Source organism: Olea europaea, chromosome 16, assembly GCF_002742605.1.
Source record: "Olea europaea var. sylvestris chromosome 16, O_europaea_v1, whole genome shotgun sequence".
In the NCBI taxonomy this organism is placed as follows: Eukaryota; Viridiplantae; Streptophyta; class Magnoliopsida; order Lamiales; family Oleaceae; genus Olea; species Olea europaea.
Genome location: NC_036252.1, coordinates 16,336,699 through 16,408,787, shown reverse-complemented (window position 1 = coordinate 16,408,787; position 72,089 = coordinate 16,336,699). Strand labels below are relative to the sequence as shown.

The 72,089-nt window shown below is 33.0% G+C and overlaps 3 protein-coding genes and 1 long non-coding RNA gene across 4 annotated transcripts in view; all 4 read right to left on the bottom strand.

Moving 5' to 3' along the window:
* LOC111412288 (pentatricopeptide repeat-containing protein At3g59040) overlaps window positions 1-6,690 on the bottom strand; it is a 12,138-nt gene extending 5,448 nt beyond the window's left edge. Inside the window, exons 1-6 of the mRNA XM_023043146.1 lie at window positions 6,488-6,690; window positions 5,880-6,192; window positions 4,913-5,203; window positions 3,279-3,527; window positions 2,794-2,918; window positions 2,003-2,101 (exon numbers count right to left, since the gene is read on the bottom strand). Coding sequence (XP_022898914.1) covers window positions 2,003-2,101; window positions 2,794-2,918; window positions 3,279-3,527; window positions 4,913-5,203; window positions 5,880-6,192; window positions 6,488-6,534 — 1,124 coding nt within the window. The 5' untranslated portion in view covers window positions 6,535-6,690. The remainder of the gene's footprint in view (window positions 1-2,002; window positions 2,102-2,793; window positions 2,919-3,278; window positions 3,528-4,912; window positions 5,204-5,879; window positions 6,193-6,487) is intronic.
* Window positions 6,691-20,178: 13,488 nt separating this feature from the next.
* On the bottom strand, window positions 20,179-21,204 carry LOC111412857. Its single transcript, XR_002706127.1, has 2 exons — window positions 20,505-21,204; window positions 20,179-20,398 (listed from the first exon to the last, which is right to left on the bottom strand). It is a non-coding gene; the product is annotated as an uncharacterized LOC111412857 (long non-coding RNA).
* Window positions 21,205-32,896: 11,692 nt separating this feature from the next.
* Window positions 32,897-34,592, bottom strand: LOC111412287 (xyloglucan galactosyltransferase XLT2-like). The gene has a single exon (XM_023043145.1). It carries the CDS (start codon window positions 34,479-34,481, stop codon window positions 33,039-33,041), a length of 1,443 nt encoding a protein of 480 aa, XP_022898913.1. The 5' UTR covers window positions 34,482-34,592; the 3' UTR covers window positions 32,897-33,038.
* Window positions 34,593-40,926: 6,334 nt separating this feature from the next.
* On the bottom strand, window positions 40,927-53,131 carry LOC111412286 (switch-associated protein 70). Its single transcript, XM_023043144.1, has 10 exons — window positions 52,930-53,131; window positions 52,725-52,829; window positions 51,071-51,132; window positions 50,890-50,973; window positions 50,728-50,759; window positions 50,398-50,479; window positions 48,864-49,092; window positions 42,533-42,760; window positions 42,143-42,435; window positions 40,927-41,550 (listed from the first exon to the last, which is right to left on the bottom strand). Exons 1-10 carry the CDS (start codon window positions 52,951-52,953, stop codon window positions 41,244-41,246), a joined length of 1,446 nt encoding a protein of 481 aa, XP_022898912.1. The 5' UTR covers window positions 52,954-53,131; the 3' UTR covers window positions 40,927-41,243.
* Window positions 53,132-72,089: the final 18,958 nt, after the last annotated feature.

Genomic DNA, 72,089 nt, shown 5'->3' with positions numbered 1-72,089 from the left:
TAATTTGGAAGGAACGAAGGACAGCGTATGAAAAATGATAAAGTTCCATAATTAGAGAATGAAATTCGTCAATTCCTAATAAGCCTGAACTATATCAATCTTTGTATATCTAAACTTATCATGTTCAATTCTTATTTAATATCTCACTATTAAGACGAATAAGTTTTAACCAAACTATAATATCAGAATGTGATTCTACATTTACCAATCGCTCTGACAATATGAAGGTCAAGCAAGAAAAGATAAATAAAAATGAAGAAAGATGTATTTGTTCTATTAACCTCTTTTAGTAACCAACTTTGAAAATATTTTATTCATGGGTTTCATGATAAATATGAATGTAATTTAACATTTAACACTATTAGTTCTTGTTTAAACTTATATATTAATTTATTTTCAATATATTACTATAATGTTGATAGATAAACTGTACATTAAAACCGAACCAAACCTCAAATTAAGGTTTAGTTTGGTTTGGTTCGAAAAATAAAATGGTTTGATTTTGTTTGGAAAAAATTCAAACCACATAAAATGGTTCGAGTTGAAAATATAGCACAAATCACCCAAATCGAACCTCGTTCAACCCTAGTAATAGAGGGGTAGATTGTAGTTTGTCCGCTTTATTATAGGTGGCGCCAGTGATAGAGACTCTAGAGGAGTCAGTGAGGTTGAAGTCGAGTAGATTGGGTTGCAATGGGTAGGGCTAGTACTGGGCTTGTCATGGGCTGAGTGAATTGGAATTGAGTGATGAATGGTTAAGCTGTTTGGGTAGTAGTGGGCTGGGTGGTTTGGGATCTGTTACGTGTTCAATGGTTTGGGATATAAGGGCAGAGTGTGGTATTGGGCTGTTTTAGGTGTGTTGTATATGATGGTCTATTGGAGTCTGAAGGTTAGGTCTTGTTATGAGGTGGGCTAATGTTGAAATATTATGGGGTTTGAACTTTGAAGAACAACATCATAGAGAACAACAAGGGATAGGGTAGATGAATTAGCAGCAGCCATTTGTAAGTTTTTTTTTTTCAAAATTGATGAAAAAAACTAAAACTACAATTTCGGGCATGAACGATACCCATGAACAGTATGTATGAGCTGCTGATGCTAATCAATGCTGTAGTTTGGGTGGTTGAGGGCTGTTTCAAAAAAAAAAAAAAAAAAATTGTGTATGAAAGTGGTTATAGGATTTGGATGAGAGGTGGATCGAATGGGAGGTGGCATATATGGACTAGATGAAACCCGTGGGTTTGGATTTTAATTTGAGAAGGTAAATGATGTTAGTTCAAAGGAAAATGACTCGTTCTGATACCAAATTGGTGCAGGATGTTACAAAACAATTGTAAGAGAAGGGGAAAGGAGAGAAATAAAAATCAGGATTAGAGTCAATATAGTGGATCTTGTTGTCTCAAAGAGGGATTGTCATGCATCTAGGTTTGATTATCAAAGAGTAAAGATAAATCGAAGAGATTGTAATGCATAAGATAGAGCGTATTGAATGAAATAGAGAAATGCCACGAGTTCTATGTAAAAAGTGATTTTTCTAGTGGCACATGGAGAATACAAATGCACTATAACAAAATTTACACCCTGCAGATATTTGAAACTTGCTGCATTCATATGCTTAGATTTCTCTATCCATATCTTGTAGAGTTGCACACTCTATCATGATTCACTTTGTCTTGTGAATAGTTATTATACTTCAAATAAGAGAACTATTTGTATTTTAATATGTAATAAAAAACATGGACTTCAAAATGTAATAGATTTTCATGCAAGTTCAATGGTTTATTGCATAGGTCCACGGGTTTGGCACTAGCCATCCTACATATATTATATAGACCAGGAATAGTTGAGCAACTAATTCATTTTCTGCAGGAAGAAAATTAATGCAACTCAAATATAAGCAAAACTGTGTTGCAGACATTTTTTCAATAATCTTTGAGATTAGACACGGATATGGGGAAAATAAGACCAATATGATTAATGTTTTAGCTAATAAAAAATTCACCTGTCTCTTCGCATGCTCTTGAAGACAATTTGAGCTTGCTCTACCATTCCCGAGATTGCAAAGGCATCAAGTAAAATATTATATGCCTTCTGTGTTGGCCTGGAAGGAAACATGCAGTTTTTTAAGTCACAATGAAAATGGTTTGAAAACTCAAATAGGTGAACTAGAAAAGTACATAATATTCATCTTGTTGAATGATTTGCTGTCCAATTTATAAATTATATCTGAGGAAAACGTACTTGTCCATTGAATTACCACTTCAAAAAAATTTGGCAACGAATTAATGTTTCCAGTTGAAGACACATCTGGTTAGGGCTAGAAAGAATATTTTGTAGCGAATTGTGCGCATAAGACACTCAGAAGACAATAGTTTCAAAGAACATAAAAACAAGACTTATTTCCTACTAATATACTTTTCTCAAAGACAGAAATACTGTTAGCAAAAATCAGAGTTGAAGTTAAAGCAAAAATCCTGGTAGCAAACTTCTCTTCACTGGGTATATTTGTTAAATTTACCATAAAAAAACTAAAGTTACGAAAGACGTAGATGGGAGATGAAGTAAAATAAAGACATGCCAAACATTAGCGGTGCATCTAACAGTGGCCAATTTGTTCAATGTGCATAGACAAAAAGCTGCAAGTAAAATGATCTAAGTGCAATGTAGTACAGTGTAAGCCTTTCAATGAGTTGAGTTCCTGAAGTAAGAGAGTGAAACATTATTTTTAATCTTATTTCAATCTCAAATTTTAGAACCATAATATAATACTGCAAGAACATTAAGGAATCGGACCTGACACCGGCATCAAGCATCTCCTCAAATACAGCTAATGCCTCTTCTTCTCTTCTAGCTTTACCATAAGCACTGATGAGTAGTGCATAACTCACTACATCAGGCCGAATACCAGCTCTTTGCATCTAAAATTATAAATGTACATCAAAATTCTAATGAATTCATGATAAGAGTTAAGCAGCAAAAAGTGAAGAACCGAAGCCTAAATAATTCAAGTGCAATCTACACCAAACAAAAATTGCCAGATAATGTTTAGTTCAATTCTATAGAAACATTACCTGACTATCAACACTGATGCGATAACAGAGAAGATAATAAATTCGGGAGAAGAATACTTATGAGAAGGGTAAAATGCATCGAAGATGACGCAAGAAACTTTATACAGATAATTAGCAAATCGAGATACAGCAGCAAACTAATAAAAGATATAAAAAAATAACTATCAACAGTAAAATAAAAATAAACAATATAGAAATTTTAAGTACCTGGTCATAGATTTTTGCAACCTCCTTGTAATTGGTTTCAAAGGACATCAAGCTATTATATGTGACTGTAGTTTGCTGAATTCCTCTCTCAGGCATCAAGGCAAATAGTTTACGAGCTTTGTCATAGCTTCCTGCTTTTTTGTACATATAAATCATCATGTGGAACATTTTCTGGTCTGGTTTTAGAGGTGAGGCTTCCTTATCAAGAAGCGTTTCAAAAACTTCTTCAGCTTCTTTATATCTGTTTCCCTACAGTAGTCTCATTTTGCAAATGAAGTTCACTCAATATTTCAGTAATAAATGGGAAACATAAAGAACACATTGCATGGAAGAGGAGATCCTTGATTGCAATAAATTCTCTCTGATTCCTTTTTTATGGTAAACAAAACAGCAAAGGATATTCTTACTGCTTTGTAATGATTTAAAGAAAATCATGAAACTAACAATAATATATTTTGTCACCCAGTTCCAAATGCTAAAACAGACACTAACTATGCTGAGTCATTAGAAAATTGGGTCGCACTTGGAACCCCACTTCTAGTTTCCCATACAGACTATACATGCAGGGACATAGACCTTAAATTTTCTTGACGTAGTGATCTGAATATATTTCAGAATGAATTTAATTTATTTAACAGTTTTGCAGGTTCATGTTCTTACCATTTCATTAAGACATGAAAGAAAAAAAAACACAACCTTAAGGGATCAACAAATATTCTAACCTCCAACTATGGTTGATATTTAAATCAATCAATTATTTAAAATCCGTTGATCATGCCTCGACAGCATATTTGCAAAGGACCTTATATCAAAAGATGATTGAGCTCATAGAAACTAGTATGGGTCCATAAAAATCAAAATATCTAGGAAGGACACAGTGTTTCAGGAAACAGTGACATGCAGAGAATATGAGAATTGCAAACTCAGTCTATAAAAAAAAAAATAAGAATAATTTTCGTATGGCTTTCAGTTTACTTGGTAGCTAAGAAGCCACATCGTCATTATCATTTTAGAGTGCTGAAGCATGATAAGCTTCTTTCATCCTGACATACAGAGGCAAGCCATACAACAGTTCATTGAAATCACAATTAGTTTATAGCATAGCTCCTTGTAGCAATTCCAATATTTTCACCCAAAACAAGAACTGCAATGTCGTAAATAACATGTGTATCAAGAATTATCTGGAGCCTTAAACTTTACCAGTTTTAGAGTTTGATCAAAGCACAACTAAACAGCATAACCCTATAACGAGCTTTTCTAGAGCTTCAACTTAGAAGCAAAGTTAGAGTCTTCATACTGCCATGTTCAGAGTGAATTAATAGGCAATATTTTTCAGAGAACATTTTATCCAGTACATGGAATTCAACTAATTTGCAGACTCACTCCAACCATTAGACACTGATATACTTTTGGTAACAGCAAAAATATTAAAAGAACAAAAATATTAAAAGACGGCTCAAAAAGTATTATTATGGCCATCATTATGTAGGAAGAGTAAGAGCAATAAAGGATATTAATTTTTTATATTTATCAATTCTTCAGCTTTACTTTTGACCAACAGCCTTGTGTGGAATAAGAGGAATGTGCATAAGAGATTCAAATTAAAACAACTGTAAGTTCCAGGATTCAATTACCTGGACAAATATTTTAAGAATTATTTGATATGTCACAGCAGAAGGTTCAGGGCCCGAAAATTGCATCCTACGAAATATAGCTTCTGCTTTATTGTATTGGCCTCCTTTTCCATATGCTTCCACAAGAGCGGTATAGGATATCACATTTGGTGGATACCCCTTTTTGCTCATGTAGCTTAAAACCCTCTCGGCTTTGTTGAAGTCTCCTTGCTTTCCGTAAGCCGTTATAAGCATCAGAAAATCCATCTCCTTAAAATCCCACCAATGCTGTGTCCGAAGCCATTCGAGAATCTGGAGTATAAATGAATTGCTAAACTTCAATGCATAAATAAGGTATTGATATGAACACCAAAAAAAATAAAAATAAATAAAAATAAAAATCAATAGGCTCATAGCAATTATATATTCAATCCAAGTCCTCTCGCAAATAGCATGCAGAGCTTTATTCAACTCTAGATAAAGAAACAAATGGTAATATTTGTACTAAATATTATAGCTTCAACATTCGAGATTAGACAATTAAGGTGTTTTTGAATTCTAGGTATTGTTTTTGATCCATTAGAATTAATCCACAACATAGTATTACGTCTCCCCCACAAATGTTTTTACAGCTTCACATAACTGCATCAACACTGCTTTTACATCAACATCTTGGTACAAGATTATTGATATTATGTATGCTGGCTGCAAAAATAAAATAATATTTCTAACAATGACTGCAGAAAAGGGTAGCATACTATCCATCCAAATTGAAATTTTCTCCCATAACATTTATGCGTAAGGTGTTGCATTCAGTCTAGAAATTTTTTTGACCTACTCATCACAATCAAGTTGTATCACTAACTAACTCCTGACTCTTCTAGTTTTGGAGGCAATAAACAGAAAGCATAAGAAGTACCAAATCGAGATTCTTCGTTTCGAGAGAAAAATTAGGGAAACTAGCACTAAAGCACTAAACTTTGCATACCTCGCTAACAAGATTCCACTTCTTGAGCTGCTTAAATCTGACCAGGGTTCCAACAACCAAGTCTTTGGGTAGAGACTGTTTCTTGGCCCTCCGACTCTTGAACACCGAAACAGCAGAATCTGCCTCCTCTATTTCATTCATTACTTTTCTCCAGTTCTTCTGATCAATTTCATCCTCAGCATCCTTGAAAACCTCTACTTTCTTCCTCTTTTGCAAGAATTTTCTTGGGGCCAACATACCAAGACACACTACTTCTGGCCTTCGAAGCATTCTAACATTGGCATACATCCCATTCTCACAACTAAAAGATTCACTGGAAATTAATGAATACATAATTAACACATGGAATCATATCCCTGAATATTATCAAATATAATGTTTACTATCAGCAGAAGAATTCTAATCCAAAACTCGAATTTATAAATAAAAATTATTTCCAGTTTCCCATTCCCATTATTATTTAGATAACTAGGATGAAAAAAACAACAGTTTTATTAAGTGCCCAGGTACAAAATTAGATAAAATCTAACAATTGCAAGGACAGTTAATAAACTCACGTTACCAATTTGGCAATATACAGCTGAAAAAATTAGAAAAATAAAAAATACCTCCAATAAGAAGTGGATGGAGCTGAAGTAAAGGGTTTCAAAAACATTATTGAAGTCAATAACACTCTACGGTTGTGCTGCAGCTTCTGCGGCGAGAGGTTTCTGGGAAGCAAAATGTTTGATATTTCAGAATTTTTGGGCCAACCGGGTTAAGGTTTTCCAATCTGTTAGACGGGAATTTGGCAATTACACCCTTATAAAAGAAGAAAGATAACGAAAAGAAAATGAATAGAAAAACAAGAGTAATAAAGAGGAAAAGAAAATGAAAAATTATGTCTTCATGCATATCTAGGGCTGCGATTGGGTTTTAATTCAAATTTGGTTCGAATCTAATAAAATTAATGGAAGATAGATTTAGGGTTTTAATTTAACATCTCGATCAAGATCCGAATTTGATATTTCGTTAATTAAATAGAGCAAATATGGATATAGATTGTCTCGATTCGATTTGTTATAATTATGCAATATATTTTATATATTATTGTATAATTTATTACACTTTCTTTTCTTTTTTTCTTTTTTCTTATTTTTTTTTTCATTTCTAACTTATATTATATATTGTAACGTCTCTTCCAATAAAATTTCAAATATAACCACGCGACAGCCACACGGCAACTCAACTCAGCCCGCACTCCACATCGTGCTACCCATGTAACGACGGGGGGTCTCTGTACCCAAACTAATGTACCAAGATTCAACTTAAATCTTACCTAAGGAAAAGGTTATGAGTTCGAATTCTAAAAGACGCGACAGAAAGCCGTGAGGGGTAAGTGGGCGCAAGGCCCACCCAAAACGAACAGTACGTAAGCTAACGGTTTGAGTACAGAGATTCAGGTCGTTACAAAAAATGCGTCAATTGGTACTAGGATTCAACTTAAAGTCTTACTTAATGGGAAGGTTATGAGTTCGAATCCTGAGGGATGCGACAAAAATCTGTGAGGGGTAAGTGGGCACAAAGCCCACCCAAAGCGGACAGTACTATGCTATCGGCTTGGGTACAGAGACCCGAATCATTACAAAAAACGCGCTTGTAACGACTCGGGTCTCTGTACCCAAGCCGTTGGCATTCGTACTGTCCGTTTTGGGTGGGTCTTGCGCCTACTTACTCCTCACGACTTTTTGTCATGTCTCCGAGGATTCGAACTCATAACATTTCCCTTAAGTAAAACTTAAGTTGAATCCTCGTACCAAGTTGCCCAATTGGTACCAGGATTCAACTTAAATCTTACTTAAGGGAAATGTCATGAATTATAATCCTAGGGGACGCAACAGAAAGCCGTGAGGGGTAAGTGTGCGCAAAGCCCACCCAAAGCGGACAGTACGTATGCTAACGGTTTGGATACAAAGACCCGAGTCATTACAGCTCAAGTGGCGAGATTGAACCCGAACCCCTATGAAAGGTCGAACCCATGTGTGTGAGTCGACCTCATTTAGAGAATCGAACCCCCATGAATAAGAAGAGCTTGCTAGGGCCTGACAGAATATCTATTCATACAATCTTAGTGACTATTGTGATAATTTGTTACAACCGTCGCCCAGCCTAGCCCAAAAAGGTCGAGTCCATGCCTTATGTGTCAAGTTTTGGATAATAAAATGGTATTAACATTTGTTATGATTTAAACTAGTGTATTATTATGATAATATGAAAATTAAATCAAATGATAACAAACAATTTACATGGTAAAAATATACCACGGATAGAAGATGAGACATTTATTAATATTAATAATGGACAATTACAAATTATTGTGTAGAATGTAAGAATTGATCAAATATGTGTTGTACACCACATATATACAATACTAAGACCCCTAACATATTAGAAATATAATATGATGAAGAGTTTAATATAAGGTGAAATCTAAATATAATAGGTAAAACCAATGTTTTGAAAATCAACCCATTCATCGATCCCAAAAAGCTAAAGGGTTTTGTGTCAAACGGTCAAACCTAGATCGAAATAAGGTTGACCCAAAATATAAATAATAAATAATATATTTATATATTACATTAAAATTTTCTATTATTTAAAATAGTGTTTTATAATTACTTATTTAACATTTTATTATTTTTATTGTTTAAGTAGCAATTTATATAGTGGTCAAATTAAACGGGCCAAAAGAGTTTTCTACAGCCCATATATCATAAACCCTACCATGAATAAACAGGGGAAAATTTCATAAGTAAGAGATTAATTATGGCACATTTCAAAAACAAGAAAATAAGTTTCAAATTTCAAAAATTAGAAATTTATTAAAAGTTATTTATAATTTAATTAATTATTTATTTATTTTAGTAGTTAAATATATTAAGTCACAGATTTATATAATTTGATCACAAATTAACGATTTAATTCGTCACTTATTTTTTTGGTCACAAATCAGAAATTTCATATCATAAATTATTTTACGGTCACAATTCCAAAATTTTATAGGTCACAGCTTGTTCATCGGTCATAAATCAAAAACTTTAGAAGTCACGATTTATTTATTGATCACAAATTACAAATATTATAAGTTACAACTTATTATACAGTCACAAATTATCAAATTATCGATCACAAAGTAACAATTTTTTAGGCCACACATTATTTTTCGATCACAATTTATCTTTTTTATTGATCACAGATTAACTAATTTAATGATCACAGTTAACCAAATAATTTGTGTCCACCACCAATATTTACGATTCAGAGTCACAAATTTCAAGTCACGTATCCAATTGTGAGTCACGGTCACAATTTTCAGGTCACGTATCCAATTGTGAGTCACAAATCGCTGCCAAAACTACCACCACCACCTGACAGCAATACTGTCGCCACGCAAAACCACCACAGCAAGCACAACACTATCGGCCATCCCTCACTATTGCAACGCAAACCACCACGACATTAACAAAACCCAATCACCAAAACAATGAAAGACAAACCACCGTCACCCCATGTCATCCCACACACAAACCACCATCGTCACCTTTGACCACCACAGACCGCCACCAACACTTGGGACAACCACTACCGCCCTAACCACCACTATGATCACGCTACGACCCACTACCAACATCACAACACCCTCGCCTCCTCCCCCGAGCTACTCCAGCCCAATGCTAGATCAAAAACTAAAACTCAGTTAACATCACCAACAACTCAAATATCACAGCCATCACCATCACCAACATCCCGACCACCACAGCGTTGCGCGTGCAGAGGCGTCACAATACCGCATCTCGATGGGTGCCGCTTCGAGCGACGCTATCAAAGGCCACCACAGTCTCACCACCATCACGATTAGCCCGCTCTTCAGCAATTGCTTCGCCGCGTCGCTTGTTACCTTCAAAATGTGCTTTAAGTCTTCAGTTTTACCGACATAAACCCTTGGCAAGTATTGGAGAAGATTCTCGTAGAAATTAGTAGGTCTCGCGAGTACAAATTCCGAAGCAAAATCCATATCGATGAAATATCTTTTGGAGTCCGAACGAACAACGTCAATGAACTCGTAGTTTTCAGCAGTCACTCCGCCAGATTTCTCCCATTTCGTTTTGCAAATTGACGCATTGTAACCTTTATCCCTCAAAAATGCCTCCGCCATGATGAACATAAATGAAAATAGAAGCCTCGTTGCCCAAACTAGTAGCAATCGCCGGAGCTGGAGTAAGCTGTCGCAGAGAGAGAGAGAGAGAGAGAGAGAGAGAGAGAGAGAGAGAGAAGACGGGTGGGAGGAGAGAGAAGGAGATGGAGAGAGAGAGAGGAAATTGATTAGGGTTGGAATGGAATTTGTATAATTAGTATTTAATATTCAAATATGAAAATTTGGGCTTTTTAATTAATTTTTAAATATATTAATTAATTAAAAAATATCTGATTTGTGAAATACTAAACAAGGCATCTTATTTATGAAATGAGAATTTTTAATCTATTAGAATATGTAATTTCCACAATAAACAGCCAATTCCAATTCCACTATAGATTCAATTCATTCATTTATAGCTACCTGCTTTTCTTTCTCATAAATTCATTAGCGACTCTCTACTTGTGTGTTAGATGTTCAAATGTTATTTGCTTTTTCTTCTTTCTCGCTCACATATAGATTTGTATATATAAATATCAAATACTTATATTTGCTTAAGATTATTTTAAACCAATTGTTGAATTTTATGTCCATGAACAAGGACTTCACCGGAACTCCAATGACCATTAGGCACCAAAAGAAACGTAGTAAAAGTTCTCTTCTTCATCCTAATTTAATTTACATTTTTAATAGAAATATGGCTGAACTCATAAATGTCTAGACCGGTTCGTCAATTTCCAGTTAAACCAGACGAGTTTCGGGTTATGGACAGGTTTTTCTCATATGATCGGACTGGATTTCAATTCATTTCTTAATTTCTTCGATCAAACCGGCTGATCTGATCCAATTTTGATAACATTGGGTAAAACTAATAACGAAATATTTTGAATGAAATAGGAGTAAAAAAACTGTTAAAAATGCTAATAGAAACTGATTGCAATTTGGACTCCTTCAAGATCTATTCAAGTCTACTATCAACTCCCAAATTGAATTACAACTTACATTTATAAATAAACTTCCACTAGAATTTCCAACTGGACTTTAAATTGAAGTCTCAAGTAATCTTCCAAATAGAATTTGGGTTAGACTCTATTTTGTAACAAACTTCAGCTTAACACAAATTCCACTGCAATAAACAAAATTTCAAAAATTTCTCCACTTGGAGACAAATTTCTTCGTTAAGAATAAAATTTAACTCCTCAACAAAAAATTATACACCAAAACAAATCCTCTAATAGGAAAAATTCTCCACTTCTTACACAAAATACAACTAGAGTAAACTTGATAACTGAAAAAAAAAAAATTCAAATCCAAGCACGCTCAGGATAATCTAAGGCACCAAAGTTGCTCAAATTATCCCCACGAGCAACAAAAATCATAATAATTTAATATTTACCAAATAGAGCAGAAACATATCCTATAACATAATCAACACAAAATGCTTATGGGGAAAGTTCTTTACAAAACTTATCATACTCGACTGCACTTAAAACATAAACAACAAAATCAGCTTCAACGTACCATCATGGAGGCCTAGTATATCTTTTGAGTCTATCTCCAGCATAAAATACAATGGCACGCTGGTAATGATGGCAAAGCGGCATCATCCATAACTTCTGAACTCAATTGAGATGTATTCTTTAATATGGACCATAAATAAACTCCAACGGTATTGAACCAAACTCAAAATCCATCTGTGTCCTTAACTTTTTGCTAATTAATATTCAGTGATTTTGTGGAACCAAACAAGACATATAACAAGGACATTTTTTGTTTCTTCAACACAACATGCGCACATTTACTAACTTTCAAGACTTTCACCTGCATAAGTATACTTTATCCTTTTAAATCAAGAGTACTCAATAACATAAGATTTCTCTTCAAATCGGGAACATGTCTCATAGCATTAAATGTTCTGACAATCCCATCAAACATCATAACTTTGATCATTCAAATACCAGCTATTCTACAAGGTGAATTATTTCTCATTACCACAACATTTTTGAAACTGTTTCATATGGTGAAAACAAATCTCGACATTAATGAAAAGTGCAAGTTGTATCAAGAATTCAATCATCTTTAGGTTCGGAGTCGCAGTTAGAAGAAATAACAAAAAGTTCTCCGTCATTGTACCTCTCTTCTGCAATACTAATTTCACCTAAAGTCTGCTTATTTTTCCTTCTAATTTGTAGCAACTGAATTTTACTCCTTCTTCAATTTATAACAATCTTTTCTGATGTGCAAGTCTCTTGCAATAAGTAAAGACTTCTATTATTGTAATTAGACTGTAATATTCCCCTCAAATAATCACCATCAACAGTAAGGTCGTCTCATGAATCTCAAATCTAGCAATTCTCCTTTGAAAATAGAGTATCTTAAACTTTTTCAATGATGAGTGTATCATGAATGTATAAGACGGTGTCTCTAAATGACATATATGAAGCGGGCAACGAATATAATAATATTAACCTTTAATCTTCTTCATTGTTTTTGACCTCTAATTTTCCTAAATTAGCGATAATTTCCTTAAAACTAGTTAGATGATCTTCCAGTGATGTATCTGTTGTCATACAATGATAATAAAGATGCTACTTCAAGTGCAGTTCGCCAATTAGATTTTTTGTCATGCATAGTTACTATATTTTTAACCATAACCCAGTTACAGGTTTATTCTTCAAAACATCCTAAAGAATATTATTTGAAAGATGAAGATATGTCTATGATATGACCTTTCGATCTTTACATTATCTTTCTTCCATAAACCAAGTTGCAGACATCACGTTAAATCCCAACAATGCATAACCCAAATCCATCTGAATGAGCACTGCTTGATCTTTACCTATCAAAGCAAAAATCTGCTTTGTGATTCAACAAAGGAATATCATACTTCATAATTCACCAAAATCAAACTTTGAATTAAGTTGATCGAATCTCACTCTGATACCACTTGTTATAATTTAAACGAGTATAATAACATGACAATATATAAATTAGATCAAATAAGAACACGCACAAAGGAGAATTTTATCAATACCAATAATTGATGATTATGATTGTATAGAATGTAAGAATTGATCTAATATGTATTGTACACCACATATATAATACTAAGATCTCTAATTGTAACGCCCCAAAATCTAATTCATTTTTATTTTATAAAATAAATATGTGGTGTTACCCAAAAATCAATCCTCTTTATTTAATCCAAGCATAGATTCTTTTTTTAATTTGATCGATAACTGGATATGGATAAATCAACAATTTATGTAAAAAGAATTTCAAATTAAAATAAAATCTTGAAATACTACGACGTCAACCGATAAATTTAAGTTTAACATAGAACGTCAATTGCTTGAACACAAAAGAAAAACTATTAAATAATTTGCATAAAATTTAACATAAGGATTTTTTTTTTCAAATATAAATTTGAAATTCTCATTCTAAAAACTTTTACTTGACGATCCTATAAGTATCACTCGATCAATCTTCCACACGTCCATACGACCCGTTCTAATATGAAATTTGTAGTAAGAGTGAATATTTTGAAAAAACACTCAATAAAAATACGTACACATTACTATTAACATGACATAAATATAAAATAACATGTCATATCGACATTTTTTAGATTTAGTGCAAGTTGGTCGCAACATCCAATAGCTCAAAGAATTTGATGAGAATTCCCACATCCCGTAGGATATACATATTCGACCTCATGGTCCATTTGAAAGATTTAACATATTCGACCTAATGGTCTATCCCGAAAGATTTAATATAGAAATTGACCCGAAGACCTTAACATATTTCATGCCAAAATCTATAAAATATCACGAAAATAAGAATTTACCACTTGTACAAAGTATTCTTACCTTAGTTGATATCAGGAATTCTAAAAATTATTCCTCAAGACAATAATTAAAAATGGGCAGAATGTTTGTCAGATGATGAAAACTAACTTGTGAAATTTAGAATATGTTTGGTGAAATAAACAATGCTTCTTTTCAACAAGTGCGCATTAATGTGCGGACCGCTTTTTCCATGATAAAGAGAAAAAGATATTTCACATATACATTACATACGCCGCAATATCTACTTGCATGAATATCAATCAACTAAATGTCCATCAAATTCGAAATGTAGAAGAGTTAATTTAAAAATTCAATTGGTCAATTATTGTATTCTTTATTGACAATTAGATGTAGATATAAAAAAGAACAAATAATGTCCCCAGGGCGCATCTCCAAGTGGTAAAAGGGGAGGGTGGAGAAATCCAGCTTTGCTTGAGGCTGCTGCGTCAAGAGTTCGAATCATGAAATATGGATTTGGTTTTTGAGTAAGTGCAAATATACAAGCAGCTTTCCACCCTATACCCTTGGAAGCATAACCTGCGATTAACCTCCCTCATGATACTTTAGGGCAGGGGTGGTGGGAGACCCTTAAGGTTAGGGTTTAACCTTTTAAAAAAGAACAAATAATTGTTTATTGCTTAAATGACTGATATACGGTTTATATCCATTACAATGTCATTTCAAATTCCAAGTAGTGCCTGACATGAGTTTCATTTCGTTAATTCATAATAATTGATTTGTGTTTCTCTCTGTGAATGGACGTTAAATTTGATTTCCAATGAATAGGGCATTTCAATTGATTTTATACATATATAGTAATATATATTTTATTAATAAAAATATAGGATTTTTTTCCCTATCAAAATAAATTAGATAAAATTAGTCCAAAATCATTTCTTCTTGAGCCAATATATGTTATTTAATTCGAGCTACAAAATTAGTTTAATATCTATATATTTTTATCAACTAAAAAATTACTTTAATATCTATATATTTTTATCAACTAAAAAATTACTTAAATATTTGACCCAAATAACTTAAGATAAATTCTAAAAGTATAATATGCAAAATAAATCAATAATGCATATAAGTGGATCGTATTTTTCACTTCAACTTTTGAACTTTAGTGTAATAACACAACTAGACATACACTATTTTATTTTCTAAATTACCAACATTAAATTTAGCCCACATGGAATTAAAATCTAAATTTCTGGATGTTACACTAATATACTGAAATATAATAGAATGGAGAGTTTCATATAAGGTGAAGATTAGTAAAACTAAAAACAAAATATTTGCGATGAAATATGAGTAAAAAATTGCCAAAAATGTGAATAGAAACCAATTGCTTCTTGGACTTCTTCAAGGCCTCTTCTAGTTTGCTACCAACTCCGAATTTGAATTCCAACTTAAATTCCCAAATATACTTCAAATAGAATTTATAACTGGATTTCAAACAGAATTCTCAAGTAATCTTCCAAATAGAATTTGGGCCACATCCTAATTATAACAATATTAAATGCATATAATTGATTAATACTTATGATAAGAGGCCTCAATTGCTTGGATGAGGTCACGTATCTTTTCGTCCAATGGTTCTTACTCATCTTTTTCTGATATAAAAACTCATATATTGTGACATTTCAAATGTAATGCAAGTCTAGACTTTCAAAGCTATAACTTTGCTCTCTTAATATTTCTCATACTCTCTTGAAGTTGAACCCTTTTCATGTAAGAGGTTCGTGTCTAAAGCACCTCCTACATTCAATTGCATCTATTGCCGACTAACTTAATTGTTAGATTACGTGCGACCGCCTCTATCACCACTAGAGAAGGCTAGGTGTGGCTAAAAATTTGTCTTAATGTGCAAGAACAGGCTTATGTAGACGTGGGAGTCCTTGGGATCTATTGGTTGTGCTAGAGGTACAAGAATTGATGTCAACATACATTATGACTTTTAATGAAGAATGTCAAACTTATTAAATTTCAATACAAAATCTGTATATATTGTAATAAATTTTGTATTGAGATCGAGAATCCCAATTTTCTAATAAAAAAGAATAGGTGTAAAATATTTCGAATCAGATTATTAGATTGGATATCCGATAACATAGAAAAATCGGATAGAGATTTAATAATCAAATATTTGTTGGATTACTAGATTGAATCCATTAATTATTTTTATTGAATCGGATAAAAAAATGGACAAATCCTATACCTATCTGACCTATTTACAGCCTTATGTATATTTGGCTCTTTTTGCCATTTGACTTTTAGTAAAATGGATTTTTTTAAATATTGTTTAGAAAGTAGAGAAAAATTATAAATTTATGTTCAAATATATTTTATTAAATGATAATATATTTAAAATTGAGTTCATACCTGTGTTCAAAGTCAGGGGTGGAGCCGGAGCATGTCTTAGTGGGTTCAAAATTTAGCCACAAATTTTTTTTGCCAAATAAGACAAAATTATAATATTAAATCTCCTACCTACAATTGTTACTTATTAGTTTCACACTTAATATGTCATATAAGGCCTTGTTTGATTTTAATTTTTTTTTTCAAAATACATTTTTCTTTCCCTTTTTTTTTAACCACACATTCTCCATTAAAATATTATTACATGCAAATAAAAAACTTCTTCATTTCTCTCTCTCTTCTTTATCGGAATAATTCCTTTCTAATAATAATAGAATCAATGGTGCAGAGTCAAAAAGGAATTTTGACCAAACACTATTGAGAAACCAATCCAATAAATGATTCCTTTTTGAATCGTGGAAGATTAAAAAGGAGCAAAATACGTAGTAGCATCTCAAGGGAATGGGAACACCTAGGAATAATAAGGCCTATTCTTATTTTGTTTTTGTTAACCTTCGTGAGTAAAAACATAAAAGGGGAAATCACTAAAAGAGAGAAATCACTATCTATTACAAACCCCTATTTCCCCCCCCCCCTCTGTTTGATCTAATATGTAAAATCCCCCTCTTAGAACCATATATGAGACTTTCATCTCATACAGCTCAAACAAAAACACCCAAATACTAGTTGCAACCGAAAGTTTGAAACTTCTTAATCTCTAATTCAATCTTATATGAATGTACAAAAGAATATAAAAAAAATAAATCCCGAAAGCTCTTCTTTGCGGCGATAATACCAAAATATGCCAAATAGTGACTAATAAAGGGGGCTGGGGGAAGAAAAGAAAAATGAAAGTGAATTAAGCTCATGTTTGATCGTCGTTATTTGGGAAGTTTTGAATAGTGAATTTTTGGAGAATATGTGTGGTTAAAAAAATGGGAAAAAATTTGAATTTAAGTGCAAAATATTTTATTATGTAAATATGTATTTGAAAATGAGTATGTAGAAAATAATTTTAAAAAAATCCATCAACACATGGATTAGTGAACGCAAGAAACTCTTTCTGATTGCATCGACGGTGATGTAGTAAAAAAATCACAAGCATGGTGTTACTGCCCCTGCCTGATCGAGTCCGAGTCACCAGCAAATTATGATGAATCATCAAATTTTTATTTTATAACTGTTGAGGGCCTTTTCCTTTATCCAAAATTTTAAATCCAACCTACCCTACTTAGGGGCATGGATGAATATATTTTTAACGGTGGGCTAATGTGCCTTTTAGAACTAAAATGTTAATTTGACCTGATTTTTTAATTTTCTTTATCAGAAAGACTTAAATGTTATATATAAATGTTAAGTAGTTTATGTTCGTACTACGTCCAAATTATATTTATAAGCGTTAATTGGTCAAGTTTCAATTTTATTCACATATTTTATGGACCTGTTGTGTGATAATGATAGGCATCTGATGTCAATTAAACAAGTAGTTAAAATTTTGAATTGTTGTTCTTACAAGAACTACTACGTATTGGACAAATAATTTAACCATGCATAACCTCCATTTGAGTAAAAATAATTAAAAGTGATTTTAATTAATATCATAAATAAGACAACTCTACTAAAATAATTAAAAAGTACACAAATAGACACTTTAAGGTTTCAACTGGTTTATAGAAAGTGTTAGGATTTACGAGTTCATCATAGTTATTTATGTTAGGTTTTACGAGTTCATCATAGTTATTATTCCCTTAATCTCAATCACCGAATTTTGACAACAATCAATTATGTGTACCTGTTCAACTTCTTCTAGATTAATTAATTCACATTTCTCGAGTTTATGCCAATCATAATCAAGTCAATTCACTATTTCTATATGGGAATTGAGACAAACCTTTAATTAAGAGGATTTTAAATTCAATCACCCAAGACTTCAATTAAGATCCAAAAAATAGTCAAAGTCTATCTCTACCTTCTAATCAAATTTTGATTTTTTCTATGCAATCTAAACAAATAACTCACATCAAGACTTCTTACCGTTCACAAATCAATGAAAGATCGTATGGCCAATTATTTCAATGCATGAAGAATAAATGTAAAATAATAATAATAATAATAAAAAACACAAACATTTATTGGAGATCATAACATAATAATAATTAAAATTAAAGTTCAAAATCAGGTTATAATCATTCATCTCTACTATTTGTTTAGTTATACATCAAAGGTGAAGAAAAGCATTTGAATGGTATGGATTACATCACCGAATTTAAAAGAGAAACGAATAAAATATGTTATTCTTGCACCAAGAATCTGTCTCCTTCTAGCAACGTTTTTAAAATACTGGGTTTTCCTTTCTTTTCTCTCATGCACCTTCTCCCCTTTTCTCTCTTTGATTCTCTATTGTGTAAACACCTCTTGTTTTGATATAGAATAGTCTTTACACAATATCCGTCTCGTCTTGAAAATTGTGCTTGAAAATCTCAAAATAAACTCGAAACAAAACATAAAAATTTGAAAAAAAAAAATTACGGGCAAATTGCGTCCCAAACATTGGCTTAGAAGGGAACAACTCCCCAACGTTAGTTTGCTTGTCAACCCCCTACAAGTTTTGTATTTTTGCAATTCGATCCCTATTGCAAGTTTCAACTCTTGTTTGTTTCCCATTTTTAGCACATAATAATGCATTTTTTGACCGTTGGAAGCCTGAAATTTTTACACAACACAAGAGATCAATAGAAAAAAAAAAAAGGCTTGGTGGGGCCCAATCCAATTTCTTCTAAAATGGAGAAACTGATGGCAAACAAACAGGGGATCGACTATGGTTTTAGCCATTTTTATTTATCTAAATCTTCACTATTGATCCTAGACTTTCAAAAGATTTCACATTGGTCCCAAACTTCTATAATCAACCAGAGTTAGTCCTTCTCGAGTTTTGAACCAACTTTGATTGGGCTCAAAATTGCTCCAAATACTTCGTTACATCGTGAAACAACTATTGTCCATCATGATTAAGTAAAAACAAGGCCACATCACATGTCCATGTGTCCTTGCATATTCGCACATTAGTAGTCAAGGTATGTTCGAAGCGAATCAATGGCTCAATCACGCATTAGTATAACACTTGAAAACACACTATTTAAGGCATTGGCCTTCACAGGACCAAAAAGGTTCAAACTAGGCTTCAAATGTCGACAAAGATGTTAGTGACAGTTATGTAATCAACATAGAATTTAGTACAACAAACCCATGCATTCACACAATAAATCACTTGAAAAATATCATAAAAGCGCAAATTTCAACAAAAATCTAACAAACTAGAATTAATCAAGATAAGATAATATTAACTCATAAAAACGACCAAAATGTCCTTAAAAATTATCTATAAATACGACCATTTGCATCACTAAAAAAGGTTGAAAATCAAAGATCCAATCTTCAACTCCATTAAAATCCTCCTCAAATTAAGGCAAAGTTAAAACACAGTCCTCTAAAGAATATAAATATTCTCTATTTGATGGACAATTCCAGCCAAAACAAACACTGAAAACTTTTATCTTTCTTACTTCTAAATATACTTAGGCTCCTAGACACCCAAAAAAGGGTATGGCAAACCCTGCTAAATTCTGGTAAAAAGCTTGATGGTTAGCTTTTAAAAATTATTTCTGTTCTTGAGAATAACAATTTGGCATCCTCTGTGGGAATACTAACAAAAACCATGAGAATAATACACGTGAGAAAGATTAAAATCTAGGAAGCATGAGTAGAAGTGTGACGCCCCGAATTCTCTAGCAACCCGGAACGTTACCAAACGTGAATTGATTAATAAAGTGCTTGAGGCAAATACATTTTAATATAACGAGGAATTCAGTAAAAATTGAACAACCTTAACAAAAGGTAAAGTAAATTAAATAACATATGCGGAACAATTTGGAATCATATCTTTTATCAAACATTAATAAAAGTAGTTCTAACAAATAATAAAAATAGGACTAATTGAAAATTATGAGGTGACTCACAATAAAATAATCAACTGTTATTAAATATTCTAATGTTTCTAAAAATTAAAGTACTTCATGATGTAGATCCATTGGTCCAATATGCATCCATCCACCGCCGTCCAGTATACTAATTATTACCTGAAAATTGTAAATAAAGAGGGATGAGTATAACGAATTATACTCAATGAGATGCTTGCTACTCCACATTTAAATCAAACGTGAAATTATGCATAAATTCTCTTACCAACATAACATGAGAATTATCACACCATGACAAATGATAATTCAAGCAAGCTCTGCAAATAACGTGAGGCTAAATTGTGCCTTAAACTGTATCATGATTTCTCTCAAAGGAGCTTTGAACTTAAGTAATTAAATCCATACATAACAACGTATTTGAAAAGATGTGGACAAACCACTAATAGCACTGAGCATCTCACCTTTTGAAGATGAACGTGGAAAATAAAATTGCTGAAAACGTGATTCTTTATTGCGATTCCAAGGCCTTAAAAAGGCTTAATAATATGGAGAAATATTTTAAAGAGGAGGAGAGAATAAAGACGCACAGAAGAAGAATGAGGAATTAATGACTGAATGCTTGAGGCTTAGTGCTATATTTATACTAAACCACGGTGTAGGGTAATCACGTGGGGAGTGGAATTTCACTGAAATTAGAACTCTAAATTTCGTCCAAGTACATCCCAGAAATTTGGTTTGGAAATCCTAACCTCCTGTTTGATATAATCTGACTTGGGGATTAACTTTTGATATTGGTGCCCAAACCAACTACTATAATAATGAGGAGACATTACTGGAGCATATCCTTTGCACACGTGATCATTAGGATAAGTTTAGTCTAAAATAACTAATAGTTTATGCATACTAATTAAATATTAACCATAAACTTAATTAATTAAATAGTAGACTACATAAATAATATATGGAGTTTGTTAAGAATTGGAAGTCTATCATAATGGCCGAAATTGGACAAAAGAAAAGATATTTAATTCCTCTAAAAATTTGATAAGTTCAAAATCAACTACAATTATAATAAGGAAAAAGACAAATAGGCATTATCCTGCATGATGTTTACCCACGTGGACTGGGAACCTCCTAATTGCATGCATAATACATTTTTATTATTCTAATAAAACAATAGATAACTAATTATCTCTTGTCTTTGATTAAATCAAAATAATTTAAAGAGTGTTTCAAATGAAATAATTTAACTAGTTTAATTAATTAAAGTCCTAACTATTCCAATATGATAATTATTAAAAGACTCTATCATAATCGAAATCCTACGTGATTAAGAATAATAGTTTTTATCCTAATCAAAGTAGATTATGATTACAAGTAACCAATAATTATTATAATAAATAAAAGCTAAAAATTGACATTTACCTACTTAATTAGCAAGGATATTCCCTTAATTATAATTTCAAAACTTAGGCACACGTGAAAATAGAATCTCCCTATTAAAGAAGTAAAAAGCTTGTAATAGTTTCCATAAAACCATGGTTATGATTTTCATTAATTATCTTTTGATTACATTTTATAATTATCAATACTCAACATATTCAAGTTTCCTAATGGCCGAAAATCTGTATGCCTATTAATTAGAATTTCATTTATATCTTGTTTCTTCTATTGATTCTATCTTAATTCAACTTATCCAAAATATCTTTTTCTTAATCCTAATATATATAATTAATTATTATCTATCAAAAGAGTCCAATATTGATATAGTAATTTAGCTCGAATTAATAAATAATATTATTAACTAAGTAGTTTTCTTAATTGGCTATAACTCAAGTTTAACGAATCCAAATTGAATTTTTCTTGAGTCCATAATTCTGACTCAGGCTCTGCTAATGGGTGGAGTCAGTTGGTCGGATTGTACTTCCTGTGAAAAGAAGTGTCATTAGGGCAGGACATGCCGCTGTATGTCTTCCAAACCTATTACAACCTCGGGTCTTAGGCAAAGACGAGTCTAAGGAGTGGTATTACTCAACTTCGTAGGGGGCTCATGCACCTTTTGTGGTAGAGTCGCCTTATTCCATCAAGGAGTGGAAAGAGTTGTGGTTCTGAGTAGGAGGAAGTGGCAGGTGGTAGAGGGGGACATAGCCTCAGCATGTACGATACCGACCCAATACTATGAAGCACGTGACTGCCTCACCTCATGTTGCTTATTGCTGATTTTCCAAAATTGTTACTAAGTGTTATAACTTTCTTTGCAGATTTGGGGTCGCGTTTCGAGCATCACGAGGCGGAATACGACGTGATATAGGACATCTACAAGCATCCTCTAAAACTTCATCATTTTGATCATTTGATTGAGAAAGATCCAAAGGTAAGAGACGTTCACACTGGGTGTTATTTCAATTTTTGGTCATTGAGTTCTAACTTTTCTTTGTGGGTACTTACAGATAAATTCAAGAAGGAGTACCATACTCCAGATATGGCCAGCATTCTGAAGGTGACTTCCGCTATTAGGGCAAAGCCCAGCTCCAATGCTGCCAAGAAGGTGAGGGGCAGGATGAAGTGCCTCAACAAGGACAGCGGGGAAGGGAGCTAAGGAAGAGGTGCCTCCCAGGCTATATAGAAGCAAGGAGGATCGGGGCAAAGGGAAAGCCCTGGATGAGCCTCAGAAGCATATGAAGGTGGTGCACATTAGTGACTCTTTAGGAAAATTAGGGACCACCGTGTCCCATTCAAGCAAAGACGCTCTTCCTCCAAAGTTGTCAGACTCTGCCATAAAAGCAATAAAGATTGAGATGGTTTGGTGGGCTGAGGAAAAGGGAACTGCAAGGAAGGTAGCAAAGAAAGAATAAGTGGAGGTCGCAGAAGCTGCAAATAGGCCTCAACCTGCAAGGACTTCGGGTAAATCCGTGAGCTTTCTCGCAGGGTGCGAAGAGGAGATGGCCCCTGCTCTGTTGGAGGCGTTGCCACCCAAAGTTTGAGGTGCCACAGCAAATCATCACAAGTTTTGGACGGACAAATAGCAAACTTATTCATCCACTTGCGTTGCCATGGATCTCACAAAGGCCATGGTAAGCCAAAGTGTTCGCACTTTAGGTTTCGCATTGGAATGTCAAGAGGCCCTTGCAGACATTCAATCAAAGAACAGGGCCTCCGTTGGTAAGTTAGCCTCCACTAAGGAGGAGCTGAAGAAAATAAGGGCTAAGGGAGAGGAGATGAAGGCCCAAGAGTTGAAGATTCAATGAAGTTGGAGTTTGCCATGGCCCAAATTGAGGCTCTAAAGAAAGAGGTTTTTACGATTCTCAGTGCGAGGTGACAGCTCTTACTAAGAAGGTGGAGACTTCTAATAACCACTAGAAGCTGACATCTGAGGCCTTGAAGTAGGCTAACTTGCAGCTCCAAGGGGCTAAGGACGCCAACCAATTTTTGGAGTCTCAAATGAAATACTATATACAGGAGGCCCAAAGGTTGGAAACTGAGCTCCCATTGGTGAAGGAAGAGGTGGTGGTTAGTTAATTATTCTTCACTTTGCAAGTGCCTCATCTCTCAAGATGATTATATCACTTATTTCTTACTTGGTGAGGCGACTGTTATTCCTCATTTTGCAAGATGTCGTCCCTTGTGAGATGATTGTTATTCACGCCATTTATTCCTTACGACATTATTCCATTACAAACACAAATAATAGAATCAAACTTGGGGAACTACTGTAACACTAGTATTCCACTAGCATTATATTATTTCTGAATAGTTCTTGGCATGTTATTTCAGAGGCAACCCGTAAGCCTTTGCTTAGATGAGAACGTATATTCATGACGCACATAGGAATATACAGCTCAGACCTAGAGAGTAGTCCTACCAATCAATTATGTGACATGCACATAGAGAGGGATCTCATATTAAGTGACTATACATCAGTGATGTCAATTGAATTGAGTCAGATCAAATCAAGCTACCTTTTCTTGGGATTGGACTTGATCTATAAACTATCTTAACCCATTTGTACCATCTCTCTCTCTAATGTGATCTAGAAATGTTTTATTTTGGTCCAATTTCTTATTTTTGGTAATTTAGATATTTTAGGACTCTATTTTTCGATTTTACTAGAATTTTAGGTTTTCTAGAATTTATTTATTTTAAATATTATTCTAGGTTATTTAGTATAAATAGGTTATTTCTCATTATTATAAAAAAGACTTTTTTTATGATGAATTAATGGAGAATTCTTTCAAGAAGCTTTTGCTTCAAATTATCTTGTTCTTCTTGAACATTGAACTTATCAAGAATTAATTGTTCTTGTGGCGTTCAAAACAACCGGTGTCATTTTAATTAATTATTTGCAATAACAACGTCGGCATATCCATGTGACTGTGTTGGTTGTTTGGTTCGTGATTATTGAGTCAGATCCATAATTTCGGGTGAAATTCATCATATTGCGTAATCAAGAGGTTCTTCACAGTGCTATTTTTGTTGGGTTGCTTGGTTCCAATATTGTGGGTTGAGTCCAAAACCTTGTTCTTAGCTTCCTTGAAATCTGGTGCCAATATCTTGTGGGTTTAATAGTGATCGTGCTAATCGAGTTCGCATCATTTGGTATCAGAGCACAGACTCTAAAATAAAAGTTATATACTTTTTCTTTGTTTTTGTTAAGTCTTGTTTTTGTTTTCCGCGTTATTTTGGTGTTCTTCGTGTCTTCATTAATTTTGAGTCTTAGATCTAAAATCTTGGGTAGTTTAATTGTGTTTATGCTTTGAAAAAAAGATAAAAAAATTTCTTATTGTTCATCTGTACGGGTCCAAAATAAACCGTGTCAAAAAAAATTCCCAAAATTTACCGACTAATTCTTTGAATCAAGAATTCTTTTTTTGTTGGGTCAAATTCTAATTCTAGAATAACTTTCTTGAATTTATAAAAATTTCATTCAAAATCTTTCAGTTCAATCCTTTTGAGTCTTTGAGTCACAATTCCTATACATTCCAATTGGGAACCAAACAATATGTCTGAAAGGATGATTCGGCGGTTTGAGAGGATGTTTGTGAAAATGGAGGATATGGGAAATAGAATAGATAGGCTTGAAAGGCAATGTTGAAATCTTGGTGATGGAGTTGTGTATCCACTGGAAGGTAAAACATCAATTAGGAAGCATGCCGGTGGTAAATTGGATTATAAGCGTGAATTCTCAAAAATTCGCAACTTAATTGATTCTCACATTGATCATGGAAATGAACGAAAGGGAAAGAAGAAAAATTGTGAGGTGGTTAGTTGTAAGAAAAAAGGAGAAAAGCCACAAGAGAGTGAAAAGGTGATTGAGGATGAAATTTCGAAAGGGGAAGTAAAGCTGGAAAATGAAAATGAAAAAGAGTCTTCGGAGAAGGGGGAGCTGGAAGTGAGCTTAAATGAAGAGGAGCATGAAGTTGAGGGGGCATTGGAGAAAACTAACATTTCCCTCCCTAGCTTTGCTGATTCTGTTTTGCAAGTTACCGAAGAGTCAATCCGAGAAAATGATCACATTGGAATACCACCCGTCCCAGAAATTGAGCATCAGTTGGTACTACATCGGTTGGATTTCCCTTATCTACCGAAAATTGACTTTGTGATTCTCGAGGAGACGATGAAATTTCGAAGGTACTGGAGGAACTACATATGCAGAGAGTTGATTGAGGAAGATGAACTGAAGGAAATATGGGTACATTGGAAGTGACATTGCAGCAAGTGCTTGGGCCAAGTAAAGTAAGGAAGATGCATAATTATTCATCATGTGGAGTTTTCATTGGAGCATTTCCAACTTGCAAAATTAAGCAGTCGAGGCGAGCACATTTTGATCTATATGATGGTGATTGGGTTTACATTCAAAAGAGGAGAGTTTGAGGTCAAAAGAGGTCTAAATTGCATCCGAGAGGTGATGGGCCATTTCATGTGCTTGAGTTGATTGAAAGGCTATAACTTGAATCAGGATTCGAGGACGAATCCTCTTGAAGATGGAGGGTCTAATGTGATCTAGAGAAGTTTTATTTTGGTCCAATTTCTTATTTTTGATAATTTAGATATTTTAGGACTCCATTTTTCGGTTTTACTAGATTTATAGGTTTTCTAGAATTTATTTCATTTTAATATTATTCTAGGTTATTTAGTATAAATATGTTATTTTCTCATTATTGTAAAGAAGACTTTCTATGATAAATTAATGGAGAATTATCTCAAGAAGTTTTTGCTTCAAATTATCTTGTTATTCTTAAACATCGAACTTATCAAGAATTAATTGTTCTTGTGGCGTTCAAAACAACGGATGTGATTTCAATTAATTATTTGTAATCAAAAGGTCGGTATGTCCATGTAACTGTGTTAGTTGTTTGGTTCGTGATTATTAAGTCAGATTCATAATTCCGGATGAAATTCATCATGTTGCATAATCAAGAGGTCCATCACAGCATCGTTCTTGTTGGGTTGCTTGGTTCCAATATTGTGGATAGAGTTCAAAACCTTGTTCTTGACTTTTTTGGAATCTAGTGTCAATATCTTGTGGGTTCGATAGTGACCGTGCTAACCGGGTTCTCATCACTCTCTCTCTCTCTCTCTCTCTCTCTATATGTGTGTGTGTGTGTGTGTCACGTATCATCAGAGTTCAAAAGATTGTTGAACTTTTTGGGGGACGGTAGGCTTTGCATCCTAACAGTGCAATTCAGTGTACATGTGAGCACATAGGTGGACGAGAAGGTAGCAAATATTTGTTGGCCACTTGATGGAATAGATTTTGAGGTACAATAAGATTTTTTTGGTTAACTATGGACAGATAAGACATCATTATTTCATGGGTTCAAATTTGCAGTGAAGGCAAAATCCAATAACTTCATTCTAAGGTTGGACTACGCAGGAATGCATTTAGTTAAATCTAAAGGGAGATTGTCAAAAGATTGAACTTACCAGCCATGTGCTACATGCAAAGATTTGACTAATTTTTGAAGTTTTAAGTGATTATGAGCCAAAAAAATATCTGACTACATATGTGGACGAGAAGCATGATGGGTCTAAACGTGTAAATTAAACCTTTTCCACTTTCACCATTTATTCTCAATCATTTTTTCTGGTTAAACTTTATTTCCTATTCTATTAACTAGAGGTTAGTCTTTACGTCGTCTTTCCCAAATTTTGCATTTCCTGTTTTTCCATTATTATTATTAATAATAAATATCAAGCCCATATTTGGTAGCAATTTTTCATCACCAAAAATCAATTTTTTTTTACTGTTATTTCACTATGCCACTTGCAGGTGGGACCCATTTTTCTCTCTAACGATTAAAAACTCAATTCTCATAATCACTACCAAACGGATCCTTAATTTAAGAAAGAAAATTTATAATTTACAACATTAGATCATATATAACAATCAACCGAGCAAGCAAATGGTCCATATTTGTATTCCTTTTACCTTCAATGTGTTTGGCCCATTTTGTGGTTCTTTGCCATTAATTTGGTCCCAACAAGGGATTTTTGATAGGTTCCTATTAGTCTTAATGAGCCTTTTTTTTTTTTTTTTTTTTTTCCTGTTTCTTTTGTCCTTATTCCCTTGCTTTTTTTGTCTTGTCTTTTGTTTTTTGATTCTTCCTTTTTGTTTTTTTCCACTTGGTTGGGGTAGGTTATCTCCTTCCTAGCTAACCAGAATCGTGATTTTTTGCTTTCCTTGGTGATAGTCCTTTGTGTTTAATGCCTCAGTAGTCAGGGTCCTATCATATTTATATATTTCAATTGTTATATTTATAAATTACGTGACATATGTGTTATTCTCATAATATTTATATTTATAAATAAAGTCTGTCCACTTAGCGTCTTAATATTGAGTTTTAGAGAGACTAAAGAAATCAAAAGAATGTGATCCTCATAATATTTTCTTAATTTTCCATGATTATTTTGATTGTATTGCTATTTTAAAATTAATATAGCAATCTTTCTTTTAACAATTGTTTTTAACCTTGTAGGCAATTTTCTTCATTGTTTCTATTTCAATTTCATTCGATTTATAGTTTCTAACATATATAAATGTTGTGTCTCTAATAGAGGTTGCAAATACAAATAAACAAAAGTTCGACCACCAATTCAATTGTAAATATGCTTTAGCTTAAACAAGAATAGCAAGCACCATTATGTTAAAGTATCAACGTGCGGAATCCATACGTGAATCGACCTCAACAATGAGGTCGCATCTCTTAGGGATACCAAAATTTCATCAATGATAATTTAAATTTCGCACTTGTAGTGACGGACGAGGACGTAATCTCCCATTGAATTGAACCTTTATAGATTTTGTTTGTTCTTTAGTCCTTGTCTCCTTAATGCAATTGCATAGCTATTGGTGGTATAGTATTAGGGTTTCTAATACTCAACCGTAGGAGAGATCAAATATGACTAACCAACAATAGAATTCTAAGCGAAGTTTGTCTAAGCAACAAAATTGTAAAGTCTATTTTGTAATTGGTAATTTTTGAAGACAAAAATTTTAATTTATTAGAGTAGTATTATGTTTTAATTATATTGTAATCAAAGCCAAAATAGGTTTACAATAGTCCAAGTTATGGTAAGTACTGTTTGGGGTTGACAAAGTCCAAAAAGAAGTCAAAGAAATACAAGACGCATATCAAGATTCAAATTTATAGAAGTTGATATCGAGGACTCGTTTCCGCTAGCCTACCACCAAGCCGATGCTCAAGTGGCAAAAGTAGAACATCTGTTGTTCGCCAACGCGAGACTGGCGCTTGAGGGATATGCGCACCAATCGCCTAGCGCTCGATCGGCGATTGACATCTAGAAATCTCTGTTTAAGTAAAACACTGATTTTCCATTCTTTTTTCATCCCAAACACTTTTTCGTATATATATTGAACCCCCATGGACGTTCCATAGTGTGTTGAATCAAATTTATTCTACGGAGATCAATTCTTTGATGATCTAAAGCATCCATTGATTTCAAGATTCAACCATAACATATTACTTTATCAAGAAGATCTTCTAAAACATATTTTGTAGATTAAGCCATATTGTTCCATATTAATCATAAGATCAAAAGATAAACGATAAATGATACCAGAGATTGGAAGATGGTGCAGAAACAAGCAGTTTAGGAGGGCTAAGGTAATATACTAGGGGTCTAGAGCTGGTATGAGGAAGGCCAAGGTGATATTCAAGGAGTTGGGATCTGGTGTAAGGAGGACGCAGAGCAATAGGATCAAGGGTAACTAGAGGAAAAGAAGGTCAGATGAGACTAAGGATTAGTCGGGCCTAGACCTTACTCTAAGTTGTTTTGTTTATAGCGGATTATTGACTGACAAAGTACCTGAAATTTTTAAGCCTTTGCGAAAGATTTTCTACATGATCAATTTGTTATTCTTTATTGCTTTCGTATTACGAATTGTGGTAATCTAACGTAAGAAAAATTGACGCGATTGATTAACCATCTAAAAACAATTAAAAAGTGACTTATTACTTTTAATTTTGCTGTGCCCGTTCTAGGGTCTAAACATTATCTGAATCGATTAATAATTTCGATTAGGTTTACTTTCAAAAATAGATTTTCTAATAAATCAAAGTTGAAAATAGAGAATTTTTGTTCATGCGCGGGTAGGAATTTGCTACTAGATACATATTCTCAAGCAAAAAATATGCTGCAATTAAATCAATAAATAAAATTAAAGTTAGTATACAACTTATCCAAAGAAATTATATAAAAAATAATCGGAACCTACTCGATTTCACATGTATTTAAGACATTTTTGCTGTCTCTATTGCTTAAGGTTACAAGCAATTGTTTACTAAAGTAACATGAATTTTTATTACTACGAAAGCAGCACCTTAATTACATCGAAGCTAGACGACAAAGATTCCACTTTTATCATCGAATATTTACATACACAAGCGTTCATCTAGAAAGCTTATGCAAAACGAAAAAGTTAATTTGCGAAAAAAATTGAAGTAGTACCAAGATTGTGATTACGTAAAAATACTTTATAGAATGCTATACATATAATTCATTTTCAGCCTTCATTTCTTAAAAAATCATTTTGTCTTAAATTATTTTGAATTGGGATCCACAATTTTTATCAATTTTTTAACTATACATTTCGTCAACTTTTATAAAAATTTAATATTTATCCAAACCGAATAGGAGCATAGCTTTTTGTGTTGTAATTAATATATGTCAACCACCACAACAACAATAATTAAACTAATAAATAAGTAAATAATGAAGAAGGTATTATACCTCTATTATAGAAACCATAAAAATTAACTCTATATTATTACTTCCTTGTAAGGAAAAGAACATGTCATTTAAGGGGGTGTTTGTGCCTCGTTATTTGTAAATAATGTATTATAAAATATTGATTGATGTTGAAATGTGTGATTAAAAAAGAAAAAAAAGTTTTTGATTTACGCATAATATTATTTTAATAAAAAATATGTGGTTCAAAATAAGTACTGTAAAAAAAAAAAAATATTGTAGAATAATAGACAAACAAAGCCTTAATAAAATACATAATAAAGCTTATTTCTCCCTTCTTTTTTTCTCCCTCCCTAATCCAATATCGATAATGAAAGTAAAATTTATTTGAACTTAGAAATAACGTATACGTTGAAAAATCATTTTATGTGGTAATACGGTTTATAAATGGTGACTTATAGCACCTCAATTAATTTACTGCAAATACTCGTAATTATTCAAATAATGATTTTCTATACATGTCTTGTGTAACTTAAAGCAAGAAATCAGGTTTTTGTATTAGGATTTAAACAAAATTAAAGTGACAATTATTTATCTTTTATTATGTTTAACTTTAGGTTGAGTTTTGTATTCAACGAACTCGACCATTTGCTTAAGTTGGTTGAGTGACAAAATTTCGACAAGGCGTACATATTACATGAGAGTCGCAATCATGTATTTTCGATTTTTTGACTTGTCACCTGACAGTTAAAATCTTTTCGTTGACTCTTTAGTTGATCGGAATAGATGATAATCCTTCAAGAATTTGCTAGCTAATATTGTAATGGCTCAAAATATAAAAGTTTTAGAAGTTTAGTTTATTAAATTAGGGTTAAGTCAATCGACCTGCGCGGGTGATTGCGGGGATAACTGCACCCTCACATGGGGTGCGTGGGTCCTAGGTGAATAAAAAAATGCCGACCCTCACGTATGTATCATGGCAACTCCGAGTTCCTCCCCGCAGGCAGTCACTCATTAAATTATAAGAAGATTTAAAAGATTCTCCATTCATTTTGGTCACTCGCCTTTTAAGAAATTCCTCATTTTAAATGAACTCGAACTATTCATGTAGGGTAGTGGCATACACAAGACAACATCCTAGAAGTGATTGAAAAGAATTAATTTCCTATTTGCATAATCTAAAAGAAGATTAATGAATAATGGAGTTGGAGAAATCGAGTCAACTACACAGCTCTTCTACCTAATTAACTTTCCGCTAATTAAGGATATGATTAACGACTAATAACATCATTAATGAAAATATTTCATTTGGTTCTCTTATTTGCCTTGGTAACAAATTGGTCTCAAACATTTATATAATAATAATAATAATAATAATAATAATAATAATAATAATAATAATAATAATAATAATAATAAAAGTTATTGAAATGTGCAGTTGAAAAATTTGTGCATCATAAATATGTGGTTAGAATTAACTGTTGACTTTGATTTAGATTAAAATCAAAATATGAATCCCCACCAAACGGGGGGTTAAGTCTGAATGACATTGATCAACAAGTCCAACTAACTTCAATCCTTGTTATGTGTCTTCAAAATATCTTAGAAAGGAAATTAATTATGTATCTAATTTTATGAAACTAGATTCTAGTTCCCTCAACCTAAATTGTGTTGATAGATTCGAAAGTGAAACAATTTTCATGAGAGCTATATGATTTAGTTAAAAAAGTCGATAAATTTTAGTCTAACTACGTATTTTATAGGATACACAATTTTCATCAACTCTTCATCCATCCATTTCATCAACTCTTATCAACTACTAAAAACAGTAGCTTTAGAGACGAAATTTTCCGTTGCTAACAGGTTTTACGAACAGAAGGTGTGTCTAACGCAACTGTTTTTTTTACTAAAAATCTAATTATTAGCGAAATCAAACATGGCCTTGATGGAAATTCATTTGTTCAGTGGAGACTTATTTTGCTAGTATATTGAAGGTTGAGGATCAATTTTCTATTCAACAATTAATTTAGGTACCACTGCTACATTTTTTTCCTACTGTAATTGCCATTCACATTGTGACTTTAATGGAGGACCACCTTTTTCTTTCCATGTACGGTTTACATTAAAAAGGGGAGAACACGCTTGAAATCTTAGTCATTGTGAAATTGAATAAGACTGAATAAAATTAGTTTTAGAAAATGACAATAAAATAAAATGAAAAATTTAATTTTGTTCATTATACTCTATTTCATTTATTTATATTTTCCTTAATACATATTTGTGACTATGCAATACTCAATTTTTTTATATTTTTTTTCAATATTTAGTATACGTATAGATTTTGTTTTTTCCTCAAAATTTTTGAATTGTATCTCTATAAGAAGAAATTAAAGTGAAAACTACACAATCTATAAATAAAGCAAACATGTAAATAATTGTTTTAAATTCTTTGAAATTCATACTAAAGATTATTGCTTTTTGCCAATTGTATACATCAAAATCAACAACACTTTCCAACAACTATACATACCAAAAAAGTAATTAAATTGCGAAAATAATCAATGTCGTCTTCTTCTTCCTCCTCCTAATGTTAGATGTTTACACGATTCATCCGTCCCCTTCTAGCCTTTTCCTGCCTAAACCTTCTCAAAACTCCGTCCATAGAAATATCGAACGCGTCCGTGAAAATCCCTAAATTCGAATTAGATCTTCCATACAAAAATTTAGGCAAAAAATCAATTATTTTTTCTCTCATTTTTCTAACTTTTTCTCTACTATAACCCTCCAAAACTCTTCTAATGGAAGTTCCTTTTCTCACATCATTATGGTCTATGAACACTGAATAAGTTTTTGCAGCTAAAGGCATATGCCATTCATACTGATTCTCAAAACTTCCTCTCCAAAAATAAACCGGGATCGAACCGGCCAGCATGCAGTCAAACATAGATCTTCTAGTAAAACCATCCCCTTTAGGCTGTAAGCAAAAATCCGAATCCAAAAAGGCTTCAAGAATCGAGGGTGCACCGTCATAACAACGCGTTATCGAGCAATCTACGACTCTACACGAGCCCGTTTCGTTCTTACAATAACTCATTAGTACCCCACGAAAATCGTTTTTGATCTTTCTACGCGTAGCGCCCACAAAACTAAAGAGGCTTGTTCGTTTTCGTGCACGAATAGTCTCTTGCCATTGAAGTATATCGGAATCGGATCGAGGATGGAATGCAGTGGGATAAGGAACACTGATTTCCAGTGGATCCCATTGACTTCTTTCGACTGATAAACGTAAAACATTTTTCATCAAAGGCATGTAAATGAAACTTGTTCCCCATTCAGTGTCACTATCTGTCAATCTTCGAAAATCCCATGTTAATCTCCCCAGCATGATGAAATGATCAGAGCCGTTGCTGCTAATCCAGGGAGGCTGATTTTTAACCCAATCAAGCATCATCACACTGTGTTGATCTCGATCTTTTGATGTATAATTAAACCATAAATATTTCCCTACAGCAAGTCCAACATAAAAAGGAATGTAAAAAGCTGTAGCCTCTTCTTGATTTAGGGTTCTACACTTGTAATTCAACATTCTGTCATGATAAATCACTTCAGCAGCGTACATATCTGTCCAGTACCAGGACTGGGAAAGATTCTTCGGCACAACTCCGTCGAGGCCGGTGGCTTTCGGCCCGAAACCACCATTGGACACGGCGTTGCAACGGGAACTCCAGGGGTCTAAATCCCTGCAATTTTCTAAAAGGTCTTTGTTGAGAGATGGTGGAAGGTCATATACATATATTCTTCCATATTTGCAAGTTTGGTCTTCTGGAGCAGAAGCCTGAAACTGGTGGCGGATGGAGGGTAGAGACGGTGGCGCCGACGAAGCACGGTTGAGGTAGACTATAATCAAAAGCTGTAAAAGAATTGTTATGCAAAGCCATGTACAGTGATTCCAAGAAATGTGAGATTTGACGGAGCGTAAATTGTTGTTGAGTTCCATTGTCTTGGATTTCTTGGGAGAGAGAGTGGAAAGCATAATGTAGAGAGAGATTTTAGAAAGAAAAAGAAAGTCAATGGTTTTGAAAAATTTACAAAAGCCATGACAATCACGCAACTATGACAATCACGCCATCTCTTTGAAAAAGAGTATCTATTTGCAATTACTCGATATCGCGGTCGTTTTACGTAGTATATATATGATAATTTTTTTATTACCTTATATAATAATTATTAATCGCCACATGTATATCATATAAAATGAATATAGTAGTAAATGACTGTAAATAGTATTATTGTTTGAAAAATATTCTGTCCCAACAAGGTTATTTTCCATTAAATTTATCGAAAAAGTAATATTCCCTTTGAAATTATGTCTTTCCTTTTATTAAAAAGAATTTATGTAACAATATTTTGAAAAATTTAGGTGGGACACGACAAATTTCCATTCTGATATCTTCAATTTTTGAATTACATAGTTTTTATGTCTTTATATTGCCCCCGTTTGGCTCATATATTTTAAAATTCATTTTTTCTTGAACTTATTTTATAAAATTCAATTTGAGAGTGGTTTCTATTTCGAAAAAAAAAATTCTATTTTTCTTTTCGAAATGTTTTACACATTTAACTCACGTTTGATTTTGTTAATGAAATATACAATTGAAAAATTGATAAAATTGTGAACCCTATATATGTGTGGTTGAAAATAAATTTAGAGAAAAATGAATATTACAAGAGATACTTTAATAAGAGTTCAAATTTGGCATCTTGTTTTAGCCGCCTTACTTAAAATTTGACATCATACCTAAGAAATGGTGTCTTGCTATTTTCTAATAAGAGATGATTTAATGAGATGTTAAATTTTCCTTCTCAGCCAAATTAGAACAAAAGAAACGATAAGAAAAAGGGAGAAAAAAAATAAAATCGAATGAGGACCTGAATGTTGTATTTTATAAATGTCAAGAACTCCAAGGGTAATTTTTCAATTAAATCAGATCAAAAATAAATTGGGCACCCGAGCTTGTTGGATCTCTTCACATGGAGCTGGAAGCCAAAAATCAATGAGACCTCTCATGGCAATGTCCGTGCAATTTATTTCAATTAATTAATAACCTATTTTGTTTATAGATGAATCAACAGACCATCAAGCAGGGACGGATCCAAGACCAGGTTATAAAATTTCAAATTTGGTTACAATGTGAGGAAAAAAAAAATTTTACACATAAAAAATTGATTTTTAAAAAATAAAATAAAATAATACCTTTTAAAAAAAAGTTGTTGGACCTGATAGGGGAACTACAGCCCTACCCCCCCCCCCCCCAAAANGGGCACTACCCCCCCCCCCCCCCCCCCCCAATCCTTCCCTGCGAGCAAGCATGTGGAAATTGGAATATTAAGAGCTTGTTTGGGAATGATTTTGAGAATTGATTTTTTGATCGTTAAAAAAAAAGTGAGGTCCATCTGTAAGAGAAGAAATTGAAATATGACGGTTAGAATAGTAAAATAACGATCAAAAAATTAATCTTTTGAGCCAAAATATCACTTCCAAATAGGCTATAAATGTAAAAGCAACTTTGAAACAAATAATAATGATGTCACAAAGAAACAATGAAACAAATAATAATAATAATGTCACAAAGAAACATTCTATATGACAACTGTGCACAGTTGGGGACTAGAAACTCAATTTCAAACAGCATTGATGATTTGTTGAAACAAAAGGGAAAGTTGCTACATTCTATAAGACGCGTGCAGTCACATGCTTTGCAAATTAGCAGAGCATATATTAAAAAAAAAAAAAAAAAAAAATTTAATAAAAGAGAACTTTAATATAAACGATTGTCTATAACTTTATTTAGGCATTGTTTGAGCCCCATTTTGGAGAAAAAAATATGTTTTTGAATGTGATTTTTTTGAGAATGTGTGATTAAAAAATATGAAATTTTTTACTTATGTGTAAAATCATTTTACTGAAAAATGTATGATTGAAAATGAGTTACTGCAAAAGGAAAAAACCTAGTGTACAGGGGTATTTTTACAGATGTTTTAGAGGACCACTCACTGTGTAGTGGGCCCCACATATATTTTTAAAAAAATATCACGTGGGCCTCACGTATTGTGTGTGCTCTGGCAAGCCCCTGTGAAACAGGGGCCTGCAAGCCTAACAGGGCTTTTGGAAAAATGGAGCTCAAACAAGGATTTGATGATGATCATAGGTTATAAACAATTATCACATATTAGTTGCCATTTATAATGAAGTAAGATTAACAATCGGGGTGGAACTGGGGTGACAAAAAATTTAGCCCCCGTTTGAACTTCATTAAATTTCATTGCATTACATTTCATTTTTCTCTTTTATATTTTCAATAACACAATCTTTCAATAAATAATATTATACGTTGTTTCGCGCGGGTTAACTCGCTAACAATTAAAGGGGATCAGACGATTGTGTAAGGGACGAAACCTCTTGAGACAAAGTCCCAAAAAGGGGTGTTCTTTTATTGGCGATGAACTTTACAATTGGAAACGAAAAACAACGTGCCTCCAAGGGGCGCAAGCACACGAGTTACAGAAAGGAAAGTACTTAAGTCTAAAAGCTAAAGAAATGAAAATTACATATTCTCTTGTTCGAGAGTTTTGGATTCGGTCCTTTGCTTCTACGCCTTTTCTCCCTTTTATACCTCATAGACGATCTCTTTGTGATTAACTACTCTGAAAACTGCTTGATCGTCCTATAACTACCCACTTTCTTTGTAGTGGTCATTTTGTCATGAAACCGCCTTTTAACTGCTGCCATTATCTTTCATCGTCCAACTGCCTTCGATTGACTTCCTTGAGTTGTGGAACGTGATAAGGCTACTTTAACAACTGCCTTAATAATTGCATTCCTTGATAATTACGATGCGTTATGTTTGTTGACACCTTGGGCGACTTGAAAGTTTGGGCGAGAGTAGAATAACAGCTCTGAGCGACCGTATGACACCCGTTCGTTCAGATTCTGAGCGACTTGCAAACTTGGGCGATGGCATTACCGCATTCTTGGGCCTCTTGTTTGGGCCTTCACCTTGACTCGTTTGATTGGACTTCATTCTTTGGGCCGTCTGTTTTGGGGATTCTCCAATTGGGCTTTACTCCTTGGGTTGTTCGACTTGGGCTGAATTTTTATGTGTCAACATACGTAAATCGAACAATTTTTCTTCTTTTTCAACCACTCATTTTTAAAAAAAATATTATTTCACCCATTTTTATTTCTAGAAAATGGGGGCCAAATGGGGTTTATAGTGAGTTGATACATTGAAAAAATAATTTCATTAAGAGAAAAAAAGAATTTTTATTAAATTTTTGTTTTACTTTTAAAAAAAAATTAGGCTTGGAGGGCAAAGTCTGCCCCCTCGCAACGCCCCTGTTAATTACTCTCCACTACTTTTATGGTTAGCATTTATCCGAAGGAAAATTTTTTATCGAATAACAAATCAATAGACTCTTGTGGGACTGTTACCAATTCTGTTACTGATTGATTCTATCATTGCACTTGAACTTAAATTTGATTTAATAACTTATATTTCAAAATTTACTTAGTTTTTAAAAGCAATAATAATTATTAATTATCTTAAAGGTGTTGTTTAACATAAATATAAAAATGTAAAAATATAATGCGAAATCAAATGTTTATCATCTATTCACAATTAGGCTATTGAAAAATGATTTTTCGTTGATACTTTATCAAATTAATGTATATTAACGGTAATTAAAGAGTTTATGGGTTATTAGAAAATGACTTTTCATTTAGCCACTGTTGGTATCCCATTACTTGGCCATTAAAATTAAAAAAATATAATCATTATCCATCACATCAAGTCACCGTATTTGAATTTCTATCTCTTGTGTGGAGTTCGTAACGACTATATTTTTCATTCTCATTTTTACATTAATGGGAAACAAAATGTTTACAAGCGAATGTTAATTAACAGAATTCCTTAACTATTACGTCTTATTTTCAATGAAATCTTTTAAGAATGCAATATTAAGTTTAAAAATATTTGTATATATAATTTCATGGTTGTTATAAATTCTATATATTAATATTATCTGACTTGATAGTCTATGCCATTTCATATTATTTATATATATAGCATCATTATAATTTTTATTTGTTTTTATATAAATTTTTATTAATCATATACTAATAATTAATAATAATAGTGTTTATTGGAAATTAATTGAATTCATTTAAAAAATGAATAATATTAATTTTAAAAATAATTGAATTTAGTTGAAATGAATTTAATTTTAAAGATATTATTGACCTTAAATATAAAAATGTAAGAGTAAAACGAAAAATTAAAGATATAAGGATAAATGAGGGTACAGTGAACCTATAGCTAAAGTAAAGATAAAATTGAGAATCAAAAATTTATCCTCAATCATCACCTTTAATATATTCTACAAAATTTGTTAAATGTTATTTTGTCATTACGAATTAATTTTACCTCTAAAGTTGCGCAATAACATCTCCGTAGAAAATGCAAATGCAATTGAATAGTGATGGTTGATCATGCTTCGCACAGGCTAGTTACTTTATTATCATCAATACGAATAAAAAGATCCAACATCATTGAGAACCAAAGCTGAAAAGAAGGTTTACAAGATTTTTTGGTTTTCTATTCTCCCTTCGTTCCACAAAGATAAGCTTGCTTTTTTTTATTTTCGTCTTTCCCAAATTATATGTAATTTATAGTATATATAATTTTTTAATTTTTAATATACTCAAGGGGACACCAAATGATTGCAGAGCCGTATGAGTTAGAAAACTCTGTTTTATATCTTCTAGACGCAAATGTTCAATTTTCATGAGATCTTCCGAACTGTTATTCAAAAGGTCCAATATATATAAATATATCTTGTTGTCAACAAATATGAAATACTCTTATTTAAATCATTATTTAATGTAAGATGTATTAGAAAAAATGCAAGAAAAAAAATGATATTTTAAACTATATTAAGAACATTTTTTTTTTAATCTATTTGAAAATAGAAACAAGCCTATCTTCATGAGATGAAGTCTATAAAAACTAGCTAACAAATCCGTGAAACAATAATTCTAAGGGCCCGGATGTAACTTTGACGTTTATATATATATTTTCAAAAGGATTTTCCAAGTTCTTTGGATGGTTTGGCTATATACTATTCCTCCAAGATATAAGCATAAATCTCAAATCCAAATTGTAGCCTAGAATACCTCTAAAGTTTTGTATACTATCTTGGTAGAAAATGACATCAACACACGAATGTCGTCTGCAAAAAACAAACACATGGAGAGGCAAAGCTAAACAACTGTTTTAGCCCCTGTTTGACAACCATTATTTCTAAACTCTTTCATTCTCATACTCATTTTCAACCATACATTTACATTATTTTGTACGTAAATTCAAAACTTTTCCTTACTTTTTAACCACATTCTTCAAAAAATCACTCTATTTTCTCAAAATAATGGCCATCAAATAGGGGCTTAATAATGCATCATAAATTGTGATGAAACTTACAAGCAGCAAAATGCACAAAAAGCAGTAAAAAAAACCCACTTTTTCGCCTATAATTATTTCATGTAAATTCTAGTTCACGATACTCGACTAATAACAGTGGTGTATCTATAACCAATAAGCACAATGTCATACCATACAGAGAGAATAGAAAGCGAAGAGATCGCTACCATCTTAGTTGCATAGTGTTGGTTCTCACATTTTCAATAATACCACATATATGCGACCTTGTCATCATGAGATTCTAATTCTACAACACACTCAATGTTAAAATGCATTGGCAACTTCCAGAATCGCTATATGATTGAATAATGTCTTAATCAACCAGCTCGATTTGGATTATTTAATCACTATGATCAGAAAAAAATGTGATGTTTGATTAACACAATAATAAGCTCAAACAATCTAAACTAAATGGAGCCTAAATGGTTTAGCATATCTTAAAAGAAAGTATAAATACTTTACCATTATATACAAGGATGCAGTAAGAATATCGGACCTGGTGTCTTCCATTAAGATACACAGAAATGTAACCACTGTTTTTAACATAAAGACAGGAATAAATGCTGATTTTCTAGTTTCCTACCCTATTATGACTTTTATCGTATTAGAGGGAGATCTTTTTATTGAGAACATTAATCCAATAAATTAGGTGTAGAGATATGAAACAAAGGATATACTGCTATGGAAGAGTTGGTTCCCATATGTGGATATTTTTTCCACTTCACTCAATAAATAAAAAATTATTTGAAACATTTGTATCTTGTTCCATGTAATTTTAGGTCAAGCTCCTCGAGATATAGCATTTTCACATAATGTAAAAGCAGTCAGCCTAGCTACATGTCGAACCAGTCACTTGTGAAATGTTAAACAAGTTGTGTCATGGAACACCAGCTTAGCTACATTTTAAACCAGTCGTGCGTGTGATATTAACAAGTTCTATCATGGCACACCAGCAAAGATATATATTGATAACATGTAAGTATTGATGTAAAATAAAACGGAGAGAAAATTTACATCCTAGTGACTTTCTGGACTCAACCGGTATGAAACAGCAGTTGATTGTATGGCCCCAAATTTTACAGGCGTTTAATACTCAAATTCATTAAGATTACCAAAACACACAAGGATGTGAGTCGACCAAACTGAGGCATTAAAACATGTGAACGAATATATATGTCGATAAATATTGATTTTCCTTGTTAACTGACCTTTTGATCCTGCAAGCCCATGGTCTTTTGAGTTAACAAGAGCTTTAAAAACTAAGGTTGGTGAGAAGAGGAATGCTCGTGGTGGCCATTGACAGGGGAAGTAACCACAGGTATATCGAGACTGCTTCTTTCTGTATCAGGGGAAACCTCTCTTACATCAGCTATTGTTGCCTCTGTCGTCTGAATATCACTCCATTCACTCTCTGCAGGTTCAGGTAATGCCTTTGTAACACTCAGACATGCTTTGTCCACATTCTCTTCTGATGGATTCACATGCTTTGTCCTTGGTAAGTCACCACCCATGCCCGAGCAAGACTCGGTCTTCTCCTCGATGACTTGCCTGGTTTCAACCTGCTGCCTGTCAGCAGGAAAACAGACATTGTCTTAAAACATATACAATAAAAAGAAAGCCAACAAATACTGCATTTATTTTCATCATCGCTTCCATAGATCAGTTTTGTTATTTTATCCAGGTCCCAAAAGAGGAACAAGATGAGCGAGAACAGTGCATAGAGAAACAGTTCAAACTAAATATACGACTTTTAATTTAATAAGATTATCTAAGTACTCAAATATTTTGTATTTTGTTATTTGCTAAAAAAAAAAAAAAAGGGTTTTAATTACTCTGTTTCAAACTTGTTCTTGATCAACATCAGAACTACAACCTTTTCTGGTTTGGCAACAATTTTGGCTGACATCTAAACAGAGTCAAGTTTGCTAATCTTCTAATAGGTTTTTAATATCACAAAGATTTGCAAATACTCTGTTTCAAACTTGTTCTTGATCAACATCAGAACTACAACCTTTTCTGGTTTGGCAACAATTTTGGCAGACATCTAAACAGAGTCAAGTTTGCTAATCTTCTAATAGGTTTTTAATATCACAAAGATTTGCAAAATTAGGCAGGCAAACCATCTAATTATCAAGATTTTATATAGATTAATATAAACCTTTTTAGCTGCTCTTGTAGCTTATCTATGTACTCAAGCAGTTCCAGCTTCTCCTTAGCAGCAGCTGCTTCTCTTTCCATTGCTTCCTTTATTTTAGCTCCAGCATCACCCTCTGTAACTCTGACCTTCTCTTCTGCTCGAACAACAGCTCCTTCCAATATTACAACACGTTCTCTAGCTTTTCCAAGCTCAGTACGCCACAAATGTGCTTCCTGAAGGGCGGAATCTCTCTGTTTTATCAATTGATCTCTTTCCCTGCTTAGAGTCGTAATATTTTCTTCCAATTCTCTCAACTATAAAGTAAATGACACATTATCAACCAAAAATAAAACTCATAACCAAGCTTACAATATACAACAAAATGGTACAAATGGTGAGAATAAACTATACCTTCAATGTAGATGACTCGAGACGTTTCTCTGAGTCTCTTGTTAAGCGCTCAATCTCAACGCATGCAATTCTCCTTTGCTCATCCATGGTATGAGCAGCAGATGCTGCAGCTTCAGCAGCTTCAGCGGTTTCAGACAGTTTCTCTGATATCTCTTTTATTGTTGAATCCCTAGCACGAAGGTCCCTTGACAAATTTTGGAGCTCTTCATCCTTCACCCTTAGTGTTTCCTGCAGCATTGTTGAAGTAACTATTTAAGCCACAAAAGATGACATTGCATCAACTAAACCAAAGTAGTTAGATTTAGACTAAGTTGTACATATGAACCACGTGTTGAAATTGAGTTGGGAAGTCTAAATGCCCATCATCCAAGATACTGGAAGTTTTAATTCATAGAAAATTTTAATGGTATAAAATGCAGGCTCATTGGTAGGCCCCAGATGCTTAGCATATGCTTTCATGATTTTTTGTGGTACAGAGATATGATTTCAGTGCACTTTTTTGTTCCAGTAACAACTAATTGATACACTTAAGGGGGAATAACATAGGGGATCACCATACTTATCCCCTGGGTTTATTTGGGACACTGAACTACAATTGATTATTTCCTTTGCTTGACTTCCCAACTTGCCTTTATGGATCCAAAGTGTTAGGCACAATTGTCTAATTCCTTCCGTTTCAATCAGTTTGACTAACATACATGCTGATGCTGTAGTACTATTGGCAAAAAGTACGCTGATGCAGACCTCATCATAAAACCATTGCACAATTAATATGATATGGCATTATATGTAGTCGAAATAAAAAAATTATAAAATCCAAATACTAAAAAAGGAGAGTTAAAAAAAGGAGACCAAAAACATTAAAAACCTTATATAATGAGAAAAAAGAAGTAAAAAATGTGATATGCATCTCACAATATTCATTTGTAATTAAGATGGCGTGATGCTCCTGCTTGAATACAATGATAAAACTAAATTTTCATGTATACAGTTGACACCGAGTTAAGATGGAATTCCATGTATATGATGATAAAGAAAGCATTGGTTCCTAGAGGAAACTTTAATATGTTACACAGCATGCAAATGTTTAATCTCTATAGATCTTTTTTATTTGTGCAAGAGATAACTTAATCCTGTGCCTTTCTACAAACTATTATGCAACAAATTTATGTTTGTTACTAGGAATCCTATTTATATGTTGCTACCTAATTTGATTTTATGAAATTTTACCTTCTGATTAATAGAAACGTAGATTGTTTCCACGGTAAAGGCTCCCCCTTCGTCTTCTTTCCTTTTTGGTGGAAATGTAACATCTTGATAGAGAATGATTCAATTCAAGGACTGACTTCAATGTATAATATAAATAGCAGTTTGTTCTAGTCTTACGTGAATATTAGAGGAGAAGAAAATTTAATTAGAGGAAAGGCTTAGCACAAGACCTTTCCTGCACCTGACTCGTTGTACTAACTGTAACGACCCGAGCTCTTTGCCCAAATTGTTATATCATGCATACTGCCCGCTTTGGGAGGTCCAAACCCATATTATCTCCTTACGAATTTCTATCTCGTCCCCCAAGATTCAAAACACACGGTCTTTGCCGCATGGGAGACTTAAACTAAATCCCGATACCAATTAGGCACGAGTAAAGGTCTTAGGCTCGAATGTTAGAGAACTTAACGGAAATCTGTAAGGGAGTAAGATAGGTTCACGCTTTTCCAAAGCGAACAATATGAACTATATAACAGCTTGGGCACGAGGCTCGGATTGTCATGCTAAATTGTGTCTATAACAATATAATGGGCAAAAATTGGCAAATTTGTTGCTATAAAAGGGAAAAAAAAAGGAAAAAAAGCACAAATGCTATGATAGAATAGCATAAATACTATGACATGTTTCTCTTTGTGGCTATATACATCCTTGCATAGATCCTCAAATTCCTTTATATTATCAAGTTCATTAACTCCAAAAATGCATTCATACTTTTAGGTAGATTTAAGAAATCTAAGTGTTTGTTTTCTAGATGCACCACTTCTAGCTTATACTTGGTTTAGAAACAATATTGAAGAAGAAAAGTGAGGTGTATAATTTAAAGCGGTGTAAACACTCAATGAGAATACCATATTCTTGTTTAGACGACTCAATTTACTAATAGCTTCAAAAATTCATTTAGTTTAGATAAGAAAGATTTGGAGGACAGAAGAGCCTCAACGGAAGGTTGTCACATTGACATTGCGAGTCTAGAAGGATTTGACTGAATATGTAGATAGATTGCAAATGTACAAAAGTGATGAGGATGCTCAAGAGTCACATGCCAGCTCAAGAGTCACACGCCGCTAGCAGTGATGGAAGGTAGAAATTGGTGCTAAGATAAACTAAACTAAGGATAGAAAGTCGGTCATAAAAATTCAAAATGAAGACAAAATTAACCTTTTTCCAGTGGCGCAGCTTGGTGATTAATCAGTGTAATAAATCGTTATTATCACCTCTTAACACAGGGATGCTTCATCTTTAAATTTTTTCCACTGAGGTTAAAAAACTTGTAGTATTTTTAGTCATTATTTTTTTTTATGACCGTGGGTGTCCAGCCCAAGTTATACGCACTTTGACTAATCTCACGAGCCCCTGAAATTTACAGTCGGATACTCATCTCAATAACCCTAAGGGAACTTGAACTGGTGATCATTGGAGACCTAAGATTCGACACTGAGCTACCCCTAGTATTTTTAGTCATTATTTAATCTCATTTTTTACTGTCATTGGAACTTTCTTATAACTTTATAAGAATCAAGGTACTTTCTTCTTTTTTAGCCCCTATTTGGGGGGATTAAAATCAAATATTTTGTAAATTTTGATAAAAATTGATGAAATGTGTGGTTGAAAAGTTATGGATCTCACAAAATGTCTGATTAAAACTAGTTAATTTTGACTTAAATTAAAATTTGAATTTGAATTTGAATTTTTACCAAACTTGAGCTTAACTTCATTAAGCTGATCAGCACAATACCCTCCTACTTATTGGTCAGACTGTCGAAAACCATCTACATTTTAAAAATAGTGAAAAAGTCCTCGTTTAAAACGTTTAGTGTGAAATACCCCAACCATCCACTTTCTGAATAAAAATTTATGAAATGACGAATATACCCTCTCATTTAAATAAAACAAAAAGAAAAGAAACAACGCACTTTGACTAATCTCACGAGCCCCTGAAATTTACAGTCGGATACTCATCTCAATAACCCTAAGGGAACTTGAACTGGTGATCATTGGAGACCTAAGATTCGACACTGAGCTACCCCTAGTATTTTTAGTCATTATTTAATCTCATTTTTTACTGTCATTGGAACTTTCTTATAACTTTATAAGAATCAAGGTACTTTCTTCTTTTTTAGCCCCTATTTGGGGGGATTAAAATCAAATATTTTGTAAATTTTGATAAAAATTGATGAAATGTGTGGTTGAAAAGTTATGGATCTCACAAAATGTCTGATTAAAACTAGTTAATTTTGACTTAAATTAAAATTTGAATTTGAATTTGAATTTTTACCAAACTTGAGCTTAACTTCATTAAGCTGATCAGCACAATACCCTCCTACTTATTGGTCAGACTGTCGAAAACCATCTACATTTTAAAAATAGTGAAAAAGTCCTCGTTTAAAACGTTTAGTGTGAAATACCCCAACCATCCACTTTCTGAATAAAAATTTATGAAATGACGAATATACCCTCTCATTTAAATAAAACAAAAAGAAAAGAAACAAAATAATAATAATAATAATAATAATAATAATAATAATAATAATAATAATAATTACAACCATAGTCCCAGATTTTTCAAAAAGATACATAAAAATCCCAAATAAATAATTAAAAAAAAAACAATTCCTCTTCATTCTTCCTCTCCAACCACCACCATTCACCGTCGCCATCGCCATCCTTACAGTGTCTGGTTCTCCATTTTTATTTTTCAATCTGCACTCTCTGGTTCTCCTTTTCTATTTAAAATTATTATAGCAATAATTTATGTCCCCAAACCCCTAACTCCCTCACCCACCATTCCCATTAGAGCAATTGTTTATCTCTTTTCCTTTAAACCTCTAACCCCTTCACCCACCAAACCCCCAAATCCCAAAGCCCACCAAAATGCTATATATCTAATAAGGGCCACTACTTCGACATTGGCGACACCTTCCTCCATGAGAGTGCCACTGGTCATGATCTCAATATGCTCGCAGCTACCACCATAGTGTTAATTGAGGAGGTATTACTTTGATTTTATTGATTTTGATTCGTTTGGTAGTGATTTGAGGTTCTTGAGGTCTGCTCTGGGTGCTATGAAATTGTATGGGCTTTTGCACCTCATTTCCACTGATGGTTACTCTTTTGGTGGACACCGACCTCAACAGTGAGTTAAAATACTTGTGTAAATGATTCGATAAGTTTTTTGAACTCCCATTAACAAGGAACATAAAATTCTTAAGGTGAATTTGCACAGAAAAATTCTGACCATGAATATACATTGATGCTTGAATGTTGGCTCTGTAAATGCTTCTAGGAGGATGAGGAACCGGTTGCATTTTGATAAGCTTGCGTTTGATGAGCAAAAGAGGTTGATGGCTGCAGGAGCTGAATTGGGCTTTGTATTTTGGGTTTTTGATCTTGATTTAAGGTTTCATTGCGGCGACGATAGCGACAGGAGGTGGTAGCATTAGTGGTGGCAACGATGGTGAATGGTGATTGCTGGAGAAAATGATGAGAAGGGTAAATTTTATTTTATTATTATTATTATTATCATTATTTTTTTTTTGCTTTGATTTTCTAATTTTTTATTTGGGACTTATTTTACTTATTTTAAATTTTAGAAAATTTTACCTCCATGATTGTAATTAATTTTTTATTTGTTTCTTTTCTTTTTCTATTTGATTGGCAGGGTATATTTGTCATTTCATAAATTTTTATCGAGAAAATGAATGGTAGGGGGTATTCCACACTAAACATTTCAAACATGGACGTTTTCTGCTATTTCCAAAAGGTAGGGGGATTTTCGATAGTTTGGCCAATATGTAGAGGGTATTATGCTGTTTACCCTTTCATTAACCTACAAGGTATATTAAGTTAACACACTGAATACTAGTCAATGAGACACATTCTTCTCCCATGTTATCCTTTGAATACAGACTCGAATAATTTTACATGTTGTCGAGACTTAGCACATCCAAACCATCCCAAGTTATGTGTGGTGCTAGGGGCCGAGATGAGTTCTATATTATTTATACTCTAGAGACTCGGAGCAGACTAGCTATATAAGCATGGACCAAATCTTGCTTAGACCATAGTAGAAACCAACTCAATGGATTAGAAGGTTGGGTCAACCAGGCCAGCGCATTTACGTTACTAATGACTTCTAGACCAAATACGACTATACCAGTTTCCATTAATATAATTGAACAACATTAACCATTTCAAACCCTTGATTCAGTATCTTCTTAGTTTATCTGACTCCCCTAAAACGATATCCACAAAAAACCCAGCAGGAACAAGAGGTAAATCCAGTCAAACTCAAATGGATTACTAACATATCAAAGCCTTTCATATTGGCCTACATTTTTATGTCATCCATCTTAGCTAAGGCCAGGAAGTCAATTAACTCATCAAGGCCACAAGAAAAGAAGATCAAATTTTAGTGAAAATTGGTTTAAAGAACTCCAAGAAAGACCTTCCCCATCTTAGTGGAGTTGCTCAAGTCCTCAAATGATTTCGCTTTTCCAAATTAACAATGTGAAACCAGCTGATTCAAACAACTGATTCTAGGTTTACCATGACGATTTTTATTAATAGACGTGAACTCGAACCTATGAACTGAGAATTTCCGAAAATATTGAAGAAATCTATGCTTACAAGATTGAAAAGAGAACCCGATTGCAAAACTTATAATGCCAACAAGCTCCACCATTGAATTTTTAACATCACTCCATCAACATAACAATATATTTAGATAAAATGACCTTATTTTCAATTTATCGCCTTCAATGTCTGTTCATGTCTGTAAAAACATTTGCATATTCTGACAACAGATTATTCTAATCTGAACAAATAATTTGGCATTTTCCTTGTTCTTTTCATGATTATTAAGAGCTGATCCAAGAAAATCAAACACATGCTCATCATTTCACAACATAAATCACCTAGGTTTCAGCAAGATTTAGATCAACAGAAATCAAAGTCGACACTGTACCTTGCAAACCCATCACTATCTCTTGCTAAGGTAATTTTCCGTAAAAGAAAGAGAAGTGTTTGAAGCAATACTGAACAAAAATATTAATGATTTTCTCACCTTCATAATTGACAAATCATCCATAGGAGCATCAGGAGTTTTATTTAACATCACTCCCAAGGCATTCCTCATGGAAATCTGCATTGCCGCTTCAATTTCTTTAGAAGCCTCCAGGGCTGTTGAATTAGCAGCAGCAACTACAGTGGCAACTGTTCCTAGTTTTGTGGATCCATTCCCGCTTAAGGTATTCACAGCCTCTTTATGAGCCTTTAGAACCAATTGTGTTGCACTACATTTTGGAAGAGGAACCGTAAATTTTGAAAAAACAAAAAACCAAAATAAATAGTTTCGATACAAGTATGACTAATCCATTATATCTATGCATTTTTTTTTCTGATAGGGAATCATTCGGGACTTGCACATATAGTTCAATACATGATTCGAAATGACAATCAAACAACACAATGCATAATATTCCTTCATTCTGAGCATATGGTTGGAATGTACCAATTTTATTAGAGCATCATGAAAGACTCTTTAAAAGTAAAATGCTCTTTACTTTAAAGAGTCAATCCTTAAAATTAGGCTCAAGCTCTCTAATTTAACTTTTTAAATAGAGTACATTTGGCTCTTCAAATTTGTAGAGCCAAACTCATCTATTTGTATACTATATTAATTGCATTCAATGAATTAAGATTTTCAATCGCCACTTCTTGAATTATTTGAAAAATTAATGTTTTAGCCATTGACATATAGTTCTGAAAAATATATAACATAAAAAAGGAGGGAAAAAACAATAAATTCTTGTTGAGAAAAAGTAAAATGAAGAGTTAAAACTAAAGAACATTAATAGGGATGTAAAAAAATTTAGTCTTTAAATTTAAAGATGCTCTCTATTACAAAGCATCACGTATAGTTTCCTTATTTTTAAATTGCATATTTTTTAATTTTATCTCTTCATTTTACTTTTTTCGAGAAGTATTTATTGTTTTTCCCTCCCTTTATTTAATATATTCTTTTTAAAACGAATCAGGTGCCAATCTTTGAAAATTTTCAAATATCAAGAAGTGGAACATTGAAACTTGCAACTCATTAAATGCAATTCAAAAAGTTATATTGAAGTGTTTGAGTCTAATAGATGCTTATAAAAAATGTCATTTAGTAAGAGACTTTGGGAAATGCTCTTATAGCCACTTAATAGAAATGAACTTGAGTACTTAAGACAGTGAAAAAGTGCCTAATCATGTAGCGAAACAAATTCTCATGCAACGTAAAAAGAAGAAAAGAAAAGAAAAATTAATTACTGAATTGAAGCAAAAAGATGAAGGTATTTAACCTAGGAAAACAATCTAGTCTAAATGTTGCAAGTTCAATTTGACACCTGTAAGCTCCACAAAAAGTGAGAAAAGGATAAAGGAACTGCCAAAAAGTTGGACAAAAGACAATTTAAGATCTCATTCGAATGTTGTCAAGTACTATCACATATAGGAGAACTTTAAACACCATCACAATGTTAGCTTCACATACAACATAGAAAGCAATAAAAAGAGAAGTTGCAAAAGCACATAAGTGCAGGAAAGCATTGAGAACTCACTGTAAAGTTTTTACCCATGCTTTAGCAGCACCAGGAGTTTCTGCACAAAGGAAACAATCTTTTTTCTGTGGCGTTCCAATATCTAAGCAGTAAGTCAATAATCAAAACAGACTTCTCTCACCTCCGAAGAAAGAAAAAAATAAAAGAAAAACAACAAATTTTATTTGATTTAGTTCAAGGTTTTTCAATCCCAGCTTTTCAGAATCCCCTCCACACATCCACACCCCCATCCTCCTCGTTTTTATTATTTCTTATCTGATGATATAAAAATGGAAAGGTAAAGAAACAAAGGAACACGAGAAAAGTAATTTAAACATTCAACATGGATACAGAAACAGCAGCCATCATACTTCGGCAGTCCCCTGAATCAAGAAAAAGAAGAAAAAGACATCAACATAATTATCCCTAATCTTCAGGTAAAATCTAATTCAATGCATGAAAAAATAATAAATTTATTATAGAATGAAAACCAAACTAAAATAAGAATCTTACTGGAAGTTCACAGGAGATATTGTTATAGTACTATTTGCATCAAATACCATGGTTCCTTTCACCGTTGGTTCATTTCTCCGTAACCTATAGACCCCATACATACAGAACCTTTAGTAAAACACCTCAAAGTTGAGACAAAAATCACTAACGACGAAAGAAAGTGTTACTTGCAGTGCCATACTTGTACTCCATTTTCCCAGTTGTCGGATCTAAAATCACCCACCTCTCATTCCATTTTCTCAGCTGTTCAAAAGTATCAAGTAAATAGAGACGCTTGCAAGCAAAATCAAATACAAGAAGTTGGCCAGAACTTCAATGAAGATAAATAATACAGGATTATTTAGGAAAGCTATCGACATAATTATCTGTAATCTTCAAACAGGATCTTATGGTTTTTGAACTGCTGTTCAAAACTTGCAAAACATGTTTGCCCAAACACCCCGGGAAGAAACTAAAGGGTAAGAAAGATGATGACGGGCATAATTTTTCAACCCTTGTGTTAACACATTAATCAAATAAATATCAGACAACCAACGCCTCCCTGGCAAATGTCCCAATATATCTTACTAAGATCTTTGCAACCTTCATTGTTGTCTAAATAAATATCCGAGACTAAAGTTCTATGTTACATAGTTTAAAGCATTCTCAGTCTTTATAAGTTGATTAATGCAACCTCCTAATTAATAACAATATCTTGTTTGGCTCACTCTCAAATGTTATTTATTTCATTTGAAAAGTATTAGCTAATATAAGATCATAAGCTACGAAATAATACACAATAGACTCTCCAATATCAATCTTCTCTCCAAGAAGAGTACTCATATTATACTTAATTAACGGCCCTCTTTTCCTACACTCTATAAAGCTTCGGCTACATAGATTCACCCTCCTGTAACAGGATTGAATCTTAACGCAATCGACTTACCCTATAGGTAGGCACATATGAAACAAATAATAATATTTATGCTATCTCCAATAAAAATTGTAACGATGTAATCCTATTTCCTCTCCTTTTGACCTGGACAATTTTTCTTATTTCCATCATTGAACAGAAAGTTAAAAACACAAAGAATTTTTAACATGTCAACCCTTCAAAATCTATCTTTGTGGGATTTTAACCTAAGATAAAATGCCAAAACCATCTTGCAATGACCAAAAAAAAAAAAAAAAATTAATAATAATAATAAAATAAAAAATAATAAAAAAAATTGGGTCTTATCCTATCAAATTAATAGAAATATTTTCACTTCTAGTTGATGTTCTCATGGCAGTTAGGCGCTTAGTAAGTTGCCAGAGAATACAGCTAGAAGGTTAATGTTACAATACCAATATACCATTATATAGATTTTAACATGTTGAATTGCTGGGAAATTAACCGGTCCATTTATGAACATAAGCAAAGCATTATTAAATTGGCTAAGCCCATACAAATGGAGAAAAATGAGAAATTGAGACAGATCACTAATGCACGAAGTCAATGATCTAGATTTCATCAACCCATGATTTCACAAGAAGAAATAAAAAAAAAAAAAAAAAAAAGCTGGATTAAGAAAATTATAAATTAAAAACCAATGACTTTCGATTAAAATAGCAGGCTTCAGCATTGATTACGAGTTGCAGTATAAATAACTGTAAAATTCCATCAAAGTAATCAGTTAATAGTTCAATTGAGACTGAGGATCATACTCTAACAATTAACACGGGAAGTATAAAATTCGCAAGTCTGATAGCCTAATTGTTTTGTTAGTCCCTAATTTTCACAAAATTATGTGAAATTCGGAATTATAATATCAGATACTTCAAAATCACAAAGAAGGAAAGTATCCATTTTTTACCGTTTCCGATCTTTTGAGAAGAGGGCCTTGCAACAAATTTCTGCCGGAGCTAGACGCCAGCTGTCTTTTGATCTTCTCCAAGCTGTTCTTCGTATCAGCATCTGCCTACAAAATTCAAAGCCCAGAACCATGAAATAAATGAAATTCCTTTAAAATTAATAAATTGAACATATAAAAATTGATTGAACATAAACAGTTAACTGACAAGAGGCGCTCCGTTGGAAGTCATAATAATTGATAAATTTAGGATATTTTTATGAGAAAATGAAGATTTGAGTGGGATTAAAGAGGGTTTTTGTCGTTAAGAAATAGGAGAATCGATTCTGATCTTTTGTTTGGACTTTAGGTTTCGTCGGACTTGCGGTTGGGTGACTTCACACACAAAGAAAAAGAAACGTCGGTATGCACATTAGTTTGACATTGAGTAAATTTAACCAATGCTTAGAGAAGTTTAAACTTGATTACTACTTATTCGTTCATATTTTACGGGTTACTGAATAGTCACTTATCTTTCTATATAGTTACTCATCCACCAATCTTCTCTTCAAATAATTGAACGATTTTTATGGCAATTTTTCGACAATTTTCGACAACCAAAAAATCTAATTTTGATATCATTGGAAAGCCTACAATATCCTCTTCAATTACCACCCAAAATCTCTCTATAACTCCAAGGGATTCGATCGGAAAATTGAATTAAAAGTCGCCCAAAAATTCTGAAAATCTGCCCAAATTTTCAAATTTTTAGGCGACTTTTAAGGCAATTTTTCGACAACTTTCGACCATCAAAACTGTCGAATTTTGATACCGTTGGAAATTCCACAATGTCCTCTTCAATTACCAACCAAAATTTCTCCATAGCTCCAAAGGATTCGATCGGAATAAACCCACAAAATCAGCATTCCGAAAAGGCGAAAAGCTTAACAAAGTTCGAGATGTTGACTTTGTGAATTTATTCTGATCGAATCCTTTGGATTTATGAGGAAATTTTGGGTGGTAATTGAAAAAGATATTGTGAACTTTCTAACGGTATCAAAATTCGACAATTTTGATGGTCGGAAGTTGCCGAAAAATTGCCTTAAAAGTCACCCAAAAATTCTAAAAATCTGCGCAGATTTTTAGAATTTTTGGCTACTTTTAAGGCAATTTTTCGATCGAATCCCTTGGAGTTATAAGAAGATTTTGGGTGGTAATTGAAGAGGACATCGTGGGATTTTCAACGGTATCAAAATTCGACATTCTTGGTGGTCGAAAATTGTCGAAAAGTTGTCGCAAAAGTAGCCCAATTATTTGAAGAGACGCGTGGTAGATGAGTAACTATATAAAAAGATGAGTGAGCATTCAGTAACTTGTGAAAAATGAGTGAGCAAGTAGTAACCAAGTTTAAAATTCAGTAAGTATTGGTTAAATTTACTCGTTTGACATTCATTGGTTAAAAGATGGCAGTGTTGGGCACGGGACGGTGGTAAATTAGGAAGCTTCTCAATGAAGAGCGAAATTCGGAAGTTCGAATCTCCGTGACGGGATATATATATATCGATAAATATAAAATTTATTGATCAAAACTCATTTACAAGTATATCGGACATACCGGACAAATAAGAACAAAGTGAAATATAACAACTTCGGACATTTCTAGGCAAATAAAAAAGATAAAGATGTACAAACAATAAGCACTACAATCTCATAGCGAAAGATTCAAAATGAATCAAAACATACGAACGAAACTAGACATTTGAGTCACCAAAAAAATAAAAAAAAATAGAGGAAGAAGAAGTAAAAGATGGCAATGTTAATGTGAAGATTTAGTGATGTGGGGTGCGGATCAGTGTTGACTAGGGTCGGAAAAATTTCAAAAACCCGACCAAATCAAGTCAAATCGATTTGGGCCAATTTGAACAAAAAAATTCGGTTTGATTTGGTTAATTTTAACCATCAAAAAGTTGAATTGGGCTAGTTCAATTTACTGACATAACTTGTTAATATATATTTTTTTCATTTTAAAATTCATATTTTTAAACTTAAAAACATAAAATCTTTAAAACATAAATATAATTTTTTTCTCTAATAATTTTTTCACCATGTACACTTTTTCTACCAAAATTCCAAATTGCAGAAGAAAAGAAAGAAAAGCAAGGAGATGAATTGTTTATTGTAAATCACAAATTCATATGGTAACACTGTTTTTCATTTTGATGTAATTGTTTGTTGGTAACTATTGGATGATTTTGGAAAAAAATTGACATTTACTATATAGCCAATACGAAATACGCAAGCATAAAAAAAAAAAGTTATATAAACAGGCAAACAAACTTTTTAACCCAAAATAGGTAGGCAATTTTTTAAACTGGAAAAATGTTCAAACAAATTAACCAAATCAAATCGACCCAAAACTATTTAATTTGGTTCAGTTTCAATAGTTAGATTAGGTTAGTTTGGGTTAGACTTTACCCAAATCAACCGATCCAATTTTGATTTCGAGTTGAACTCAAAACCAACCCAATCCAAACCATGTCCATACCTAGTGTTGATCAAGGGATATATGGTTTATGTTCACGAAATTATTTCTTTCGATTTAAAACTATCGCAAGTATACGGTTCGTTAACAAGTAATAAAGTAGAATATTAAGATCCGAATATCGTCCCACAGAGATCAAATAGTTCAATTTTATCTACCTTAGCCTTAACCGAAACGGATTTATCAAATTGAATTTAACCTAAGGAAAACCCTAATTTAGTGGAAACCCTAATTTATGAAAACCTTAATTTCGCTAAACGGATTATGAAATGAATTGAATTTGCAAACGATGTGTCCAAATGAAATTAATTACAATGTGATGATTGTAACGCAAAATTGATTGTATTCAATGAAATTAGAAAGCACTAGGATCACGAATTCTTATGTAATAATCACTTGAAACCCTAAATTCACAGTCTGACAACACATATTAATTATTGACGAATCAATACTCCTAAGTCTATCCAACATACTTTCTCGAGAAATATTGAACTTATTCTTATATACCACAAGCCTATATCTCTGTGACGGATGCATATACATAAGAATGCATGTAATTTTATGAGCAATTAACGATTCAAGCAAAGGATATAGGTATATTTATATCCCCATATTGGACCCTACGATGATTTATACATTGTCAAATTTATTTCCCTTCTCTCGAATATAAGAAATAAATTACTACACATCACATAATTGCGTGCACTCAATCATGAAAGAAAATAATGCATATAAATCATTCACATAACCAAACATGCATTTAATTGTCGAATTGTAAGAATTAAAATACAAAATTCACATTACAAAGTTCATCGATTTCCTAGTACAAGAAAATTTAGCCTAACATGGAGAAACTAAAGAAATACATGAATTCTTGAAAATAAAACATCACCGGGTATTGAAATTGCGTGAAATCTTGATGTTCTTCGTGAAATCCCTTGTCGATCTCCCTCAATTTAATCTCCAAGAAGTGTTTTGTTCTCCCCCAATGCGTCTAGGCTTTTATATCGCATTCCTATTGAGTTCCAAAAGAGTTTTAATGGAAACCGAAAACTGCAGAAACGGATCGCATAGGCTAAAAAAAAATTTGGGATTTTAGTTTCGGATGGCACCTATGCGACCGCATAGGTTCAACCTATGAGTAGGATTCCACATTCCAATGTAATTGAATCTATTATGTATTTGATGGTTTGCAACCGACCGAATTTAGCCTTTGGTAGATACATGTCTAATTCAGGTCCTGAGCACTAGGAATCGTTAAAATGGATGTTAAGGTATTTAAAGGGAACTAGTGATGTCGATTTAAAGTTTGGTGTTAATAAAAGGTGTGAAATTAAAAGGGTTCTAGACGCGGACTATGTAGGGAATGGAGATAATAGAAAATCTACTACCTCATATGTTTTTACGTTGTCTAACTCTTACATTATTTGGAAGTCACAATTACAACACATTGTTGCACTATTTACAATCGAATTAGAATATATTACTGTCACTAAAGTAATTAAAAAAACTTTGTGGTTTAGAGGTTTGCTGCATGAACTCTGCGTTCTAAATGATTATATGATAGTATATTCAGATAGTCGGTCCTCTATACATCTATGTAAAAACCCCCGTGTTTTATGAACGTACCAAGCACATTGTTGTTACACTATATTTCATTGGAGACATCATGTCACAAAAAGTGGTAAGACTTGAAAAGATACATACACACTATAATCCTTCGGACATGGGCACTAAGATGCTGATGTTGGTGAAATTTAGAAGTTACAAGAATCTTCTAAACATTAGTGAAGCATTACTAACAAATAATAATGTTTCTTTGCAGATCGTTTGACACCAAGTCAAACGACCTTCGGGCAATGATTTAACTCAGTTATGTTCTCAGTTGGCATCGGCCAAATGATTGAGCGGTAAATCGACTCCTATTGAAATGACTTGACCCAAAAGCTAATTCAGCCATTTGAAGGAACCTAATTTAATTAGTGTTTCTCATGATCCATTTCCACTTACCTAGACGGCCAATGAAAGGTAATCCACTTAGTAGCCCATTTATCACGTGTTGAGCCCTTTTGACCCATTACTAGGCCCTAATCGTTACTTATCTTAAACGCTTATTTCACTTAGTTATATGGGTCTTCTTTCTTGGCTTCTCTATGTGCGTGAAAATAGCTGACCCTCGTAAGTTTTCTCTACCCACTTTTTGTTCATTCACCTCACCATCTTCGTGGTAACTATCTTTGTGATTTTATCTTCCTTCGTGGTCTCCTAAGTGGGTAAATTTCAGCAATCTTAAGTGGACAAAGGTTGGAGGAGTGTTGGGTTGTTTTGTTTTGTAGTGTCGATCGAAAAGGAGAAATTGAGCCCGGGAAACCATCTTGGTAATCCATTATTCTGCACAACAGGAGACAACAAGTTATAGGTCTGGTCTTTCAAGTTTTATACCCCGAATAATAGCATTGAGTTCGAGAGATGCATAGCTTGTGGGGAGTGGAGATACTCGTATGGTCTCCCTATTTCCACGTTGGACCCAATCTCAGAACCTGAATCTGGAAACAAAGAATATAAATCGAAACTTTCAAACTGCCTTATGCATGCAGGGTAGAACGATTACCTCTATACTCAATAATGTAATTCTTATTCCTGTAATTATATCTGTAGATGATTTGTTGCATTTGAATGCTGATAGTGTTTAATCAATACTATTTATATTGCAAGTAAAATAAACGAACACTTGCAATTTTTTTTTGGGGTTTGTAAAAGCAGTATATATGCTTCTTGAATTAATTCTTTGCTAAATTTTCTTGTGCCCTATTTTAGTATTTTTATAGGCAATATGAGAAATTCTGTCTTCTTGTTAGGTCTGATAATGTTCCACAATTGTCATGTTTGGTCTTGGGTACTGTTGAAGGTATTTTCACCACTTCTTTATGATTCCTCCGAACTTGAATATTTGTTTACAATACATATATGAAGATATGTCAGAAGACATCCCGGCCATGGCTTTTTGATGCTTTATAAGGAAATGAAGTTAGTTATATATAAATATGAGTTTCAATTTTTCCAAAAGAAATCATATATGTTTGTGATGATTCTCTAAAGACTAACTATGCACTCTATCATTAGGCTATATGCTCTTTTTCTTCCTTATTTGCAACTAATAACCTTATTGCTGCCAGATTGTCATCACTTCATTAAATGATACTATGTACTTAAAGATGTTGGGTTGTGTGCCCATATAATATATTTACTACGATAAAATAATAATTATAGTAAATAAATTGTGATTTTATTTATGGCATTTATTTATTATTGAGCATGCTAATTAAAGTGTATATAAGCACTTGTGATAATATTAAGCTGGGTACTTGCATTGAAAAGTATAGTATGACACAACTTATATTTTGATCATAAATAATTTGTCCACAACCAATGTATAAGTGTTGGCACCTAATACTGGAAGATTGTAGCGTTGATCAAATATTTTGATCAACTTATATTTTGATTCATTAATGGGTGAGATCACTTTAATTGGTCAAATATTTTGATGAGTTGGAAACATGAACATGAATTTGTGTTGGGAACCGTCACTCTAAAAATTGAGTAACGTGACTACTTAAGTATTTTCTGTTGAACGGTTAAAATCTAATCTCAGTGTTTAGCGATGGCTAAACTTCGACATATGTTATTAGTTCACATTATCGTTGAAGAAAATGATACTTAAGTTAGGGAAAATAATTAGATGGACAAAACGACTATTTATGCTCTTACCTATTTATCGAATATCAGACGAGGATCAAATACATATATGATAGGTCAAAAGAAAGTATTACAAATTTATTAGCTTCTTTAATCTTATATATTCCAAGGGTTAGACCTTTACCTTTAGTGGAAAAAAAGCAAAGATTAATAATTATGTTGAGTGGTCTAGGGTCAATTAGATAGGATCTAATTATTGAAACTTAGATATTATATGTCCGATGAGGCCATTGTGATAGCTCCGTAAAATATTGGAACTTGATTACATTAATTATAATAGTTTTGAGATTTATTATAATTACATTTTGTACTTGGTTGTAATTACTATGAAAATAGTAAACTTGGTTATAATTGTCATTGAAGTTCTAGGACTATACATGTAATTAAATATAAATTAATTGAATTAGGACTTTAATCAAAACTCCTACTTGGATTTTGATTAGAACTATTATTTGAATGTAGAATTATTATTATACAAGCATTGTAACTATTCTATTTCTATAGATGGAGATTAGATTAAACTAGAAATCCTATGGAGTCGTACAATAATTGTAATACATAATTTCATGGTGTTCACATTTTTAGAGATAAAAAGATAGGAAATTTTTTTTTCTTGTTTTTTCAATTGTCCAATTTAAGAATTGATTCTTGATTTTATTAAAAGAAGGTGCTCATCCAAAGGTGTAGTATTGACTTTGGAGAATATCGTAGAAGACTTGTAGGTTTAAAGCATCAAGCTCTTAGAATTAAAAAGCTTGAAGTTTGTAATAAAAAAAAGTTGAAAGTTCGATTCAGAATTTATTCAAGAATCGACCATCGAATTTAAATAAAAATTTGAATACTTTATTTTTTATATAACGTGCACGTGAACATCTTAACGATCATATTTATTGAATCAAAGAAATTTTTAATTTCTAGATAGTTCTGCTTTCGCATTACAACAAAAGATAGGATTGATCCTGGTCTTCATGTGAATTATCAACGATGTAGTTTACAAGGATAAATTGATCTTAAGTACCTCTTATTGCGGTTGATCCAAGTCTTTACTAAGACCATCAACGATGATGGCTTAAAGGATGTAAAACATCCATTGAATCGTTAATGATCCTAGCTTGCAGGATGAATATGATATGAGTATTTAATGGTGGGTCAATTTGAATTTGCACATCCCTCTAATGACCCAAACTTAAAGGGTGAAGCAAATTTAAAAAATAAAAAAAATGCCCCCCTACATTCCCAAGTCATGCAAAAAATCAGAGCCAAATCACATCAACAAATTAATACCTACTAAAATTGTTCATAGCAAAGCCTCATTAGAGAGCTTCTATGATTGCTAGATCCTTTATAATTGAATCATTAATCATAATTGACCGGTTTTGTATGTAGTTCTCAAGAAAATCATCTACTATCCTATAAAGACTAGAACCAAGGCTGAACCCTGACATGGAATATGAATCCAAGTTTTATGTTGGGTTGTATACCCATATAATATTTTTTTCTATGTTAAAATAATTTACTAATTTATTACATTATTTATTATTGAGCATGCGAATTAAAGCTCTTATGATCACTTGAGATAATAAATGTTGGATACTTGCGCCGAGAAGTACACTTTGACCAAGTTATACTTTGATCATAAATAATTTGTTCACGACCAATGTATAAGGGTTGACACTTTGTACTGAAGGTTGTAATATTGACTGATTGTAACAAAACTTCTTTTCGAACTAGAAAGAATTGAATAGTTGAAATGGAAGCTATCCAGTAGCGCCAGTAGTCTAAAAGGAAGGTTGTAGTAAGAAGATGCGCTCAAGCTGAAAAAGCTACGATTCTGCTTTCACCATCACACTAGTTAGAAATAACTTGAGAAGCAAACTGAGAAGGCGTAACTCGATTTGAGTCTACCTCCCTTATTGAGCTAATTCGTTTATCAAGCCCCGATGACATGATTCTTTTTGGGTACACAGGTGGATTGTGCTCGTCTGGTTCTCCTAAAGGACTATTCGATGTATTTCCCATGCCATATGCTTATCGATCACAAGCATTTCAAGAAAACCCTGTTGTCCAAATTATGCATGAACTAAACTCGACCTTGGAAACAGATGCCTTGCTCCTAGACCAATAGCCTACGGATTCAAATGATCAAACCAAAGATGACCTTCATTTGGTACACAGTGAAGGTCCTTTTCAAGGATGTTCTACCCGTAAACCTTGAGCTTCTTGATTTCCCATGAAGTTGCTAATCCACCTTGCATTGATTGACGATACTATCCTCTTCTCATTGCACACAAGTGGTAGAGTAGCTTGACGCTTAAACGTGGTGATCTTGATGACATTTATCCTTTGATAGGAGCTTTCTATCCTGGCATTGGATATGAGTGTCGCTCGTCCAATCTTTCAGACGATAAAGATTCTGAATAATAGGCTGAGAGGGAAGAGTCCGGATTAGGAGCTTTATTTAGTTCCGGATCTTTCTTTTTCGTCATCTTGATCCTGAAAACACTATAAAGGTCACATCTTTGATCTCATTTTGGGCACATGTCTCAACTTTGGATCTATTGTTGGTTATAGGAAGTATCTTGAAGTAGAATTTTTGCCCACTTCTCCATGGCTCAGTCCCAACCAAACCTTACTTGATAGTGGAGGCGACTAACAATTGGCCACTCTGGTGTTTCACCCGAATGCTGCTTGCTCCTACATCAATGCCCATGCTTAAGCCATGTCTTGGTAGTACCTCCACCCACCCAAATGATCTACCTACCTTACCCGAGCCCAGTTGATAGTTCTTACTTGTTTTGATGGATATTTATTCCTTCTGGATATATGGCCTTTGGACCAACTCTGTAGGTAGGTAATCATGGCCAAACGAGTTGTTACAAATAGCAGATGCAGGGTGTGTGATTGATACATGTGTACGTTTTATGAGAGCTCAGATGATGGAATGGTCTATCGAACTAGGAAAGTTCTCTTTTTAAAGATCCAGTCCCACTGTGTTTCTATAAATAACTCATTCCATTCCCTAGGTAGGGGATTACCATGCCCTTACTTCTAGAAGTAACGATTTTGTGGTTCGTCATGTAGAGGAGATCACTATACCCCCATGTCTTGTCCCAATTATTCCACGTTCCACATACTAGAAAAAGCGACTGCTGGTGAACTTCTTATTTAAGCCCTCATGGCGAGCCCTTCAATGAATTTCCTTTTTAAGAATGATCTATCTATCACCCCTGCCTTTCAACAAGTGGAGTGCATAAGCCCCTATTGAAGTAAGTGTAGGAAACATTCGTATTGTGCGAGTACAGCAAGCAGAGTCTAGTACGCGTGTCAGGTTGCTACTACTTCACGTTTGATTTTCCTGGAGAATGGTGCTCGAGTGGAACGCTTTCATTAGTAGCCTTGTTTAAGACCCAATTCCTCTCTTTTTAGAGAAAGTTGTCTGAGGCTTAGTAGATTGGCAACAATAGTTAGCAGCTCAACATAGTGGCTTATACCTTCCGTCGTTTCATTCATGCTTTGCCAGCCAGCTAGAGATGAAGGGCGAAATGTGTCAACTAGAGAAGCTCCTCTATTTAGGAAGACCTAAATAGGATATGAGCTCTTTCTTTGCCTTTTGAAGAAGACCAGTAGCTAAGCTAGTTCTTGTTGGCTTGTTGTTTTACCCTTAGGAGAAGCATGTTCGAGTAGTGCTTTATTCTTGACAGCCTTAAGAACCGTATGGAACATGTCCCTTATTTGTTTTCTATGCCTTTAGCTTCTGGCTTTACAACAAGACTAGTCTCTTTCTTGAAAAGAGATTTAGAAAGAAACACCCTTGGTAAGGGGAGTGAACGAAGTGACCGAATGGAAATGGGCCTAAGTTCAATGTCTGAATTAGGTGATCCTGGCCTTTCGCCGTTCTATTAGCTATGCTACTCACTCTCACCTCCTAGGGAGAGAGAGTGAGGCAACTGGGATCCATCATTTTCTTGATTCCGAACTAAACGTTTAGTAGAAGTAGGGTATTGAATAACTCTAGTAGTTACACGGGGACGGACTAGAAGTCAGTATCTCAAGATTTTATCTATATAGATTGGGATGAGTTAATCAATCTTGTATATTTATCTCTACGGATCAAGTTGCTTCTCCTATATCTATTATGTAGATATCATTAACAATCATGATTTCAACAATTGAACCGTAAGGATGTTGTTTCCTATTAATATGTTAGCTATATATAATATTAGGAATACAACTACGCTTCCATATCTTCTTGTAAACACTAGAATCTTCTTCATTTTTTATAAAATCAAACATTTTGACTTTTTGATCAAATCAAAGATTTCAGCTCCCAGGGGCTTGCTTCAATCTATATAAGGATTAACAAGTTTGCATACCTTGTAAACATATTTAGATTTAAAACATTCGTATTGTGTCATGTACACTTTCTTTTGCAAGTTCTGTTAAGGAGTAAAGTTTTAACATTATTTTGCTGTAACTCATAGTTTTGGTCTGTAGTTGTTGCAAGAAAATCCAAATGGACTTTAGCATAGCTATATGCTAGAAAGTTTCATCAGAGCTAACTCATTGTCTTTGTTTGTTATTTTTTGCTATTAGCATCAATTTGTATGTATGAATGTTTCCATCCATGTCAGTCTTTTCGTGTAAACGAAGTTACAAATTATGGGTTCTATCCCATCAGGTTAGTCGATCAAGTTCTAAAATTTTTCACACACATTTAGTTCATCTTGAATTCCATGACCTCTAACCATTTCTTTGAGTCAATACTTGACTTTGTTTTTGCACAATTAGTAGGTTTATCATCATCGACTAGTAATGCCAGATTAATAACCATAGATTTGCACCTTCTTGTAAGTCGAATGATCTTACTTGATTTACACGGAGTTGATATGTCCTTAGGAATCTCTACTTCCTGATCAATAGTACGTCCTTCAACTGAATCATCTACTTAGTCAACTATATCTGTGGACTCTTGAACTCCTTCAAGTTTTATTTTACTCCCACTGTTCTCTCTTATAATAAACTCTTTCTCTAAGAAGATGGTATGTCGTGATACCCAACAAATATATATTTATTGGATTTAATCTCATGTTTATCCGATTCAATGCGCTTCACATAAGTATCACAGTTCCAAACTTTCATTTGAGATAAGTTGGGTATTTTCTTCTCCATAACTCGTGTGGAGTTTTGTCAATTGACTTAGATGTGACATGATTTAGTATATAGCACATTGCAATCAATGAATGACCCCAAACAACTTTGTGAGTTTTGCATGGCTCATAATTAATCGCATTTTATCTAATAGTTTACGATTCCTCTTTTCAGATACATCATTATATTGTAGTGTATGTGGAGAAGTCCATTACAAAAGAATCTCATTCTATTTTAGATAATATGAAATTTTATCTTTAAGATATCCCCACCCCGATCGGATCTTAGTATGGGAATATCTTTACCTAATTGTTTCTCGACTTCTAATTTGAATACCTAGAACCTTTTAAGACCTTCACGCTTGAATTCCATCAAGTAACATGATCATTTCTGAAATAGTCATTAGTAATTGTGATGAAACAAGAGATCCTCGTCTGACATTAAATTGACATGGGTGCATACACATCACTATGCAATTCTTTCTTCTTTTCAAATAACGGGAGATTTGGTTATTGTACCTAACATGCATGATTCACACTTGTCAAATGATTCAAAATTAATTAACCCAAGTATACATCTCTATATAATTTTGAAATTGCATTTTCATTTATACGATTAAGCCTATAATACCAGATATAGGTAATATTTAGATTATCGCTTTTATACATTCTAATTTTTATACTCATTATAGAATACTTAGTATTTAGAATATAAATGTCATTTTGTAATTTATCATAACCATTAAGATTTTATCAAGATAAAATGGAACAATAATTACCTTTAATATTAAAATAATACATCTCCAAACATGAAATTTATTTAATGTTATGGTAATGGTGGGTACAAAGTAACATTTCTCTAGGTCCAATGCCAATCCTAAAGGCAATGGCAAGAAGTATGCTCCTACAGGCAATGTAGCAACTTTTGATCATCTTCAACATGTATGTCAACATCTCCCTTTCGTAATTGTCTACTTTTATTTAGTTTCTCCATAATTGTATAAGTATAAGATCCACATCTGGTATCTAATATCTATAAAGCTAATAAAGTGGACATTCGACTTGCAATCTTTCTTTCAATAACCTTTTATTCTATAATGATAACAAGGGTCATTAAATTTGATATTGTCCTTCTTCGCTTTGATCATCTTACTCATTTTGGATGCTTTCCTAAAACATAATTTAGACTTCTTCTTATAATCCATAAGGGAATCAATGACTAAGATTTGCCCACTACAAATTTTTATATTGAGTTTCACAGTCTTAAGCATGTTCAACAACTCAATAAGTGTGCATTCGAGTTTATTCATGTTAAATTAATAATAAATCGTGAATCGGCCACTCTAACAGAAATTGAAGAACCAAATTAGTACTTATTTCATGGTTAATGATTGAACTCAATTGAGAAAACTTCTCAATGCCAATCACTTTCAGTGCATGAGCACTGATTGAAAATTCCTTTGTCAATTTTGCACCTGTATAGTTGCTTGAAGGTCTTATATTCTTCCACATATTATTATTCATTTTACATTTCTTTGAAATGAAAAATCATGTGTTAGTATCTATACCCTCATATTGCTTTGGTATCTCAAATGACATAGTTGCAAGCATCACACATGTTATAGTACTATCATCATCACCATGTTTATTATAATAGCTACTTCCTTATTTGAGTCATTAGCAGGTATCTCTGGAAATGGCTTCTTAAGTACATAACCAATTTTTGCACCTAATAACAATTCTCAAGTTGCGGTGCTAATCAAGAAAATTTGGTTTGGTTGTTAGCATTCGGCATGTCTCTCCCGATGAAAAAAATGGGATCACTTTTTATGGACTCGTTGAAAGCAACAACAATCCCTACCTACCCCAGTCCATCCCTTCACTCGGATAATGACCATTTAAGCCTAGCTGACGAAATTGTTATTGGGGCACTCGTTGGTACCTTAATCAAAGAGTTGGGCAAATCTATATAATGTATGAACTAATTTAACGTGATATTTTATTAAATAAATTACACTCCTATTGTTTAACTCGAATTTATGACCCTCTCGTATAAATTTATGAAATCTATACTTGACTCCCATTGGGATTGGATCTCATTTGTCATATCAAGACCTTGAGTGTAATCAATAAGTCTTAATAAAACATTTGGATAGATATTACTACCAATTATATCTGCATAAACTCTTAGATTATTAAGCTGACAACTCTTTATCTTCACACATTTTTTGTATTAGCTTAACTGCCTCTAAAATTCATCTCCTTGAGTTTACTCAACAAAAGATAAATTTTAATTAAATCAAATCTATTATTCAGAAATATCTAATATTTCATAATGTCAAACATATATATAATAGACTAGCCTTGAATGACTCAACAAGTTGAAATCGATTGAGAACTTTGATTTATATATGACTTAATATTTTAATGAGGAATTTTTGCATGCAAAGGTCTCATCGTAATAATTACGCACATACATATAGTGTAACACCCCGAATTTTAAATTTTAATTCCATATAGGCTAAATTTAATGTTGGTAATTTAGCAAGTGAAATAGTCCAGGTCGAACCTTGTCGTCACACTAAATTCCAAAAGTTGAAGTGATACACTCGTTCACTCATTTGTATAAATAATTTATTTTGTTTACTTGTACTTTTAGAATTTTATTGTAAGTTATTTGGGTCAAATAATTAAGTATTTCAAATTTTAGTAAAATATATCGATATTAAATTCATTTTATAGCTCATGTTAAATAACATATATTGGGCTCAATAATAAATATTTTTAAACTAGTTATACCCGAATTATTTTGATAGAAAGAAAGTATTCTAAATTTTATATTTTATTAATAAATTAAAACTTTCATTCAATTCATACAATTACATTGGACCTTGAAAAGAATATTATAGTACCTTAAACGTAACTAGCCTATTAAATTTGATAACAATTAATTTAATTAATCTCATCAATTTTCTAATTATATCAAATGTCTTTGGCATTCAAAGGTTGAAAATATGACGTTTGTTGACTTGCGGTTACATGCCAAATTGTGTGTGTGTGAGTGTGTTGGTGTCATTGAGGTAAGAATACATAGTGCAGAGTGGTAAATTCATATTTTTTGATGTTTACATAAATTTTGCCATGAAATACTATAAGGCTTTTAGGTCGATTTTTATGTTAAATTTTTCGGAATTGACCGTTAGATTGAATATGTTAAATCCTACGAGATGGAACGTTTGGTCAAATATGTAAATCCTACGGGATATAGGAATTCTTATGAAATTCATTGAGTTATTGGATGTAGCAACCAGGTTGCTCTAAATCTAAGAAATGTCGATATGTTACGTCATTTTATATTTATATTATGTTAATAAGAATATGTGTCTGTTTCTTACTAAGTGTTTTTCAAAATATTCATTCTTACAACAACTTTTCATATTAGAACAGATCGTGTGGACGTGTACAGATTGACCGAGTAGTGCTTATGGGGTCAGCAAGTAAATATTTTAAAAATTCAATTAATATTTTAATTTAGAATAACACTCCTGAATATAATTAAATTCAATTTAGTGTCAGAGTTTAATACTTAAGCTAAAATCTAATTTAACGAAAATATAAATGTCATCAATTTTAAATAAAATTCTCAAACAGAGTCAAAATTAAAATATAGGTTAAACCCATTTAAAACACAATTTTAAAGCCCTTTTAAAATTATAATTTAAAATCATTTTGAAATTTGCAAGATGACCCTAATTTCAAAATTTATAAACAGCCTTAGAAATTTCAAAAATAACAATTAGGCCCTTATCTTAAAATTGCATCATGACCCATTTTATAATATTGTAGATAGGGGCTCTAAATTTCATAAATTTCACGTGAGGTCTCCCTCCAAACACCACACCCATAACCCTAAAATATCTTTTTTCGTTTGGCGACACGAACCTATTGCAGCCAATGGCTACAAGTCTCCATGTTTCACAGCGACGACATGCACCACCTAGCAGCGGCGCTTCACCTCTACCAAGAGCAACATAAGACGCAACTGTTACAATGTACGACTGTGACTCTCACCGCTGCAATACGCAACACTGTCGAATATTGCGCCATGCTCGACAGTGCGCATTAACTATTATACATGCTGCTACATGGTCTACGGCGGCTGTAACCGCCCGCCTATAACCATTCTGATTTAATTTTCAACCAAAATTAAATTTATTTTTAAAACCAAATTTTGAATATGTAAATAATTTTCTAAATTACCAAATTCAAGAAAATATGAACACTCAATTTTTTATTATTTCAATATGTAAAACAATTTCTAATAAGCACAAAGTTGGCTCTAATACCATTGTTTGGAATTTAATTAATCATGCACAACGAAATTTAAAGAAAATTTCAATTCCTACCAAGGATCTGTTTTGTATTTAAATAGAAATTACACATTAGTTGAATTCTACAAATTCCTTCATTCTTCTTCAACTCTAACAATCACGATCTACAATTCACGGCTGTCCAATTATCCAACCTCCAATGAAAATCCACACAAGGAAAAAGATTGAGAGAATTAGGATTTTACTTTTCTTGTGCTAACAAGAATATGAATTGTATTCACTACAATTTTTCAAACCCTTGCAACCTATTAATATAAGTCTAAACATATTTGGTCCATCTCTTAAACTTAACCCAGTCTAATATTTAATTAATCCAATTAATTAAATCTGGTCCATGAATCAATTTATCCAATTAATTAATTCGGGCCTGTTAATAAGCAACTGAATTAATTAATTATTGAACACTTGTTAATTAATTAATAGGTGAATCTCATTCTTCTAGTTATCTTTTAGTGCGTGATCCATTAGGTTCTCAATCATGACGTCTAACGATATGAATTATTATTTTGATCTTATCAAAATTGATAAATTAAAGCAAACCTTTTAATTTATCACTAATTCACATATGTCGTCTCGGATTGACATCTAGCAATGTGTCAGTGTCATACATATGACGAAAAATGTCACGTAGTATGACAAAATCGAATTTGTTCATTTACCGTGAAACTATAATCTTTTCGTCAATATGATCTGATTAATTATAAGATATGGAAGTGTTTCAATTTTGAGTAATGATCATATCTTTCATTCCACTGTTACATCAATATAAGTCAAAAACTCATTTTCTTGACATATGAATACACATTGGCCAAAGATTTCATTATCAACTTAGCTTAATGAAATGTGGATTATAATCTCTTACTATCTAAGAATGACGAATCTTCTATTGATCATTTATAACCTTCACATGATTCTTAACATACTTGAACGATGTTGTATTAGCCGTTCTTGGAAGAGGAACATCCAACATTACCAAAGTATGACTATCCTCATATAAGGTACTATGATAACTTCAAGTCAAAGGATCAATTTCACTACTGAACGTTAGAGATTAACCAATAACACTCAGATAGTTGTTCATGTGGAATCTCCCTAGAGATCTCCAATGTTTTGCTCTATAACAAACCATCCACGTGTTCATTTAAGTATTACCACACTTTATCTCATAAGATCAGCTACTTATTCACAAGAAAAATGTCACACTTGATGGTCTATCCATAATAATGATATATGTATCTCGTTATTACTTATGACTGTAGATGATTAAGATTCAGTCGTATGTAATTTATATCTCACAAACACAACTCCTTATGATTAACAGATTACCAAAACTTGAATCCATGGACTCTGCTATTTAATTTAATTGAGTGTTAATTAAATAATGAATTTGTCATAAAATTGCATCAATTATATATTAAAAGTATTTGTCTCGTTGGACCTAGGGCATAACAATTATTGAAATGAGGGTAAAAGAAGAAATTTGGTACAATATAAATATGAAGCTTGACAGATGAAATTAGATAGAAAGAATGAGGGTATAGGGATATTAGGAGTTTCTAAAGGATGGTGGGCTCTCCCTTTTACTCCATGATTTTCTCTTTTAACCTAAAAACCAACAATCCTTTATGTTGTATGTATATCTATAAAAAATATATACCACTGAAAGATAAAAGACTTGGAATTCTAGTTGATCTCTTGTATGGCTTCTTTCTTGCTGGTATATATTCTGCTAATTATCGAAACTGGGACCTATATACCACTAACTACTTGTTTGGCAAAGCTTCTTTCAGGGATCATATTTGCTTGAGAAATGTTCAATACAAGCAGATGCCTACACTTGGCTTAAGGTTGGTTCTTGGCTACCGAGGTGGAAGTACTTAGTTGATATTCACCTTATGCACATTATTTAATTATTTTTCATATTGTAAATAAAAGAGATGTGTACAATATTAATGAAGAAGTAATTCACTAATAATTGGAAGTACAGATATTGTAAATAAAAGAGAATATACAATATTAATGAAGAAATATTTCATTAATAATTGGAGGTACAGAACTAGTCCAGGCCAAAAATACTATAAGAATAAAGAAGACCCCCTTGATCGAATCAATTTCTTCCTCAATTGACTCTACTACAAGAGTCTCTTCCATTGCAGGGACACCAAATTCTTACTCCAAAAAGCTAATGTCTCATTCAAAATGCGGTATAGCACTTGGGCAGACTCCAATAGGAAAAGTAACTAACTTATTTATCTGTCTTCTATTGCTTCGAAGTAGTTCATGTGATGCTTACAACCTTTTCTCCAGTAGACTTAACTTGCTCTTGTAGTGATTGAACCCTAGTTTTTAACGAAGCCTTTTTTACTTTCAACTCTGTTTTCTCCTTGTTTGCCTCCTCCAGTGCCTCGACAACCAACCTCTATTGATGTTTGAGGCTTCCACTTGCTTTGTTGAAACGACAACTTCGAAGTAACGCTCCTCCATGAGTAGGTGTGACGTCCTTTACCTTTTTCCACACCATGCTAGCAATTTGGGATGATGTAACATATTTTTCTGTGATAATCCACTTTGATACTTTTATATCTATAAATGTGTGATGGGTTTAAAATTATCAATGGAAACTGTTACACCTAAATACCCGCACGTGCCAACATGGCAAACAAAGGTATGGCCTATGCAATTAATCGAATCCATCTGTCCATTGACCCCATCAAATATATTGACCCTCTGCGAGTAAAGTGAAACTCTAGAAAGAGCTTGACACAAGATCTCCAAAGCAATCTTTTTGACGTGATTGATGCGACAACTCACTATAGTGCTACCACTATCAGCATATCGAGTTAAGTCCATAGCTTCAAGCAAGACATTAGGGATACTAAAATGATGTTAGCATTTAAGCCTTACAATTGATCGACGTCTGAGATAAGAGGTATTAGACGCATGGACGAGCCTATGTGTCTCTTCATCCGACATTTTTTTATTCACCCTCCTCTACTATAAAAGCTCGTACCTAGTGTCATTCGAATGTAATTTAAGTTTAGACTCTCAAACTATAACTTTACCATATCACTATTTTATTTTTATTTCCCAAAATCGACCCTCTTTTTACATTGGAGGCTCAAGTCTAAAGTGTATCCACACTCATATATTTACTTTTCCAACTGACTAAACCTTTGAAGTGTTCACGGCCAATCTCATTCCCACGTAAGGAGACCACTATGGCTAACGATTTATCCAATTGTGCAAGAACATGACTTGCGTGGACGCGAGAGGTTTTGGAATTTGTTGACCATGTTAAAGGTACACTTTTTGAGATTGGCGTTGTCTATGAAAACCACACTACAACTACGAGCATCCTGGTAGCGAAGCTAGTGAAAGGAAGTTATCCTATAGCCAAACCTTCAAGAAAGGTCCACGTTCTTGAACAAAGAACGGCAAAAGGCATTGGAGAAGCGTCTCTCGAAGTTCATTGTTAACGAAAGAGCTAGTGATACATGATGAGTTCTAGTCACTATGGCTTTCAAGGTAGAAGTCGTCAGCAGGAGGCTTCTGA

Bases quoted from the DNA above. Each gene is read 5' to 3' on its own strand.
- LOC111412287 (XM_023043145.1), bottom strand. From the start codon at position 34,481: ATGCTTTCCACTCTCTCTCCCAAGAAATCCAAGACAATGGAACTCAAC.
- LOC111412286 (XM_023043144.1), bottom strand. From the start codon at position 52,953: ATGACTTCCAACGGAGCGCCTCTT. The intron at 50,480-50,727 runs GTATCCATGTTG...CTTACTGCTTAG, and splicing joins GTATGATGGCTGCTGTTTCT to ATATTGGAACGCCACAGAAA. The intron at 42,761-48,863 runs GTGAGAAAATCA...ACAATGCTGCAG, and splicing joins ATGATTTGTCAATTATGAAG to GAAACACTAAGGGTGAAGGA.